This window comes from Ostrea edulis, chromosome 2 (genome assembly GCF_947568905.1).
Source record: "Ostrea edulis chromosome 2, xbOstEdul1.1, whole genome shotgun sequence".
NCBI classification, from domain to species: domain Eukaryota; kingdom Metazoa; phylum Mollusca; class Bivalvia; order Ostreida; family Ostreidae; genus Ostrea; species Ostrea edulis.
In genome coordinates, this window is record NC_079165.1 from 84111692 (window position 1) to 84183780 (window position 72089).

The following is a 72089-nucleotide window of genomic DNA, read 5'->3' on the forward strand; positions in this document are numbered from 1 at the left end:
ATAGTGTTGATTTACAGGATATGAGGGGGAGGGGGTTAAAATATGAAACATATAAACCCTTAAGAGATTATGATGAAAAAGAAATGAGCACACCTCGATTTAACAAATTGTGGAAGCCAATCTCCTTTTTTAATTCGTATTGAATTTATCAGGTATGCATATAAGGTACCCGTGTTTTAAAACCTGTTGAACTGATTACGCTCCCATATATTTAAATGGACGATATATGTAGCCCTCGACAAGTCGAGCACGCGTCTCTTTAATCACGAAAAAGCCAAGAAATGAGTGACCAGCTGCCTGACATTTCTGAAGGTGAGGGCATAATCATGTTATTCGCTCCGCGAGGCGAATTTGTTTGACATGTTTTTAAACGGTTAACTATTGATTTTTTATAACCATGCTATTTATTCCGTTAATAAAAGCAAAAATCATTCATTCACATTTACGGAATAAATGCTATATTTAAGTACGTAGAATACATGCTAATTTGCTCCGAGGAGCGAATAACATGATGATGCCTCAATGCGTTGCTGCTACATGTATGTTACTATAGATAGGAAAACCACGTAAAAATTGTTGGCATTCACGTGTATTGAATTTCACTGTAAACGGTGAAGGCTCAAAGGTTGGGAAGGTCTATTTATCTAGGATTATTTTGCATAAGATTTTTGTTTATTACGTGATAATGAATAAAAGTCTAAAAGAAATATATTTACATGCTATTTAATTTCTTCCTCTTGATTCATGTCATACGCGTCGGAGCCGGGGGGAGTCCTCCCACCTTTTGGGGAAAGATTTTTTATTTATACAAAAGGTAGTATAAAAGTTAGCCCCCTCCCTACTTTGTTTCCGACGCCTATGCACTGTATAGTGTATGGACTTTCTCTCTCTCTCTCTCAACTTTACAATGGTACGATATGTTTCAGTACTTTCAGTTTTATATTTATTTCTGAACAGATGAAAATCCAAAAACAATGGCAAAGAAAAACATAAAGTTTTCGGATGAAGAGGTATTAACGATGTTAACAACGTATTATCTTTGCCCATGTTCTTGGAACGAAATCATTGATTCCATGAAAGAAAACACACATCTGCTCCCACCGGACCAACAGGCATTGTATAGGTCTTCGAGCATCAAGCAACTGAAGGATCGACTTTCGTCTAAATTTTCAAAACTAAGCTCAAGGCCACATGATAAAATCCAGAACAAATTGATAAGATATTTTCTATTTCATTTACGTAATAGTAAATAAAAGAAAATGTCTTTTAACATGTGCGTATAAGAAGATGGAAGAAATGAAGAGAAAATTAATTTATGAAACCAAAAGCAACTGCTTTCCGAAGGATAAGAGAGAGGCTTTCTGTAACACACTGGGGTCGTCAAGTGAAGAGGACATTCCTGTGAGACGACAAAGTCCGAAACAAAAACGTAAAGTTCATGTGTCGAGTGCGGACGAGGACCATCAACATCCAAAACACGAAAAAAAGGGACCATGTAAAGGGAACAAACGAAAATAGATCCATGGGACAATTAATGAGAGAGAATCTAGAGGAATACCATAAATCCATCACTAAGAAAGTACCGAAACTGTTAAAGGCATTGAGGGTTAGCGACTCAAGCGCAGAGTCTGACTAAACTATATGAATAGAAATTTAAAAAAGTACCATAAACTATGTTGTTTTCATTTCCTGGTATAATGTTTCAATAAAGTGTCAATCAAATAAGTTGAGGATCTGTAGCTATCTGGTTTGTCCAAATCTTTTCCTATGGAGATACATGTCTGCACTATGACTGTCCTTATGATGTTAGCTTACCTAAAATATGCATTTCATTACACGGAGAGGACAATTTGTAACAGAACATCTAGAATTCTGAATTTGTGATGCACTGCTACATCTGTGGGGGAAACATTTGCTACTTTGGAAAGTATAAGGAGAATACATTGTGAATAGACACGCATGTGGTTTACATTGCAATATCTAAAAATGCTCTCATGTTAGAAATGTTAAAATTGATTACCTTTGCATTACAGATATATTTCTCAAAAATCATATTATACAGATTTTGAAACGTCCCATAGCAAAGTCCGAGTCCCCATCCGACGTAGCCGCAAAACTCCAATATTAGTCCCTTACCGACGAAGTCGAAGGGGACTTTAGGTTTGCGCTCCGTCTGTCTGTCCGTCCGTCAGTCCAGTTTTCAGCACTTTTTTCGCTGTTCTTGCAGATATTTATTTGCTATTTGGTACACTGCTTTGCCATACGCTGCTTTGCTACAGATCAAGTTCGAATTTCGTCTCGGTCCGTTGATTTTTCACTTAGTTATGGGCCTTGGACTTAGAAAAATAGCATGAATTATCAGTTTTCCGGACTTGTTTTAGTTGTGCTTGCAGATATTCATCTGATATTTGGTACATTGCTTTGCCATAACAAATTACAGATCAAGTTTGAATTTCGTTTCGTTCTATTGATTTTTCATTAAGTTATGGCCCTTAGAGTTAGAAAAATAGCATGAATTATCAGTTTTCCGGACTTTTTTTTTGTGCTTGCAGATGTACATTTGATATTTGGTACATTGCTTTGCCATCACAAGTTACATATCAAGTTTGAATTTTGTCATGGCCCGTTGATTTTTCATTAAGTGATGACCCTTTGACTTAGAAAAATAGCATGGATTGTTAGTTTACATCCACGTTTTTTTTTTTTATCTCTGTAGATAAGAATGCTACACTCATTAAAACTTTTAAGTAATACAACAATATAGCTAAATTAATCATGGTCTAGTCTCTACTCGAATAGTAGTTGATTTCCAACCATTCCTATCCTGGTTCCCCAATTTTTCCTTTTACCATAACCTACATAATGAACTTTGAATATTGTTGTGGTAAAGTAATTTTTGCAACCAGTAGGGGACTATGTATTGTTATGCAATACTCTCAGAATGCTTGTTATGAATAGAAGATATCTCATAAATCATATAAGGTATCTTTATAGAGGAAAAATTATAAACATGGCGTGCCATATATTTGACCTTATTTCAAATTTTAGCAGACCTTTATGAATGAGATTACCAATTACAAAGAGGATGTTGCACCGAAGCGGGAATTTTCCCTAATCGGAGCTCCGTACCAGCACTCGTGACGTAGAACTGACATTCATTCATATTTATACTCATTGCGTATTTGCCATTTAAATACCTGAAGGATTCCCCAGTGCTAGGGACAATCCTCATACATTTTATGTGTCAAAACATTATACATGTAGTCTAAAGATAATTTTTGAAATCGTGAAAAATTAAATTGTCTTCTTATTTTCTGAGTATCAGATACAATATGTACGGTTACATGTTACGAGTGTATCAAATATTTAATATTCTATACCACTACAGTCCAAAAGCTCTTATACTCGTATGTATTATTTTCTACAACCAACAATTGGCAACTGTACATGACTGGCCACAAAACAAAATATGGGAAGTTTAATACGCATTAATAAAGTTCAACATTATTCGAAGTACATGCACCTGTAAAATTGATTCAACAAATTTGCTACTGGAATACATACAAACTCAAACTGTTTAACGGTTATTTACCTTGTTTGGCCTTAAAGTTTTCCTTCCAAAGCTTTGCAAAGTTCACAACGGTTTTTCGTAAAAGGCATCATGCCTTTGTCAACAACTTTCATTCAGAAAAACATACAAGTTCTCGTTAGCAGCCTTGACTATTAAAACACAGGTATTACATGCTGTATTCGGCGTGTTTGTTGAGAGTCCTATTCACAAACTTAACAGCGTCCAGGTTCGAAGCTTATTTCAAACTTGGCACATGGTAATAAACAGAAATTTGACATGAAACATTTATAAAAACTAGAAGCGTGTTTCAAGTAAGAAAACAAATCTAGTTAGAAAACGTAATATGAACCAAAAACAATGTGTTAGTGAGGGAGTCGAACCCGGTCGTTTGAAAAATAGAAAACATCTTTTAAAATTACATATAAGAGTCAACGACCTTATCCACTGAACCACACAGTAGACCCTACATTACTAAAGAAAATTAACGTACAGGTGAAGTTGAAAATAATACCAGTGAAGTCGTTTCGATTTTTTTAAATTTACAAAAAAAAAATGCTCTCGTGAAACAAAATTTCAAAGCCACAGTTTTTCAGAGGAAAACTCGAAGAACATGTTCATGCTAAATTTATCTTGTTTCACGGAGGCAGTTTTTCTGAAATTCGAGGGATCCCCTCCATTTTAACGCTAAAAATCATATAAATCGCTTATTGCTTGATTTAAACTTGAAATATTTTGGCTAACTTTGTCAATACACGTCTTTTAAATTTATTTTCAAAAATTATTGAATCAAGAGATACGTTCCAATTGGTTTTATCATATATTTGAAATAGCTTAAATTTTTTGATCTTTCATGCAACACCTTTAGGGAAATTAACATGAGACGTGCAACACCTTCTTTCTCCAATTAACCAATTCTCTGAAGAGTAATACCCATGGTAGTTTGAAATCATACATGGGACATTATGACCGCTTAGTTAAATCCTTATCTACACGTTTTGAAAAATCAGGACACTTTAACATCTAAAGTGTGATCCATTCTTACATTATTGGGAATAATACATGTATGTGGATAAAATGTCCTACCAGAGTAAAAGGGAAGTGTCATAAATTACAAAGATCCTAGGTCGGTTCATTTACAGTAACCCATAAAATCAGAGACATTTTATTTAGAAATCAGCAGTCTCTACATTCCAAACCTAAAGTAGCCCACCATTTACCTTGGAGAAAGTATATTCATCTGGTTCAAATATAACCAAAAATCATCCCATTCTCTCCAATCCTATAAAACAGAAACCATTATACAAATATAAACCAAAAATCATCCCATTCTTTCCAATCTCTCCTATAAAACAGAAACCATTATACAACAAGAGGCCCAGGGGCCTTATAGGTCACCTGAGTATCATGTAACAACCTTCCAATGTTTGAATTAGGTTTGTGTTTAAATATAAGAATTTTACTTTTGGATGGAAGAAACATTGAATAGCTATGTGGTCAGCCCCACCTTTGCACCAGAACCCCTGACCCAGGGGCCATAAATTTCAGTTTTGAAAGAAGCATCCTTGATCATCATTATCATACTATTAGTTTGTCTACTTAATACCCAGCAGCAGAGGAGAAGATTTTCAAAGAAATAAAATGCATTTTCACTATATGATCAATAGGGCCCCATCCTAATACCAGAACCCCTAATCCAGGGGCCATGAATTTCACAATTTTTAACAAGAGGTACTGTGAACAATGCTCACTAAGAATACCCCCCGCTTACTCCAATCTCCCAAAGGGTGTTGGTAATAGGTATAAACTACCTCTTTTCTGAGTGTTGCGACTTCGATGTCCAGTGCGCATGACCTTTGACCTTTTGACCCCAAAATCGATAGGGAACATCTTCATCTCATGGGCAGTCCATATGTATGATATGGTGACTGTAGGTGGAAAGGATAACGCTTTAGAGCCCGGAAACCATATTGCTACTTCAATGTCCAGTGCGCTTGACCTTTGACCTTTTGACCCCAAAATCGATAGGGAACATCTTCATCCTATGGGTAGTCCATATGTATGATATGGTGACTGTAGGTGGAAAGGATAACACTTTAGAGCCCGGAAACCATATTGCTACTTCGATGTCCAGTGTGCTTGACCTTTGACCTTTTGACCCCAAAATCGATAGGGAACATCTTCATTCCATGGGTAGCCCATATATATGATATGGTGACGGTAGGTGGAAAGGATAATGCTTTAGAGCCCGGAAACCATTGCGTCTACAGGCGGACGGACGGAGAGACGGACAACCCAATTCCATTTCCCCCCCCCCCCCACAACTTGTTGCGGGGGGTATAAAGAGGCATCCTTGCTCATCATTACCATGCTATTAGTTTGTCTACTTAATACCCAGAGACAGAGAAGAAGATTTTCAAAGAATTTCTACATTTTCACTATATGACCAATAGAGCCCCACCCTAACACAAGAACCCCTGCCCCAGGGGCCATGAATTTCACAATTTTGGTAGAGGGCTCAACAGTTTGGCTTCTTGATGTCCAGGAGTAAAGAAGAAGATTTTTTAAAATTACACTCATTTTGATGGTTTTTGCCCCACCCCTCAGGCCCCAGGGGGGCAGGGACCACGAATTTCACAATTTTTGTTTCCCTCCACCCATAGATGCTATATGCCAAAATTGCTTGAAATTGGTTCAGGGGTTTCAGAGAAGAAGCTGAAAATGTTCAAATGTTAACGCACGACGCACGACGACGGACAAAAACAGATAGCAATAGGTCACCTGAATGAATTCAGGTGACCTAAATATAAACCAAAAATCATCCCATTCTCTCCAATCTCTCCTATAAAACAGAAACCATTATACAAATATAAACCAAAAATCATCCCATTCTCTCCAATCTCTCCTATAAAACAGAAACCATTATACAAATATTTCTGTTAGGGGAAATATTTTAAATAAGCTGATTTCACGAGATCCTTGACACAGAATGCAAGGTGAAGATAACGAACAGTGATCAATCTCAAAACTCCTACAATCAATACAAAATAAATAGTTGGGCAAACACGGACCCCTGGACACACCAGAGGTGGGATCAGGTGCCTAGGAGGAGTAAGCATCCCCTGTTGACCGGTCACACCCGCCGTGAGCCCTATATCCTGATCAGGTAAACGGAGTTATCCGCAGTCAAAATCAGTGTGCCAAGAACGGCTTAACAATCGGTATGAAACATGTCAGACAGCATTTGACCCAATGCGAGGTTGTATTGACGGTTTTGAACACCGAGAGTCCTATGGGGATCCGGGTTAGAATAGGTCATCAGTACCCCTTGCTTATCGTAGAGGCGACTAAATGGGGCGATCCTTCGGATGAGACCGCAAAACCGAGGCCCCATGTCACAGCAGTTGTAGCACGATAAAGATCCTTCCTGTTCAAAGGTCGTAAACACCGAACATAGGCCTAAATTTTGCAGCCCTTCACCGGCAATGGTGATGTCTTCATATGAGTAAACAAAATACACAATATACAATTAATCTTAGTTGTTGTGCATTTGAAGACAAATGTTCTCAAGTAAATATACAATGGCCTGTTACCTGTACTTTTACGTTAGGTAATAATTACACATGCCTAAAATACGTATTTCAGTGCAACAGAATGAGATATATTTCCATTAAATTGCCATTTTATAGTTTGCTTTGACTGAAAGCGAATTAAAAAAAACCACCGCTTCATCAAGGACCGAACACACAATAGTGTCTACCTGTGTTTATTAGATGTGTCATGGACATGTCGTTAATGGTGGTCTAGATATAGTTGAAAATGGCGACCTGAATTTACTTATTTCAAAAGGATCAAAGTTCAGAGAGGCCCGGTCCTTCAATTGGCGACAGAACTTCATCTCTGTCGAAGATTATGCCAGACGATGGGCTAAATATGAAGGAGAATTTGACACCTTGTCAGAATAGATAAAAATTAAATGAGGACAATCAAAACATTGTATTAGACTCATTAAAACGAATGTGCGTACCTTATATCCATATCTATCTATCCCATTTCCGGTGAAAGGCTGTAAAAGTTAGACCTATACTCGGCGCTTACGACTTTTGAGCAGGGACCGATCTTTGTCGTGTCACACCTGCTGTGACACGGGACCTCGGTTTTTGCGGTCTCATCCGAAAGACCGCCCCATTTAGCCACCTTTTACAACAAGTTAGGGGTACTGAGGACCTATTCTAACCCAGATCCCTACGAGACTGTTGGAAAACTTGATAACCGATGACTACGAATATATTGTCAACGAGGAACTCCAGCATCACTTTAATATCAACTTCAGTGTAACTTGTACACGTACGTAGAATCAGAGTATTGTTTTAGAAAGTACTCTGTTGAATGTCACTAGATATGAATATTTCCTGTTTTCATTCTTATGAAATGTAGATTATGTAAATATTCTGTATTTGAAGAAGGGACAGATCGTCCCAAATATTTGACAATTTCCAAAAGTAGACTCTAGGGCAAGGGATGCATTATATAAAGCATTAAATATTTCATTTAGGTTTCATTACATATATTATAATTTCCCGGAAATTGTTCTTCCGACCATTTATAACGTTATCACGTGTAATTAGCTTCTTTGTCATGAGGAGAGGAAGAGTTGTCCCGAAAATTTGACAATATTCATTTCTCGTGTAGTTTGGTCACTTCAGTGTTTAAAGTGTGTATATATATAGGAACAATCAGTCAAGTCAATCTACAAATTGCATCTTTTCTGCAGACGTGTGCACTCATCAGAAATTAGAATCAATGGAAACTCCGTCTACAACGTGAAGACAAATATTACTGTTTTTGGTTTTAATCTTATTTCCTTGTTTCCCCAAAAAAGATTGGTCGAGTAGAAGAAATGCAAGGCAATCACCGTAATAGGATTCATTCAGTACATACTCCGAATATGGAACACGGCCGAGAACAATACAATTATGAAGCGACAACCAACAAGGAAATACTTCAGCGACGTCTGGGTGACCTTGATATAAAATCTGATGACTGGTACGTTATAGGATCCAAAGACGAACCACTAATAGGAGCCCAGTCATGTTTTAGTATCTCATGAAAAGTTGTGCTCAAAATATGACATCAAACGAATAGAAATTTAATAGAAAGTAATTAACTATAAAATGGAGCTCAGTAATTGCTAACGTCTGGTATGAAACTTCTTTCTGACATTTGATTATTTCCTGTGATTCTGACCTCTGACCTTTTGACTAAGTTATCAAAGGTATAATCTTTTCCTACGTCTTATCTCTGTCGTGAATACGAGATTGTAAAAATTCTTGAAAATTTCTTAACTGATTATGATATTCAAATCAAAAAGAGTCGAGAGGCATCTTCACATTTAGGAATGTGAATGCAAGATCTTATGATCCTCAGTACCTTGAGAATGGTCTTGGTCCACAAAGCTTTACCATTATATACTTCTAATGATCTGAGTTATGTCCAACCCTCTATTTTGTATTGCTTATGGGATTTATGAGATTGGTCGATGTTCGTTATCTTTACCTTCCAAGACATGATGTAGATACGATATTGGTAATACTGAAACGATATCATTACGATATTGACTCTTTTAACTATACTGGGTTTTGTACTGAGGCTGTTTTCCTAGGGGTTTGTAGAGTCGATATCGTATTGATACATGTAGTAAATCATGATTGTTGAAGTTTTCTGTCTTGTCGATATCGTATCAATATCTGATTTAGAATGTTTAGGCTTTCCGTATCATCGACATGGGAGATATCATATCAAAACACAATGTATGTTGATTGGAACTGCACAAAAACTCTCAGTGTAGAGGTGTAACCCATGGGCCACATAGCTCACCTGAGTCACCTTGGCTCGTATTTAAAGATTATTCCTATACATTCGCATGTAAAACTTTGATCCCTATTGTGTCCCCAATCTACTCCCGGGGGCCATGATTTTTACAAAATTGAATCTGCACTCTGTCATGAAGCTTTCATGTAAATGTGAACTTTTCTGGCCAAGGATTTTTCAGAAGATTTTCAATGATATATTTTTCCTAGATATTTGTATGTAAAATTTTGATCTCCTACTGTGGGGGCCACATAGAGAGTTGAATTTGGTACTCAATGCATTATTTGACTATTCCAATGCCTTTTATTTTACTTATCGGCGATTTTTCCAAACCCGGGCCAAGAGGAAACCGGATGCGGTTGACCCGGGCCAGCGTTATTTATTCCGATTTACTTGCTAATGTTTTTGATTAATTAACCGTAATTGTGAGATCAAAGTGATATCCATTCATAATTAGTAATTGTTGGGAAGCTGAATTACGTTCAGGGTGCGTCGAAGATGAAAGTGACAGCTAACACCCTAATTTTATTCGGAATTTGGATATTCCGCCATGGGTTACCCGTATCCGGTTTCCTTTTGACCCGGGTTTTAATAAATCGTTAATATCAAATATATAAGACTCGCATAACAGGTACTGCAGCATTTTGGTGATAAATTATCATAATAATTATCTAAATAATGTGTATTTTCATTGTTGTGTCACATATATCAGTCGTAATCACAGAAAAATGCGTATTTTTTCTTGCTACCCATTTTACCAACCTGAAATAAACAATCGTCGATATTTTCACAGTGAGGCAAAATTATGCCGTAATTTTTGTAGCGAAGATCCAATGTATCATCCAGATTGGGATTAAGAAGTTTCGCATCAAACAAAAATAAAGTAACGAAGAAAACTTAAATATTCGGATTACGAAGGTGACCCGGCCCGGTTTTTACTACCCATTTTACCAACTATCATATTTTACGTCATCTGCAAACTTTTATTTCATATGCAGCATTATTGAAAATTTATAACACTGTTATATTTCCTCAGTTTAATTATTGTTGCAAAGTTTGGTACTCAGCCAAAAACAGGATGCCTGTTCATGATTATTTTATATATAGAAAACTAGTGCTTGCTTTTAAGGTTCTTAAAAATATGACAGCAGAATATATGAACGTTTTTAGTTTTGTCAGCCAAGTTACATGTAGTTCCAGAACAAGTAGCAATAGTGGCATTCTATATTTACCAAAAGTCCGAACTGAATATTATAGTAGGTATCCTCCATAATATTATGGAATCAGTTGTCCGAGTCTGTCAGAAGCTGTGGTTCTATTACATCTTTTAAATCAGCATATTTGCAGCATTATTACTCAAATAAGTGATATATAGATATGTTTATTTTTCCCAGTGATACCGTGTATATATTTCATGTATATATTTTTATTTTTCTATTCTCTCATTTATCTGTCTGTGAATATGTTTTATACAGGACCACAATGTAAACTAGTCATTTGATACTAATTGTGCTATCCTGTCTAAATAAAGAATTTAAATCGAATCATAATGTAGACTTTCATCTGAATCAGACATGCCACATTCGGTCTGAGTCAATTTTTCCTGTCGATATCGACGATAGCGTTTCGATTTCGAATCATGGCCGTTAATATCGACGGCATCGTAAAAATATCAACCCATGATCGTGTTGACTGACGGTCATGTGTGTAATTTGTATTTTTGAGATTTTTATGTTCCCCAAACAAAGTTTGGGAACATATTGTTTTTACTCTGTTTCTTATTATTATTATTAAGGTCTTCCGTTGGAAAACGGAAGACCTTCTAGTGATTCTACTGTTTTTTCTTCTTCTTCTTCTTCTTATTTTTTTTTTCCCTTTCGTCTCCGAGACCGTTGGATGGATTTTCCTGAAACTTTCACAGGTTATAGGGAACGATGGTACCTCGAGGCATTTTTTTCATTTTTTCAAAATTCACTTCCGTTCGTCAGATACGTCCGATTTTCCGGTTTTTGAAAGAAACTTTGTCCGGGGGTAAACTTGAAAACCACTAAAGATAATCGAATGAAACTTTCAGGGATGATAGATCTATTTTCTCTATGGTGCATGCACGTAATATTTTTTGTCGCCGTCACTTCCGGTCGTCACCGGAAGTGATCAAATAAATCATCAATTTCAAACTTTTTGCATTCAAATTGAAACCTACTTTGGTTTACTATATCTCGTTCTAATTCTCAAAAAATGTTGACCCCACCGGAAGTTGAATCTCCAACTTCCGGTTATATCAAAGAAAGACTATTCATTCTCTCATTTTTCAGTGCCATAAATCTCGGTCATGAAACTAGTTAATGAGTTGAGTTTTATATATATTATAGTCACTATAAATGTCTAGAGTAACGTCAAATATTTTTGTAAAATTCACTTCCGGTCGGCAAATACGGCTTATGAGCTGTTTTCGTTGTCAATCGTTTTTCTCAGAAACGGTAAAAGATAGAGTCACCAAAATTTCAGAGTTTATAGATCTCACTTTGTAGGGGTGCAGTAGGGGGGTAAGAATGTCGGCCGTCACTTCCGGTCGTCACCGGAAGTGATTAATAAATCATAAATTTCAAACTTTTTTCTTTCAAATTGAAACCTATATCGGTTTATTAGGTCTCGTTCTAATTCTCAAAAGCTATTGACCCCACCGGAAGTTGAAACTCCAACTTCCGGTTATATGAAAGAAAAACTATTCATTCTCTCATTTTTCAGTGCCATACATCTCGATCATAAAACAAGTTAATGATTTGAATTTTACATATGTTATAGACATTATAAATGTCTAGTGTAAATTTAAATATTTTTGTAAAATTCACTTCCGGTCGTGAGATATGGGGTGGACATATTCAAATCTTGTTTTTTCAGTTTCTCAATAATGAATATAGATAGACGCTTGAAACTTGTAGAGTTGATCAACTAACATTAGTCCATTGTACACATACATTCAATTTTTTCGTCCGTCACTTCCGGTCTATACCGGAAGTATTTGAAAAATGTCGATTTTCCGATTTCTTCGAGTGATTTCTCAGAGATGGTGGATAGATTTTCTTGAAATTTTCAGGAATAATGTCTTATGAAAGGACCTTCCTATAACTATTTTTGTTTTTACAAAATTCACATCCGGTCGGAAAATATGGCCGATTTTCTGTTTCTCAAAAGGAATTTTGTCCAGCATTTTTCTTGGAAAAGGTAAAATATAAGTTCATCAATTATTCAGGAATTATAAATCTCCGTTTGCAGTCGTGCAGTAGAGGGTTGAACATGTCGACCATCACTTCCTGTCGTCACCGGAAGTGATTGAAAGAATCGCAAATTTCAAACTTTTTCTTGTAAATTGAAACCTATACTAGTTTATTAAGTCTCTTTGAAAGTGTCAAAAGAATATTGACTCCGTTGGTAGTCAAAACAACTACTTCCGGTTTCTTGATAAAATACATTTTTACTTTTCATCTCTTTGTCACCATAAATCTCGCGTATATTTGAAGCCTTTCATATGATTTTCACATGTCATAATAAAAGTATCAACTTCTAGAGTTTGGATCATTTTGTTTTTCAAAATTGACTTCCGGTCGATAGTAACCTACTACTTTTTCTTTCTTTAGTCTACTTCTTTTTGTTGAGAACTCTTTGAGATAGAGACGTGAAATTTTCAGGGAATATAGACAGTAAAGAGTCGCTGTCATTTATAGGAAAACGCATCATTAAAGTACTTCCGGTCATCACCGGAAGTTACGAGAAATGAGTAAAAAATTCGATAATACATTTCTCATTCATTGTTAAGGCACATTTTCTGATATATTTAAATGGTTTTCGTAGGAACAGAAAGCTCTTTACCGGAAGTGATCTAACGGAAGACCTACTCATTACTAGTAATGAGTTTCTAGTTATTATTATTATTATTCTTTTTCTCCGGTACTTTTTTGTCCGGTAGTGTTCTCAGAAACTGCAAAAGGGATCGATATGAAACTTTCCAGGATGATAGTATAGCGTTTGTAGATGTGCATAGTGATATTCATTTTGTCTGCACGTGCATGCACGCGCGCGCACGTGCATTGCAATTTTGGTACAAAAAATGGAAAATCAGAATATTGAAGGAAGCGATATAAAACCTAAATAAGATGATAGTATATCATTTATACATATGAAATATAATAGTTATTTTGTCAGCACGCGCACGCATGCGCGTGCACGCGCATTACAAAATTTGTACGCTAACTTTGGAATTAGTCTAACTTTTTTGTTGTTCATTGAAATGGCTTGAAATTCATATCATAGGTAGATATTGAGACACTTAACTGATTTGCATGGTCGAAATTACCAATTTGCACGCGCATGCACGTGCGCTTCATTTTGATTGGATAATACTAAAACGTTTGTAACTCTCTTATTTATGAAGCGAATGAGATGATATTCACAGCATACGTAGACAATATGTGTATCTATATATTGGTGTAACAAAAAAATGCCAACGCACACGCGCATGCGCGTGCAACGTTTTTTAAATGTTCAATTTTTAAAGGACGATAACGTTTTTGTTTTTCATCAAATTCTATTGATATTAATGGTTTAGATGTGTCTTGGTACTTCTTACAAATTGCTGTGGTTAGAATTACTGCTCAGCACGTGTATGCACGTGTGCTGATTTCTGATTGGACGATTTTAAAATCGCTATAACTTCCTTGTATTTGATGGAAACGTTATGAAATTCACACTGTGGGTATATGATACACATGCCTGTTGAACGACATCAACAAAAATTTCGGAATCATACACGCGTGCGCGTGTATGCGCGTGCAACGCTTTCTTTCATTTTTTGGTACTGAAATGACCATATTGAACGTACTACATGTAATTAAAGGCTAAAATAAAATTATTTTTGCTATAGATTCACAAGGACATCACTTCTTAATTTGGGGAGGTTTGGGGAACATATGTAACGGTCCCCGTTACAATTAGAACTAGTTTCTATTGATATCGTATCGATATCGAATCATGATCGCATTGTGCGTGCCACTTTTAGTTTGAGGTATCAATAACTTTGTAAGATGATGATGTTGATACCGATATCGTAATTGGTCTTGGACATGTATGCACTTCTCAGCACCTTCACGTATAACCCTTGAATATATATCGGGATCGGCATTTCAAAACTTTCACCTAGAAAGATTTGTTTCTTGGTTCCGTTTAATGTGTGTACTCATAGTTTTGTACAAATATGCGCATGTGTCAGCAGTATCGTGCAAAGTTTGGACTCAATAATTGTATCAAAAATCCTTTCATCAAAGGTGGGTGATAACACTTGATTAGGAGAATGAATCCAGTATTTGTAGGAATTATAATCAGTGATTTCGATCTCTGAACATTCATATATATAAGATCAATATTAACATCTTAAATGTGAACAAATAACAAAGATTAAACAGAATTGAAGAAGGCTGCATTTGGGCTTTGTCTTGCTGCATTCAGAATAGTTTGTCTCGTTTGCAAGTGTTGGTCATGGCGGCAAACATCACAGGTAAAACCACTCCTAGATGTTTAGACAGATTTAGGTAAATTACCACATTAACCCAACCATATCAAAACAGTGTATTCCCTTCACTATTCACAGCTACACCGAGATAGCATCCAAAGATTTGTCAATAACAGGTAACGAATCGTCATGTACTCGTAAATTAGACGACGATTTTGATGTCAAAGTTGATTCCAAATGAGTACTTAATGTTGATGAAGGTTTGAAGTTCTTTGCCGACAATGTAGAAACAGAGATGGGGGGATGTGGTCTTATCATTTGACGTAGTTTGACAATGTTCAAAATTCGCCTTCTCTCTTTCAGTCTAGCTTTCACCTGAAACTTGTCTGAATGTCTTTGGTATCTCTGTCTGTATTTCATGTGATAGCAATAAAAGTTTATTGCCAGAAAGGTTAGGAATGATACAGCTATGGCAACATGAGGCACCCAGAGCAAGGATACAGTGGACAAATTTGTTTCTGGAAATGCTGTGATGTTTGACGTCATATCCGGCTCTATTCGCCGCTAAATACCCTTGAGAATGGATCTACAAATACATATCAAAACATTTATTTAAAAAATACGATCATTTATAACAGCAACATGGGTGGACAGTAGTAGTGCATGTCCTAAACACAATATTCATCCCGAGATTATAATGTGAGTGAGAATTAATGATGGATAAAATAGACTTTCTGAAATTCATCAACGAATAACGGATCATTCTAGTTTGCTAATGTACTTGTGTAGTTCCTTGAAATGATCAAAGATAAAGAAAATTTTAATCAGAGTGACACTGAATGATATAAATGAAGTACCATTGATTTTCCTAATTTTCACTGGATAATTAACGTTTTTATATGTTACAAGTGTATTTGTTCGTAAATCACTTTAATTACAGAGTACGCGGCATGTATATTTTTTTCTACTAAAAAAAACAACAACCGTTATCTACATGTACAGTATGCTAACCATTGAACAATCAAATTACAATTTCACTAATTATGAAGTTGCTCTGAACACTAAGCATCAATTTGATAAATGATAAGAAAGAACACAATTCCTGGAAAGCTTTATACAAGATCGGGAAAACACTCACTGCTGTGTTCGTGGAAAAGAGCCCACAGTGTTAGGGCTTTGGGCGTCATGCGTAGGTCAAAAGCTGTGCCACTTTATACATACCACCGGCAATTATATCGCTTGGGTTCGAATTTACTATTAAAGAGTGAGGGTATATATATAACTCTAAATATAAATTATACAAGTTAGCCGATGTAAAAACAATAAACCAAACGGTATAAAATTCCACTCTGTATTCTAATATATTCAACAAAAAATGGAAAAGGCAAATATTCATATCTAGTGATCAGTCATCCAAAAAAATACTTTGTTAAACGTAACTTTGATTCCACGCACAAGTACTCTGAAGTTGAAATACAAAAAGTATGCTGGAGTTCCACATTGACAGTATCTTCATGGTCTTTGGTGATCAGGTCTTCAAACAGTTTGTTGGAATCCCCATGGGCACGAATTTTGATCCCTTGTTAGCTGACCTGTTTTTATATTCATATGAAGCAGAATTTATTCAAAAACGTCCACGTGAGAAGAAAAAATCTCTTGTTGTAGCCTTCAATTCGACATTTAGATATATCGACGGCTTATTATCTATTAACAATAATAATTTTCATTCATTTGTCAAATCGATATATCCCAGTGAACTCGAAATTAAAGACACCACATAGTCGTCCACTTCTGCTTCATACTTAGATATTATATTGAAAGTAGATATTAACGGCAAGCTAACAACTCAACTTTATGACAAACGGGGTGATTTCAACTTCTCCATCGTTCACTTCCCATATTTATGTAGCAATATTCCATTATCACCTGCATATGGTGTTTCCATTTCTCAACTGATTCGATACGCAAGAGCTTGTTCTGCGTATGGTCAGTTTTTAAATCGAGGTAAGCTACTGACAAACAAGTTGATGGTAGAAGGGTTTCAATTGTCTCGACTAACGTCAGCATTTCGCAAATTCTATGTCGTTGTAACGATCTAGTGCGTCAATACAACCTATCATTGGGTCAAATGCTGTCTGACATGTTTCATACCGATTGTTAAGCCGTTCTTGGCACACTGATTTTGACTGCGGATAACTCCGTTTACCTGATCAGGATATAGGGCTCACGGCGGGTGTGACCGGTCGACAGGGGATACTTACTCCTCCTAGGCACCTGATCCCACCTCTGGTGTGTGAAGGGTTCCTTGTTTGCCCACCTATCTATTTTGTATTGCTTATAGGAGTAATGAGATTGATCACTGTTCGTTATCCTCACCTTTCTAATCACAGGAGAATGTGGAGATGAACATATATCCCTACCCTTTGTACACAAAAACATGTAGAATAAATGTTACCATTTCCATTTCATTACTCGTCCTCTACGTACACACCAATAAACGTAACAAATACAATTATTATTCGCCTTGAATATATCCCCCAAATCGATTTCATACTAACCATTGTCTCACCAGAGGGCGCGTTACTTAAGCTCGCTTACCACGTAACATACGTTTAATTATTGTTCCTTAAGGTACTCAATGTATAACGACCATGTTTCATATCTAATAAATGGATGGTGGGATTTTTGTAATCATGATATCATTTTGAAGGGTTCATCAAATAAAAATAATCCACCATAATAATTTTCAAAATTTTGATTATTACTTGATTTATTCTTTCAGAATTTTACATTGAAGTCTGTGAGAAGAGCATGTTTTATCAAAATATTTTTAAGATAAATTACATGACGATACAAATCTCTTGGTGAAAAATTACTTAAATTTTCTCTTTATAAAAATATGAAATAAAATTAATCTTTTACCGTACACATTTCGAACCCCTCAGAGCAATATTCAACATTTTGCATCAACTTTGTCATAATTCATCAGATATTACAATTAATTACGATGTAATTTGTAAAGAAAATTTCAATTGAACTCCAATCATGTGATCAAGTTTTGTTGAACGTTTCAAATAAAATGAAGATGAATTTTGAATGAATCATTACATGTGAATTATTTAATCATGTAATAAGGCAATTATAGACATTTTTGGTCAATACGATGCTTTACTACCCTCTCAGGTAGATAAAACATCGTATTGACCCCACGTCTCCATATGATTGAAATATTCTCGAGAGGGACGTTAAACAATATTCAATCAATCGTAATGAACCTCTGAAAATGTCAATAATTTTATACTATCTTTCACTGTGAAGATCACAAATTGTAATAATAACTACTTTTTGTATATCCTCTAAATGAAAGACTGAGGACGATAATATATTAACAGAAAATTAAACATTTTGGTGTGAATTAAGAAAATTTATTTCATTCCCCAGATCGAATTCATATTTTGCACTTCTGCTCCACATTCATAATATAAATTTCACATACATGCAGCTACATTAAACATATTACTCCGTCCGCGCAGCTCGTGGTTAAAAGTGTCCATTTGGACTACACCGTATAATACTTTGCTTATTCAATAAAATTTCTCTAAATAATTTCCGATTATCTCGATCTCTACACCTTGAATTACAAATTATCACTTCAAAATGACACCCTTCCCCACCCGGATGTACTGGACGTGGTGGACTTTAACCACTTACCTTATGAGCGCATTTTCTCTTGTCAATAACTAGAAAACAATTTACACGTATATATATACATGTACATGTACTACACAGACAACATAATGATCTACGGAAACGGATCTGATTGCGTGTCTCATTAAATATCGTCCTTTATATATCTCTCAGGCACGTGGTACATAGCAATGGACATCCTTGTGCAGTTTTCACAGCTAATGAGATTTTTGATTGATTCGAAAAATACCGGGAGCAAACATTTGTCTTCAGATTATCGCCTACGTTGGACCTGAATATTACTTTTTCACCTCAAAGTCGGAAACGTGTAAGATAATCAACAATCGCATGTCGGCATCTGTAACTGAACACGACCTGTGGACGTCTACTCGTCAGTAACTTAACGCCCCATTCTCTGGAGTCTTTTGACAGTCCATGCAATCATGGATATTAATAAACGAGTATTTTGTATGACCCAGTAGTGCTACGCTGATCTTTTTAACGGGATACGTAATAATTTCCCCCCATCAATTGGAAATTCAATCAAAAACGGAATGATTTGCAAAATCCTGAGTTACATTAATGCAGTATTCGAGCAAAACCAAGAGTCCCCTTTCAGCCACGACAGTTTGCAATTAGGGTTCATATTCTTCGGCTTATTAAATTATCGAAGTTTTGCTGAGGATATGTCCAACCTACGGAAATATCATTACTCTAACTTCGTTATTCATAATAATGCATGTGAAAAAAATGTGTCTTCACGACTAAGTTTCCAATGCCTGTAGGTGTACAAGTGTGATAGTGTTATTTGATTTTAATTTCTTTCAGATGTCATTGAAAGTTATGAAATAACTTTCAATAATATATAACTATTTTAAAAAAACAATTAAGTCCGCTTAAAATTATAATTAAGCAGTCAGATAAACATATTAAACAAAGTCATATTTAAGCATAGCCTAGCAAATATAAACTTTAACCTTAAACTCTTAACCCTTGATTAATTAAATATTCCAAAAGCCCATTGGTTAGTTTTTTCCCGCCAAGGCCTTTAACCCCTTTGTCTATGAGTAGAGTTCCACATTTGGTTAGACTGTATAGGTAGTGGTAGAAGGATATTTCTTGCAGGATTTGGAATCACTGACAGTAAGTTGAATTTGACATTTCATACTTTTAACATTTCAGATATAACTAATACAATATTAATCTATGATTAATAGTGTGAAAATAGATGTCTGAGAGAGATAAATTAGTTACTGTTTTAAACATTTCATTGTCATAAGGTTTCAGTGATCTAGGATACTTTTATAAGTTTGTATATACGTTTGTATTATAAGACACTGTAGTAAAGTGTATGATATTGTTTGTAGATCGTATTGAGATTATTACCAATATATCACTCGAATCTATTGGGAAAGGGTTCAGCCCATAGTTGGTAGGTTGCTTGTAAATATTCGTACGCTTGTATCTTTGTATTTATATTAAGAATTAATATAAATAATGAAAGTTATTTCCAGATATGTAAATAAGTTCAAACTATAGTATTTGAATGATATTGTGTAAAGGGGAATAACTCTAGCATTACCGTTTGTCTAGTAATGTATGTATCTATGTTTTTATGTAAATTAGTCTAAAATGTAAATATATATTATGATATTCTTTCCATGTACTGATTGATATACATGTACTTAATTTCTCTTTATATGATGTTTTGCAGAATCCAAATAATAATAATAATAAGAATAAACCAATAGAAAATACCAGTTCGTCTTATTAATTACCACTACAACCCCATTACACAAGTCTACGGCAGCTGGTCACCCTTTCACACCCTGGCTCTAACATCACATAGATGTTGCCAGTAGATGTATACAATATGCTTTTCATACCTGACATTGTAACAAACCTCTAAACAGGTTCTCGGACGCATTGCTACCATTTCTCACATCGGTAAATCAAGGGATTGAGGTCTTGGTGTCAACTACAAATTTCAAACAATCATTCATTGTACTGTATCTGTACACCATACAATTACTTCCGGGGATGGTGGGGTGCGTGTGTTCAAACAGCCTTTTGATTCTTATCTGTACCTTTTCCGTATGTTTACAATTCTGATTTTGCAAGCCGGAATTAAATTAATTTTCTGCATGCAAGTATTTGCATAGACAAGAGGCCCACAGGCCTTATCGGTCACCTGAATACTAGTGAAAAAGTATCACTACTCCCACGGGCTATCAAATCTAGAAAAAAAAATTCTTTTCTGAATATCTAAGCTAAATTCTAATGTTCAGCAACAGTATAAAACAAGATGTGTTCTTAAAACTTCACTGCCATCGAAAGTGCATACACTGATGAAAGGTTTTAAATAATAGATGTATTAACATTAAAACATAAAAAGAGATGGCCAATTTGGACCCATCCTAAAGTCATAACACTGGGTTGTGAAATTCACCATTTTTTGTACATCCTTTTCTGATTAATTCCTAAGTATGCATTTATATTTTATACAGTATCAGCAAAATACTATATATAAGTTTGGCCCCACCCTGGGGTCAAAACCCCTACTCTAGGGATCATCAAATTTACAATTTTGGTAAAAGACTACCTGTTCTATCCATGTATTTCAATTTAGTATCAATAGCACTAAAGATGTTATTTAAGTGTTTTACACATAAACACTATAGACCAAGTTTGGCCCCGCCCTGGAGTTAGAATTCCTACCCTGGGGATCATGAAATTTACAATTTTGGTAGAGGCCTTCCTGCTCTACATCACTATGCATTTAATTTTTCTTAAACGTGTGCGGTTCTTGAGAAGAAGATTTTTGAAAATTTGTCTTTTTTGGGCAGTTTTTGCCCCGCCCCTAAGGCTCCACGGGGTTCTGGAATCCTTAAATTTACAATTTATGTTCCGCTTGTTCCGAATGTTTCATACCAAATTCGAAAGGAATTGGAATGATAGCTATCAAAAATATGTTAAAAATGTATATTGTTCACACATTTAATAACTGGCCACTTTGGCCCCACCCTGATACCAAAACCCCTACCCCTGGGATCATCAAATTTACAATTTTGGTAAAGGTCTACCTGTTATTTCTAAATATCTATTTACTTTCAATTTAGTATCAATAGCACTAAAGATGTTATTTAAGTGTTTTACATGTAAACACTATATACCAAGTTTGGCCCTGCCCTGGGGTCAGAACCCATTCCCCGGGGATCTGGTAGAGGCTTTCCTGCTCTACATCACTATGCATTTAGTTTTTCTTTCACATGTGTGGTTCTTGAGAAGATGATTTTTGAGCAGTTTTTGCCCCGCCCCTAGGGGTGATGGAGTCCTTAAATTTATAATTGATGTCCCCCTTGTCCCAATGATGCTTCATATCAAATTTGAAAAGAATTGGAATGGTAGTTATTAAGAAGACATTAAAAATGTTCAGTTGTTAACGCACGACGGACGACAACCAATTGCAAGGTCACCTGAGTAAAAAAGCTTTGAATTCTAATTAAATCTATATGATTTTGAGTCTCTGAGTTCTAAATTCTTCTCTCGCGATTTTGATGTTCTGCGATTTAAACTGTTCCAGATTTTCGAAAGTAAATTTTGCTACTTTTATTTTTGTTTAAAAAATCACGGTTGCATATGAGGGTAGGGGTGGAGAGGGACTTAACAAGCGTGCTTGGCTGTCGGGCGACATTTTCGATCATTCTAAACATTTGCTGACTTTCTTTACGTAAATAAAATGATATTCTGTTTTTTAGTCAATATATAAATTTACAACCTGCAACTTACGATTTGTGAGGCTCTATTCTACCGTTTTTAACAATTTTGATATTTCCCAACTTTTCGATTCATATTTGTGCGCCATGTTTGATGTACTGAAGTTTCAACTTCCGATTGTCAAGTTATTTGCATATGCCATATAAGGAAGTATTTACATCAATGGACAAATACGGAAGAGAAAGCTACCTGTATTTCGTCGGTATTAAAAAGGTTCAGATTTAATATGAAGTTAAAAAACGAACAGCAGGGTGTAAATTCTTTCTGTAACCATATTATTTTCCTTTCTTTGTCGGGGTGGCTCGAGTAACTACATTTTCGCGCAGATTGTCAACGTTTAGGTTTTTCTGTAGATCCACCTACGAGATCTTGCGATAACAAGCATGGCGGAGCAGACGAAGAATTTTGCAAGGTGTACATGATGTTTAATGAAACACCTTTATTAGACATGCCAAGCACAAAGTTGGTACTCCTTTTGGTGTAAACAACATTTGGGACAGTGGCGGGACTAATACACGGAGCTTATTATCTGTTGTTCATAAAATTATTTTGCACCTTTACGGAGATCCTATGGAATTGTAGCCCTATCTTGAAAACGTCAGAATATAAAAAATCGGATAGGGCTACATTATTGCAGCTATAAGAACACGAATCTTCACGCATTGAATGGCAATAAACTTTTGCATGCGATATATAGAGAATATTACATGCTAAACTCCATATCGTATGTCATATCAGCCCGAGTGGCTCCATATCAGCCCGAGTGGCCCCATATCAGCCCGAGGGTCGATATGGAGCCCGGGGGATGATATGACATATGATATGGAGTTTAGCATGTAATATTCTATTTATCATGTACTGCACTTTTTAAATACTTATTGATAAATCTTGTATACATGCAGAAATAGTCTTATTCAGATCTCTTAACATTTTTATATTCACTTCAAAAACATGTGGCATATATCCTAAATGTCAGATAGTAAATTACGGTTTAAGAACTAAGATCATAAAAACAACCAAGAAAATACGGTACTCCGTCATCGTGCGACGTAACGTTTACCTACTCTCGATGCAGTTCAAAAAGCATCAATTATGGGTCACTGTCTTTGCAAAAAAATGGGTTGGGGAAATAATCGTGCAAATGGAACACAAAACAACACACCGATATAACATTCATATCTGCATTTTAATTAATATAAAGAACTTCTTAACCTTGTTCGTAATACTACTTACTATCCAGTGGCGGATCCAGGATTTCCAAAAAGGGAGGGGCATATATGAAAGTCAAGTATTAGCCCAAATACTCAGTCATTTGTTTGCCAAATATGGGGTTTTCATCTATATATGAGGGTAATATCTTGTAAATTTGTGACGAAATGGGGGGGGGGTGTATCTAAATCCGCCACTGCTATTAGTTCAAAGACTGGTTTCAAATACCCGCGATTTCAGTCGGATTGCAAGAACGAAGTAAATCGAGTACTGCCGACTAATCAGACTTCCCTCACCGACTACAGATGGAATACTCGCATGATTAACCCCACGGGACCTAATGAAAGGAAAAATTGGTAACCTATGTGCAAACACATATCAGGCAATTTTTCACCTAAAGTTTAACATTGACAGTGTTCAGATTTGGGTTTGTTACAATGAACGCAATTTTTTTTTTTACATTGAATCTTCTGAAAAGCATTGCAATGTAATGTTATCTAAATAAGGAAATAAAAATTACATGTACATCAGGTGAAAACCATTTTTTTTTTGTCTTTAAAATGGTGAAAAAACCTAGACTGAAAATTTTTAATATAATCTTTTATCAAGAAAATCCAGACATTGGTGTAATTTATATTTAGAGAAAAGAAAATCAGAGTTGGACATTTAAAGTAGCCTCAAATGTAATTTTGTTATGGAATTTAACCTTTTGCAATATATAAAGTTTAAAGTAGGCAATTCGCAAGTTTTATGGTCGTTATAATGATCTAATTTACCAATAGAACCTATCATTGAAAGGTGAAGATAACGAGCAGTGATCAATTTCATAACTCCTATAAGCAATACAAAATAGAGTTGGGCAAACACGGACACACCAGAGGTGGGATCAGGTGCCTAGGAGTAAGCATCCCTTGAGTAAAATACTGTCCAACCTGTTTCATACCAATTATTAGGTCGTTCTTTACACAGTTTTTGACTATGGATTATTCAGTTTACCTGATCAAGATGTAGGGCTCACGGCGGGTATGACTGGTCTACAAGAAGTGCTTACTCCTCCTTGGCACCTGCTCCCGCCTCTGGTGTGTCCAGGGGTCCGTATTTGCCATAGTTTTAATTTCGTATTCTTTAAAGGAGTTATATAAGATTGATCATTGTTCGTTATCTCCACTTTTCCATACTGTGTAGTTATCATTACATAGTATATATTAATTGTTCATTTACATGTTAAAATATAATGGAAGTAATCATCTTGATTGCGTGCTATCACTTTGGCAAGTCAATGTGCTGAAAATAAACGGGATTTCATTAACTGTCGAATCTAGGAAGCACCACGACGTCCGGCCTCGCTAAAAATATGTACAATTCTTCTTTGACCAATGTTCAAGTTTGAAAATGTACATTTCAAAAATATTTACTTTGTGTATTAAGCTATAGCAATCGTTAGCAATTTCTTAAAGATGCAAGAATAAAAGATATATGGGTTTCTTATACTTGTGCATGGAAATAATATGTTTTAAAAATCACACTGACATTGTAACGTACGCACGCATGATATGACAAGTGTTGAATCCCTTAAACTACTCAGAATTAGATCAGTTCGCACCTGCTTCCGTCAGGTGTCATCCATTTGTCTAGCAAAAATCGCACTCGGTGTTCTTACTTAAAACCACTAAATATCAGCAAGATCAAAATAAATAATACGCGAACAACAAACAATAATATACGATTAGAGCTTCCTGAAATTTTGTTAATTTGAAGAAAGAGGAAAAAAGGCAAAATACTGTACGATAATTTCCTAATAAAATCTAGTACTTTTCGACATCTTGCCAGCGCAATTCTCCAACAATGATTTACCCATATAAAATGGCAAAAAATACCGAAGCTATTATATACAATGTATTATATAGTACTGGGTATACTATTATGGACTACAACAGAAGACAAATGAGCGACTACTATTCCTTTGGTTACAATGTTCACCGACATAGTAGATGGTATTACGATGTTACCCGATATTGTTTTACAATTTATCCATAAAAAGTATGTAAACATACCTGCACATCTAATGCACATCTTACCTTATCTTTCTAAACGGATCTCCATAGCTATAAAGATATGCTTAGTCAAGATAAAAATCATCTTAAATGGAATTGCCAAGGTAACGGATTCAGCTGCGAAGATTGTTAACGGGAAACAGAGGTTTGGGGTCGACTTACATCGATTTCTTACTTTACCACAGGTAGGCAATTTTTACTGCTGTTGAACATGCATCGGTTTTTATTTTCAAAGAAATACAACTGCTCTATTTCGATATTTTATTTGATTCTTTTGAAGTTAGGATTAAAGTGAATCTTCCATGGTATTGTATACTGTTACACGTCTAATTCGATTTGTGCTACAAAAATTCAGCAGTAAAGTTAACATCTACCCCACACATTCTTATTTCCAAACATCCACGATGTTTCAAGTTGTGTGTTGCACCCTTTTCTTGAAATACATTTGAAACTTTAATTTCATATGCTTGATAAGACAGTGTTTATACTTCGCTGGCCAACAACACATACTAATTTCCCCACTAGTGCACATTAATATATCAAATTCTACATTCAGTAAAATACATCAACTACAAAGCATTGGGTCATACACAATTCTAATACCTGAAATTCACAAAATGATCTTTTTGTCTTAGACAGGGATTATGATACATATCTTATTAACAAAACACCAATAGATTTGGAAAAGCAGTTAAAATGCAGAGATGTCGCTGTCTCTCATAATTCAATAATTTACAAGACTGACATGCAATATGAATAATAAACAATTGAATAGAATCACAAAACATTTTCTCTCTGAAGCGCAATAAAGATTTCCTGCTGGTCGAGGAATTCTGTCTCTAGCAGATGTGAACCAACTTCAGTCTAAATCAATGACTATCCAAGTGTCCGTGAAATCATGTTTGCTGACGATATGGCATTTGTAGCTCATAGTTGTGAGGAAGCCCAAGGCACCATCGCCAAATTTTCTTACTCCACCAAAGCATTTAGAAAACAGATACTCTATCAACAAGCCTCTACTGCTCCTGCTACCTATTTCTTGGCACAACGGTCTCATCATTCCACAAACTTGAGGCGGAGCTACCTGTGTTACTGTCGAACATGTACAAAGCATTTGGCATATTAAAAAACCCGGATCTGGTGAAAAAGTAAATATAGCGATCAGTGAATCAAGAGAAGGGAATCACGGACCTCTGGAAACACCAGACATTAGGTGCCTAGGTGAACATTGTAGGCTATGTTGAACCCGGTAGGCTTTTCTAGTGCTGGGCGTTTGACGTAGCAACATTGTAAGCTATGTTGAACCCGGTAGGCTTTTCTTGTGCTGGGCGTTTGACCTATGAGCATTGGAGGCTATGTTGAAGCCGGTAGGCTTTTCTAGTGCTGGGCGTTTGACCTAGGGACATTGGAGACTATGTTGAACACGGTAGGCTTTTCTTGTGCTGGGCGTTTGACGTAGCAACATTGTAAGCTATGTTGAACCCGGTAGGCTTTTCTAGTGCTGGGCGTTTGACCTAGTGACATTGGAGGTTATGTTGAACACGGTAGGCTTTTCTATTGCCGGGCATTTGACGTAGGAACATTGTAGGCTATGTTGAACACGGTAGGCTTTTCTAGTGCTGGGCGTTTGACGTAGCAACAATGTAGGCTATGTTGAACACGGTTGACTTGACGCGGAGCCGGGATGGAGAATCAAGCCAGAGATCGACCTCCATGTTGCGAAGCGAACTTCTAAACCACCAGGCTGCCGTGACTAGTTTTCGGACTGAGAACTCCTAAACCACCAGGCTGACGTGACTAGTTCAGTTCCCTGAGTGAGAAACAAATTGATGACAGTCGAAACGTGTATTGAACCGTTTGGAATAATTTCTGTGGATGAAAGACTATTATCGAAAGCAAATTACTTTAGATTCTAAAGAAAATTAATTAAAGATAGCGTTCATGCTCTTTTACACCACAAAGATTAATTAAGATTGTTGCCGATATTCAGACGAACGATGTCATAGTATATATCATAGCAGAGTTTGAATGAGTACTAATATTAACATGACACCGAGTATACAATGTACTAGCTTTTTGTAACCAGATAAGAGCTAGTTCTTGTGATTTTTAACCACTGTAAAATTATGAGACTGATCGCGGAAGCCTAGTGGCTGGAGAGCTTACCCAGCAATAGGGATATCCCAGCACCGAGTCAATCCTACGACATTTAAAGTATTGCATGTATAATGAAACTCGGTGAATTCGGGAGACTTCGGCTATTCTCACGAAGCGACAACTTCCGCCCAGAGTTACTGTTCTTGTGGTAAACAAACATGGACGCGCCAAGAAAGCGAGATCTGATCGGACGATTTGTCTCGCGTATACAGAAGAAAAAAACTTAATAGGAAACGCAAATCAAGGGTGGAGATCGACCACAATTATGTGTCTGGGCATGTGTGTGACGGGAATCCGTGTAGTGACAATGATTGCCCGCTGTATAACAATTTCAAGCTGGGTAAATATGCGACGAGAGAGGGCTGGAAGGAAGGACAGCGGATTATTGAATTCGGAACGTTAGTTGAGGCTCTAGAATCATGTAGACAGTGCAGATTGGGCCCGCTGTCATTATCTGCGTCCAATATTGTTGGGGAGTTGCAAAAAGGCTTAGGGGGATACCTGTACGTGAAGTGTTTGAACCCAGAATGCGGTGAGGTCAACACAATTCCGTACGGCCAGACACACCGAGAGAAGGCAGGAAAAGCGGGGATGCCGTGTTTCGTTATCAACACTAAGCTTGGTACAGGTAAGTTTATGACTCAACAACTGTAGATATTGCATGCTTACTGTCAACAGGGTTTTAAAATATGGTTAACACCCCCTCTCCCTTCCCAACACACACATACTGTGGCACACACACGAAATACAGATTTCCTACAATAGATAACATTTGAACTGAAAATGTAGTACTGTCTCAAATAAATGTACAAAGTTATTAATTATTTGAATGCCTATATCAAATGCACATTTGAATATTCTGTCATTATCCCTGTTGAAGTAAAAATACATGTTTTCATGATCAATTATTACATGTATATGAACATACATATGCAACTGCACGTGTATGAACTATTGGGTTAAAATATATTTTGCTGGTCTCCAGAAGTTTATGTTATGTTATATCGATTATCGTCCACTGGATTATATTGTGATTGACTATCCTAGCCCTAGTATTATATCATGTCCTACTGACATAACCCTTGTACTGTTGCTTGATATCATTTTAATGTGTTTGTTATGGGAACTGACAAAGTAAATTCATGCAAACAATTGAATATAACTGCAGGAATACGGTTTTCTATAATCATAATATGAGTATTTAATTTTATCTACTAATCAGGAATGATAGACTCCATCGGTGGCCCAGTCAGGCTAAACAATTTTCTAGCTACTTTGAACATCAAGCCTGTGAACTGTAGAAGTTTGAAAGTCATGGAAAGAAGAGCGGGAGTACATGTTGAGGCTGTAGCTCAACAGTCAACTAGACAGGCAGCTTTAAAGTGATTCTTAAAATTATGTATTTGTAGGTTTGTTAATAGTTGAACATCTCTCTTGGGAATTATTTCATGAATACTATGACACTTCAGAAATATTTATTTTTGCTCACACATCAAATTATCTAATTCACACACAGAGTTGTGTCAAAGTCAATGTTCATACCAATTTTGATATGCATGTAGTTAATTTGAGATGCTTTTTCAGAGCTTGTATAATTCATTCAATATCAAGAATCATGATTATAATTTCATCATATGTTGTTATTATATTTATTATTATGTAATTATTATCTAATTGGTTGCAAATTGCACTCGGAGATAAACTGAAAGTAGAGAGTTCTTTTCCGGTCATGTCAGGGTCAATCTCTGAAATAAAACTGCATGTACAATATTTATTTATGGAATGCAAATATATTCATATTTACATTTGCATTTACATGTGTAAACAAAACAACTTGGTTATACAAGATGTTTTCTGCATTAAAGAAATGTATGAGATTTTTTTTTTGGTCGTGACTCCTGCAAAATTAATTCAAGGCCATATTAATTGATAGATACAATTATGTGTTTTTAAAGATTAATTAGAGGGTTAAGGAAATATTAACATTATTGAACTATATCATCTCTATGTGGTTAAGACTTTTAAACCATAAATTTTACATAACTCATTTTAAATTAAATCAAAAGCTCTAAATTGTCATCGTTATGTGGTGAAGGTCAATTTAAATTTGTCAAGGTCATTGCTTTGAAGAAAACATTAGCCACAAGAAATTGCAATTAATCAATTATTAAGTTTAATTCATAAATATGTGTTAGGTTTTAGTTAAAAATGAGCAAAACTACATTTTTTTTTATGCTTTTAGTAATGTCCGCAGAGGAAAAAAATAAGGGGTAGGCTTATAGAAAAATGAATTTCTCTCTTTTCTGTGGATATTTTTTTTTATTTTCTTACCTTTTTATCAAGCACAAATACTCATTGAATTTTTATACTCATTTAATTTGGTTTCCTTCAGTTAACAAAGATTTTTAAGGAAAAAATATGACATCGCATTTTCAATCTGTATATGCTTTTTCTCGGTAGTATATCAATTTCAACCATTTTTACAGGATTTACTCTATTGTTTCAGTAAAATTGATGTATCAATTCAGTCTTTAATGGTTTCTAAGCTTTATCACAGTCACATTGATGTCTTTTTTAATTTTCATAATATAGATTTTTTTTTACATGTACCACTTGCTTCTTTTCGTCTTTTAAGCCGCTGGTCTATTATTTGATACATCTCATATTCCTGTGGATGAAAACTCGTGAAACTTTCACAATTTATGTATTTTGATATGTCATTTATGAAAAGAAACTTGATTTTTGAATCCTGTATACAGCTCATTATGCAAGCAATACCTTAACATAGGTAACGAAAGGTGAAGATAACGAACAGTGATCAATCACATAACTCATATAAAAATTTGATATAATCTCATAACTCCTATAAGCAATACAAAATAAGAGAGTTGGGCAAACGCGGACCTCTGAATAAACCAGAGGTGGGATCAGGTACCTAGGAGGAGTAAGTATCCCCTGTCGACCGGTCATACCCGCCGTTAGCCCTATATCCCGTTCAGGTAAACAGAGCCATCCGCAGTCAAAATCAGTGTGCCAAGAACAGCTTAACAATCGGTATGAAACACGTCAGACAGCATTTGACCCAATGCGAGGTTGTACTGACGAAGTAGATCGTTATAACGACCATAGAATTTGCGAAATGCTGACTTCAATCGAGACTGTTGAAACCCCTGTACCATCAACTTGTTTGTCAGTAGCTTACCTCGATTTAAAAACTGACTACGCAGAACAAGCTTTGCATATCGAATCAGTTGAGAGATATAAACACCATATGCAGGTGATAATGGAATATTGCTACATAAATATGGGAAGTTGACGATGGAGAAGCTGATAATATATTGATTGTCGATATTTATAAAAAGTTATTTCATTGATTGCACACTATTAAAAAGTCTAATTCGTATGGGCGCAAAATCACTACATTCTAAAAGAATGTGATGTATAGTTAATGGACAGTCACAAGATATGCATTCAGGCTGAGGTTCTCTGTTTAGTAGGTAAGCATGTGTCAATTTTGAATGTCCAATGCGTATTCTTGAAATAATCACTTCGTCTTGGCGTTTCATTACGATGTTACACGATTTGTTTACTTTGTTTTGAATAGAATAAAGTTAACTTGTATCACAGAAATCCCAATAGATTTGCCAAACAGAATTTACATATAGTTTGATGAAATATTTAAAATCAGTGTATGGAATTTTGAAGTGTACAATATCACATTGAAGTGCATTTTTAGCCGCTTTGGTGTTGCCATAGATACCAATGTGACTTGGGATCCAGCAGAACTAAACTATTTTACCTTGTTCAGTTAAAAGATAGTACCGGTGTAAGATATCTAAAAATATATGGATGATCAATATTCATGTTGTTTATTAACTGAAGACATGATAGGGAATCTGAGAATATAGTAATTATATAAAGTGTTTGTCATTAGAAGTTTGTACGTATTCAAACGCAAGCTGAATAGCCTTTGCTTCGGCGGTATAAATTGTTGCTTCATTTGAAAGTCGTGCAGAGAAAACGTCGTTTGTGATTACTGGAGCAGCAGCGACTTTATTTTGGTCTCTTTTGAACCATCTGTATAGATATCAATTGTAGTATGTTTGGATTGTTTTATTTCGGATAATGTTTGCTTGAAAATGGCAGAATTTGTTTCAGATGTTTTTAATTCAGAAAGTGATGTGTCTACTTTGGGTTTTTTAAATAGTTTCCATGGTGGTATTTCAGAAAGTGATGAGGGTTGTACGATGTCCAATGGTAAGTTAGAATCACGTATATGTTTTTTTAACTTGTAGACCGATTGATTTTATGCACTTCTTGTTTTTGTCGTATAAATATAGGATGTTCTTGCCGAGATAAAAAGGGTATCTAATACCAAAACCAGTAACAATGTTATTTAGACAGAATAATTTAACACTCCAAAAGTTTTCTTTCAGGTCGTAAAGGAACTTACGTGTCAAATGGCAAGGCAGCGTTAATGCAATGTATAAATATTCTGAAGAGTAGTAGAAAAATTCAAAGAAAGACTCCGTTTACCTGATCAGGATATAGAGCTCACGGCGGGTGTGATCGGTTAACAGGGGATGCTTACTCCTCCTAGGCACCCGATCCCACCTCTGGTGTGTTCAGGGGTTCATGTTTTCCCAACTATCTATTTTGTATTGCTTATAGGAGTGATGAGATTGATCACTGTTCGTTATCTTCACCTTGCATAGTGAACATAACTTTTATGCACTCTAATGCCGACAGGTTTACTACAAATGAAAGTAGGCTATGGGAGTCAATTGATGACGTTTATTTAGTTCAAGCTATCCAGAAAGAGAGGTAAAGGCTGCTTTAGACGACAAAATTTATTCTAAAATAGAACAAAGAGGTGATCATGTGCTAGCTGTAGTATTCAACACCGTGGACCATCGTGAAAAGATTCAGTAACGCAGGGATTCTAGATTTCTGAAGCGATCGGTCTCTTTATTTTTCTCAAAAACAACATAAATGAGAGTTTTCTTTGTCTAACACATGTCGAACGGAACGCACAGAAGTATTAAGAAACAGAATATGTCTCATACTTTGAATGAAAGTAGTTACTTTTCTCAAACACTCGTGTTTAATATCGAGTACCTAGGAAAATTCGCACGGATGTTTGCTTCATGAGCTGAATTCAAGGTTTGAAATAATTTGAGAAAGAACCATGATAATCTGTCACAAGAATATAAAAATGCATTCAATTTCTTACTAAATTGGGGTTCATAATAGTCTTTATGTTGACGAAGTGCTTGAAAATGAAAATAACGCAGGGTGAAAAGATGGAAGATGTAGCGTTACGAAGGTGAAAAGATATCAAAGATTGTCATATTGATTAATATCATTCAGTAAATTCACAATTGTAAGTTTTTCTATCACATATTATAATCTGATTTAAGCCTGTATGGTCCGAATTACAATATTTTTTTCCATCTCGTAAAAACGCTATTAAATCATCGCACGTATGTAGTTATGAGACTGTACGACATATAATAAATTATTTCACCTGATTTAACCCAAAGAATTTGATTTTAAATCGATGTTTACAAATAACCGCGTCACTCTGCCATTTCAAGTGACAGTCACGTGACCAGTTCAAACTTTCAGATCATCAGTGATCTTATCTGTGTAAAGCTGTGTATTTTGTTATAACAGTGCCGTACCATAAGTTGAATAGAAATAGAAATATCAAATACCTTTTAGTAATTCGTTGTTTTACGTTCTTTCAGCCTTAAAACTAGACAGTTGCGTATGAGTTAATATATCATGTTGGGATTCCCCTGACGCGCGTGGGTCTATTTATAGACGTCTATATTGGGATGATTTATATATGTAGCCACTATTTTTACTTTCTAAATAATATTCTCACTGTTTTCTTTTACCTGCAGATGTTTTCAAGCATGTAATTAAGGGAAAGTTAATAACTTTATCAAGTAATTAATCTGCTTTAAAGTAATTATGTACAAAAATAATACATGAACATCGGGTCATACAGCTTTAAGGAATGAATCTATTTTTCTTTTTCGCAGCGCATAATATCATTCAGCAAATTCACAATTTTAAGTTTTTCTGTCACATGCAAGGTGAAGATAACGAACAGTGATCAATCTCATAACTCCTACAAGCAATACAAAATAGATAGTTGGGCAAACACGGACTCCTGGACACACCAGAGGTGGGATCAGGTGCCTAGGAGGAGTAAGCATCCCCTGTTGACCGGTCACACCCGCCGTGAGCCCCATATCCTGATCAGGTAAACGGAGTTATCCTCAGTCAAAATCAGTGTGCCAAGAAGAACTTAACATCGGTATGAAACACGTCAGACAGCATTTGTCACATATCATATTCTGATTTAGGAATGAATCTATTTTTCTTTTCGCAGCGCATGATACTAATAGAATCCTTCATTAGTACGAGTGTGGGATAGGGAAATTCCACCGAGGGGACAAGATTCGCAGTCTAGGACGAGGCTTTGCCGAGTCCAAGACAGCGAATCTTGTTCCAGAGGTGGAATTTCCCTATCCCACACGAGTAAATAATGAAGGATTATTTTTCTCACATTTTACCTACAGTTTAGTGCATAAATTTAGGAGCTTTGAGAAAATTCTAAATTATCAAAATCCTCATTTGAACTTCGATGCAAAAACTAATTAGATAGGCAGAAAGAGCATACCCGAAAATGGTTTACACTGTAAGTGTAAACTAAAAAACCCAAGGTTGTCCAATGGAAAGCTATATACATTAAAATTTAAAGATAACAATACAAAATATTTTTGCTTCACCGTGTAACGTAAATCTTCACCGTGTAACGTAAATCATAGAAAATATATGACGTCACAATCAAATGACGTCGCAGCAGTGTGAGACAGAAAAATCTCACATGGCTGTCTCACATGGATAAAGTCTATCTCACACTGGTGATAATGTGAGAAATAAGTTTCCCTTTCATTATAAGATATGAATAATTGCTACAAATAAGATGAATTTTTGGTACATATAAATAAATAGATCGATCGCTTCAAAAATCTAGAACCCCTGCCTTACTGAATCTTTTCACCATGGTCCACGGTGATTCAAGGGGCAATTGATTTTCTTTAAATACATAGGCTTATGTTATTTTTTCACACTTCATAAATATAACTGATACGACAATATATCGTTCAAAAATACAGATTTTGGATATCAGATATAATAAACAAAATTTTCAATCAGCAAGCAAGGTCTCAGTTTAAAATTTGATCAGCACCATGGAAAACTTATACGGTACCAATTTTGATGCACCAGATGCGCATTTCGACAAATAATGTCTCTTCAGTGATGCTCAATATATTTCATAATTCTAGTATTTGATATAGACATCCTTTGAACAGTTTTCCAAGACTGCTTTAGTAACAGAAAAACTATTATTGGTTTTCCTACGCTAAAGGGTTTTGAAATTGTCCATTGAATACATTCATTGTAACAAATTTCCAACTTCCGGACATCTCATCTTTCAATGTGAAATGTTGTAACTGTTCCAAATGGAAAGTATTAATTGATTATCTCAATGTAGAGAAGAAATGGAAACATATCTTGATTGGTTTCTTTCATGAGCGGAATCGAAAGATTATATCTTTAATATGTTTCTGATGGAAACTGTTACATCATCCTTAATGATGTACACTCTTCAATTATGTGGCGTGTAGCCAGAAGGAAAACAAAGTGCACGCAATGTATGGCAAGGGGTCTGGGGTCGCCTTGAGGCCCCCGATGATTGCAGGGCAAAGCCATAGTGGGGACCATGGGGGTAAAGGCCCCGGAAGCTCCTGGGTTTTACAAATGCAATCACTTATTAATTTTTGTGCATGGAAACAGGGTTTCTTGTCAGTTTCCAAATCCAAAAGAATTCACACAAAATCATTTTCTGAAGTGTTTTATGTCAAAGCACCGGTGTGCATGTACTGTCTTCGTTACTGATTACAAAGTATATCCTCATCTGTCTACTACATGTACATATATGATGTACATTAAAGTGATATACGACATGATGTGAATCAGTTTGATTAAAATCAGACCCACCCCGGTAATGATACATGTATGTCGCTACACAAAGGGGTTGACATAGCATTACCGGAGCGGATCTAAGATCTGATTTTAATCAGATTGAATGTTAATGATTTGAAATTTAAAAAAGGACCTTGAATTTGATTGAATGGACATGCATCACTGAAGAGACATTATTTGTTGAAATGCGCATCTGGTGCATCAAAATTGGTACCGTATAAGTTTTACATGGTGCTGATCAAATTTTAAACTGGGACTATGTGATGTAGTAGTTTTTTTTTTACAGCAAAGATTTCTCTCTCTCTCTCTCTCTCTCTCTCTCTCTCTCTCTCTCTCTCTCAAGAGATGTTTACGTAGTTTCGTGCTTGCGTATAAGCAGGCACGCGCTTGCTTCCTGATTGAAAATTTTGTTTATTATATCTGATATCCAAAACCTGTATTTTTGAACGATATATTGTCGTATCAGTTATATTTATGAAGTGTGAAAAAATAACATAAGCCTATGTATTTAAAGAAAATCAATTGCCCCTTGAATCACCGTGGACCATGGTGAAAAGATTCAGTAAGGCAGGGGTTCTAGATTTTTTAAGCGATCAGTCTATTTATTTATATGTACCAAAAATTCATCTTATTTGTAGCAATTATTCATATCTTATAATGGAAGGGAAACTTATGTATAATGTGCTGCGAAAAGAAAAATAGATTCATTCCTAAATCAGAATATGATATGTGACAGAAAAACTTAAAATTATGAATTTACTGAATGATATTATGCGCTGCGAAAAAGAAAAATATATTCATTCCTTAAATCATATTATAATATGTGACAGAAAAACTTAAAATTGTGAATTTACTGAATGATATTAATCAATATGACAATCTTTGATATCTTTTCACCTTGGTAACGCTACATCTTTCATCTTTTCACCCTGCGTTATTTTCATTTTCAAGCATTTCGTCAAAATAAAGACTATTATGAACCCCAATTTAGTAAGAAATTGAATGTCTTTTTATATTCTTGTGACAGATTATCATGGTTCTTTCTCAAATTATTTCAAACCTTGAATTCAGCTCATGAAGCAAACATCTGTGCGAATTTTCCTAAATAATATATAATAATGATAATGGTATAATTCGTAAAGTTTAAAATTGAGATTTTTCAATTTTCTAACATTTATTTCAAAATGCTTTCAATATATTTCATAATTCTAGTATCTGATATAGACATCCTTTGAACAGTTTTCCAAGACTGCTTTAGTAACAGAAAAACTATTATTGGTTTTCCTACGCTAAAAGGTTTTGAAATTGTCCATTGAACACATTCATTGTAACAAATTTCCAACTTCCGGACATCTCATCTTTCAATGTGAAATGTTGTAACTGTTCCAAATGGAAAGTATTAATTGATTATCTCAATGTAGAGAAGAAATGGAAACATATCTTGATTGGTTTCTTTCATGAGCGGAATCGAAAGATTTTATCTTTAATATGTTTCTGTAGCATACAGGATATGTAAGTATAAAATCGCGGAAGGTTACATTCATTTGATGGAAACTGTTACATCATCCTTAATGATGTACACTCGTGTAGCCAGAAGGAAAACAAAGTGCACGCAATGTATGGCAAGGGGTCTGGGGTCGCCTTGAGGCCCCCGATGATTGCAGGGCAAAGCCATGGTGGGGACCATGGGGGCAAAGCCCCCGGAAGCTCCTGGGTTTTACAAATGCAATCACTTATTAATTTTTGTGCATGGAAACAGGGTTTCTTGTCAGTTTCCAAATCCAAAAGAATTCACACAAAATCATTTTCTGAAGTGTTTTATGTCAAAGCACCGGTGTGCATGTACTGTCTTCGTTACTGATTACAAAGTATATCCTCATCTGTCTACTACATGTACATATATGATGTACAATAAAGTGGTATACGACATGATGTGAATCAGTTTGATTAAAATCAGACCCACCCCGGTAATGATACATGTATGTCGCTACACAAAGAGGTTGACATAGCATTACCAGAGCGGATCAAAGATCTGATTTTAATCAGATTGAATGTTAATGATTTGAAATTTAAAAAGGACCTTGAATTTGATTGAATGGACATGCATCACTGAAGAGACATTATTTGTTGAAATGCGCATCTGGTGCATCAAAATTGGTACCGTATAAAATATAGATGCAGCTATACATCAAATCCCGGTATATTATATGTATATGTATATGCAAATATACATAAAATCCAGGTATGTTATTATACGTATGTATTTTGTAAACTTCTTTTTATGACGAACATTTAGATGCAATGTCGCAGTTTGCATGTATGCAGGCCTGCTGCATACTATTATATTTAATATATGTAAGCTTGTTGGATGTATGCGATTTGTGATTTTGCATCTATTCTGTATTTTCATTATTTAATCAAATCTATATGTTATGTAATTAAGTATACCACTTCTTATGGTTGGTATTTTATCTGTCATACAATTTTATCATAAGTACTAACTCACCACTTACTACATTATACATCTTCAGTTTTATACACATAATACATACTATCGAATAAGAATTATGGAGCCATGTCGTGCTACGAGCTGGATCCAGTTACAGAAACATGGTACAGGGTCTGAGGTGTAGCACCTGACGACGACCTCAAAATTTTTGCCTGATGACGATCTCAAAATTGTTGTCTGGCATAATTTTATAATTTATGATTAACAAAGTAATAACTAGTGGCACTCTATTATCAAAATTTTCTTTGGCGACCCTACCCTAATTCTTTTCTGTATATATTTTAGTTATTTCACATGTATATACATACCTACATCCATATTACTATCACCTGTTACTAATATTAATAATTATATAATAGTTATGGTATATTTATTTCGGTGTATCTTGAATTGGACGAAGGACGGAGACTCGTGCGATTACTAATTATTATTACCTTCTATTAGAATCCAAATAAATAACAAATATTTTAAATATTTAATTTTATATTTACTTATTATAATTTTTAAATTTTAATATACTTAAGGAATAAATTAAATAAAGATCATTATTAAAATTATTATATAAATAAAAATTATAATTTATTTCATTAATTTTTACTTTTTATTTAGTTTTTATAAATATAAGTTACTTCTTTATTTCATTATAATTTATGACATACGACCATCACATGTATGTGTCCGGCCATCAAAAGACAGTACCGCAGTCATCAGACGTGTTGGTACACGATGGTCCTTATTTATTTATATTTATTTATTTTTAAACCATGGGACAACCCATACGTCCCATACGGAGCATATGGAATGTTACTACAACACACTTCAACTTCACTATGTTGGTGCATTTGGGAGGTGTTGGAGGGTGAGGCTGGATCGCAATGAGATGGATAGTATTATGGCAGATAATACAGTCACCAATCGGTTAACGATATATAGTTAACCAATCCTACGAATATCAAACAAACAAAGCATTACTTCCAAGGTGATCCATCGAATAGCGACAGTTACTCTAGACTATTGACATTACTTTTAAACGAGTTGGGTTACTGTAATTTATACATATAATTTACATCTTAAAATTATTATTTAATTAAATAATAAAAATGTTTTGTTTCCAATCTAAATATCATTATGTCAAATTACTTTACTATTAAAATTTTAATTTTTTACATGTCCTTATACATGTAATTCCATTGATAATTTATGTTTATTCAGTATTCAATGCATTCATTAACGCAACCTCCTGCTTTGCACATATATATATAATAGGCCATCGTACCGTGGTTTCAGCGGGTGAAACGTCACAATATCTCAAATTACGTTGTATGAGCGGTTTCAGCGGATGAAACGTCACAATGTCACAAATTACGTCACAAATTACGTTGTATGAGCGTCTTCACAGCGGCTGCCACATAACTAATCTATTCATTCGCCATCTTTAATTTGCATGATTTATAGCTTCCAATATCATTCGTAAGTTTCCTTCCGGTTGGTGAGTAAAAAGTTTTACTTATATGTATAACTAAGGTTTTATCGTGCATGTTTACAAATATGTAAACAGTTTCGTATGTTTATAAGTATGAAAACCACTAAGCATCATTATTCTAATGTTAAATTTTTATATGTTTACTAATATAGAAACAACTACATGTGTTATACTTATATAAACATCTAAGCATATAATTCGGGTTTTCTATCGTGTATAACTATATGTTTATTAGTATGTAAACAATTACATATATAAGTATCGTAGCATATTAATATTAGGAATATAAACTTTGCGTTTTTATCGTTTTAGTTTATATAAACATGTAGTTAAAATATAGATGCAGCTATACATCAAATCCCGGTATATTATATGTATATGTATATGCAAATATACATAAAATCCAGGTATGTTATTATACGTATGTATTTTGTAAACTTCTTTTTATGACGAACATTTAGATGCAATGTCGCAGTTTGCATGTATGCAGGCCTGCTGCATACTATTATATTTAATATATGTAAGCTTGTTGGATGTATGCGATTTGTGATTTTGCATCTATTCTGTATTTTCATTATTTAATCAAATCTATATGTTATGTAATTAAGTATACCACTTCTTATGGTTGGTATTTTATCTGTCATACAATTTTATCATAAGTACTAACTCACCACTTACTACATTATACATCTTCAGTTTTATACACATAATACATACTATCGAATAAGAATTATGGAGCCATGTCGTGCTACGAGCTGGATCCAGTTACAGAAACATGGTACAGGGTCTGAGGTGTAGCACCTGACGACGACCTCAAAATTTTTGCCTGATGACGATCTCAAAATTGTTGTCTGGCATAATTTTATAATTTATGATTAACAAAGTAATAACTAGTGGCACTCTATTATCAAAATTTTCTTTGGCGACCCTACCCTAATTCTTTTCTGTATATATTTTAGTTATTTCACATGTATATACATACCTACATCCATATTACTATCACCTGTTACTAATATTAATAATTATGTAATAGTTATGGTATATTTATTTCGGTGTATCTTGAATTGGACGAAGGACGGAGACTCGTGCGATTACTAATTATTATTACCTTCTATTAGAATCCAAATAAATAACAAATATTTTAAATATTTAATTTTATATTTACTTATTATAATTTTTAAATTTTAATATACTTAAGGAATAAATTAAATAAAGATCATTATTAAAATTATTATATAAATAAAAATTATAATTTATTTCATTAATTTTTACTTTTTATTTAGTTTTTATAAATATAAGTTACTTCTTTATTTCATTATAATTTATGACATACGACCATCACATGTATGTGTCCGGCCATCAAAAGACAGTACCGCAGTCATCAGACGTGTTGGTACACGATGGTCCTTATTTATTTATATTTATTTATTTTTAAACCATGGGACAACCCATACGTCCCATACGGAGCATATGGAATGTTACTACAACACACTTCAACTTCACTATGTTGGTGCATTTGGGAGGTGTTGGAGGGTGAGGCTGGATCGCAATGAGATGGATAGTATTATGGCAGATAATACAGTCACCAATCGGTTAACGATATATAGTTAACCAATCCTACGAATATCAAACAAACAAAGCATTACTTCCAAGGTGATCCATCGAATAGCGACAGTTACTCTAGACTATTGACATTACTTTTAAACGAGTTGGGTTACTGTAATTTATACATATAATTTACATCTTAAAATTATTATTTAATTAAATAATAAAAATGTTTTGTTTCCAATCTAAATATCATTATGTCAAATTACTTTACTATTAAAATTTTAATTTTTTACATGTCCTTATACATGTAATTCCATTGATAATTTATGTTTATTCAGTATTCAATGCATTCATTAACGCAACCTCCTGCTTTGCACATATATATATAATAGGCCATCGTACCGTGGTTTCAGCGGGTGAAACGTCACAATATCTCAAATTACGTTGTATGAGCGGTTTCAGCGGATGAAACGTCACAATGTCACAAATTACGTCACAAATTACGTTGTATGAGCGTCTTCACAGCGGCTGCCACATAACTAATCTATTCATTCGCCATCTTTAATTTGCATGATTTATAGCTTCCAATATCATTCGTAAGTTTCCTTCCGGTTGGTGAGTAAAAAGTTTTACTTATATGTATAACTAAGGTTTTATCGTGCATGTTTACAAATATGTAAACAGTTTCGTATGTTTATAAGTATGAAAACCACTAAGCATCATTATTCTAATGTTAAATTTTTATATGTTTACTAATATAGAAACAACTACATGTGTTATACTTATATAAACATCTAAGCATATAATTCGGGTTTTCTATCGTGTATAACTATATGTTTATTAGTATGTAAACAATTACATATATAAGTATCGTAGCATATTAATATTAGGAATATAAACTTTGCGTTTTTATCGTTTTAGTTTATATAAACATGTAGTTAAAATATAGATGCAGCTATACATCAAATCCCGGTATATTATATGTATATGTATATGCAAATATACATAAAATCCAGGTATGTTATTATACGTATGTATTTTGTAAACTTCTTTTTATGACGAACATTTAGATGCAATGTCGCAGTTTGCATGTATGCAGGCCTGCTGCATACTATTATATTTAATATATGTAAGCTTGTTGGATGTATGCGATTTGTGATTTTGCATCTATTCTGTATTTTCATTATTTAATCAAATCTATATGTTATGTAATTAAGTATACCACTTCTTATGGTTGGTATTTTATCTGTCATACAATTTTATCATAAGTACTAACTCACCACTTACTACATTATACATCTTCAGTTTTATACACATAATACATACTATCGAATAAGAATTATGGAGCCATGTCGTGCTACGAGCTGGATCCAGTTACAGAAACATGGTACAGGGTCTGAGGTGTAGCACCTGACGACGACCTCAAAATTTTTGCCTGATGACGATCTCAAAATTGTTGTCTGGCATAATTTTATAATTTATGATTAACAAAGTAATAACTAGTGGCACTCTATTATCAAAATTTTCTTTGGCGACCCTACCCTAATTCTTTTCTGTATATATTTTAGTTATTTCACATGTATATACATACCTACATCCATATTACTATCACCTGTTACTAATATTAATAATTATGTAATAGTTATGGTATATTTATTTCGGTGTATCTTGAATTGGACGAAGGACGGAGACTCGTGCGATTACTAATTATTATTACCTTCTATTAGAATCCAAATAAATAACAAATATTTTAAATATTTAATTTTATATTTACTTATTATAATTTTTAAATTTTAATATACTTAAGGAATAAATTAAATAAAGATCATTATTAAAATTATTATATAAATAAAAATTATAATTTATTTCATTAATTTTTACTTTTTATTTAGTTTTTATAAATATAAGTTACTTCTTTATTTCATTATAATTTATGACATACGACCATCACATGTATGTGTCCGGCCATCAAAAGACAGTACCGCAGTCATCAGACGTGTTGGTACACGATGGTCCTTATTTATTTATATTTATTTATTTTTAAACCATGGGACAACCCATACGTCCCATACGGAGCATATGGAATGTTACTACAACACACTTCAACTTCACTATGTTGGTGCATTTGGGAGGTGTTGGAGGGTGAGGCTGGATCGCAATGAGATGGATAGTATTATGGCAGATAATACAGTCACCAATCGGTTAACGATATATAGTTAACCAATCCTACGAATATCAAACAAACAAAGCATTACTTCCAAGGTGATCCATCGAATAGCGACAGTTACTCTAGACTATTGACATTACTTTTAAACGAGTTGGGTTACTGTAATTTATACATATAATTTACATCTTAAAATTATTATTTAATTAAATAATAAAAATGTTTTGTTTCCAATCTAAATATCATTATGTCAAATTACTTTACTATTAAAATTTTAATTTTTTACATGTCCTTATACATGTAATTCCATTGATAATTTATGTTTATTCAGTATTCAATGCATTCATTAACGCAACCTCCTGCTTTGCACATATATATATAATAGGCCATCGTACCGTGGTTTCAGCGGGTGAAACGTCACAATATCTCAAATTACGTTGTATGAGCGGTTTCAGCGGATGAAACGTCACAATGTCACAAATTACGTCACAAATTACGTTGTATGAGCGTCTTCACAGCGGCTGCCACATAACTAATCTATTCATTCGCCATCTTTAATTTGCATGATTTATAGCTTCCAATATCATTCGTAAGTTTCCTTCCGGTTGGTGAGTAAAAAGTTTTACTTATATGTATAACTAAGGTTTTATCGTGCATGTTTACAAATATGTAAACAGTTTCGTATGTTTATAAGTATGAAAACCACTAAGCATCATTATTCTAATGTTAAATTTTTATATGTTTACTAATATAGAAACAACTACATGTGTTATACTTATATAAACATCTAAGCATATAATTCGGGTTTTCTATCGTGTATAACTATATGTTTATTAGTATGTAAACAATTACATATATAAGTATCGTAGCATATTAATATTAGGAATATAAACTTTGCGTTTTTATCGTTTTAGTTTATATAAACATGTAGTTAAAATATAGATGCAGCTATACATCAAATCCCGGTATATTATATGTATATGTATATGCAAATATACATAAAATCCAGGTATGTTATTATACGTATGTATTTTGTAAACTTCTTTTTATGACGAACATTTAGATGCAATGTCGCAGTTTGCATGTATGCAGGCCTGCTGCATACTATTATATTTAATATATGTAAGCTTGTTGGATGTATGCGATTTGTGATTTTGCATCTATTCTGTATTTTCATTATTTAATCAAATCTATATGTTATGTAATTAAGTATACCACTTCTTATGGTTGGTATTTTATCTGTCATACAATTTTATCATAAGTACTAACTCACCACTTACTACATTATACATCTTCAGTTTTATACACATAATACATACTATCGAATAAGAATTATGGAGCCATGTCGTGCTACGAGCTGGATCCAGTTACAGAAACATGGTACAGGGTCTGAGGTGTAGCACCTGACGACGACCTCAAAATTTTTGCCTGATGACGATCTCAAAATTGTTGTCTGGCATAATTTTATAATTTATGATTAACAAAGTAATAACTAGTGGCACTCTATTATCAAAATTTTCTTTGGCGACCCTACCCTAATTCTTTTCTGTATATATTTTAGTTATTTCACATGTATATACATACCTACATCCATATTACTATCACCTGTTACTAATATTAATAATTATGTAATAGTTATGGTATATTTATTTCGGTGTATCTTGAATTGGACGAAGGACGGAGACTCGTGCGATTACTAATTATTATTACCTTCTATTAGAATCCAAATAAATAACAAATATTTTAAATATTTAATTTTATATTTACTTATTATAATTTTTAAATTTTAATATACTTAAGGAATAAATTAAATAAAGATCATTATTAAAATTATTATATAAATAAAAATTATAATTTATTTCATTAATTTTTACTTTTTATTTAGTTTTTATAAATATAAGTTACTTCTTTATTTCATTATAATTTATGACATACGACCATCACATGTATGTGTCCGGCCATCAAAAGACAGTACCGCAGTCATCAGACGTGTTGGTACACGATGGTCCTTATTTATTTATATTTATTTATTTTTAAACCATGGGACAACCCATACGTCCCATACGGAGCATATGGAATGTTACTACAACACACTTCAACTTCACTATGTTGGTGCATTTGGGAGGTGTTGGAGGGTGAGGCTGGATCGCAATGAGATGGATAGTATTATGGCAGATAATACAGTCACCAATCGGTTAACGATATATAGTTAACCAATCCTACGAATATCAAACAAACAAAGCATTACTTCCAAGGTGATCCATCGAATAGCGACAGTTACTCTAGACTATTGACATTACTTTTAAACGAGTTGGGTTACTGTAATTTATACATATAATTTACATCTTAAAATTATTATTTAATTAAATAATAAAAATGTTTTGTTTCCAATCTAAATATCATTATGTCAAATTACTTTACTATTAAAATTTTAATTTTTTACATGTCCTTATACATGTAATTCCATTGATAATTTATGTTTATTCAGTATTCAATGCATTCATTAACGCAACCTCCTGCTTTGCACATATATATATAATAGGCCATCGTACCGTGGTTTCAGCGGGTGAAACGTCACAATATCTCAAATTACGTTGTATGAGCGGTTTCAGCGGATGAAACGTCACAATGTCACAAATTACGTCACAAATTACGTTGTATGAGCGTCTTCACAGCGGCTGCCACATAACTAATCTATTCATTCGCCATCTTTAATTTGCATGATTTATAGCTTCCAATATCATTCGTAAGTTTCCTTCCGGTTGGTGAGTAAAAAGTTTTACTTATATGTATAACTAAGGTTTTATCGTGCATGTTTACAAATATGTAAACAGTTTCGTATGTTTATAAGTATGAAAACCACTAAGCATCATTATTCTAATGTTAAATTTTTATATGTTTACTAATATAGAAACAACTACATGTGTTATACTTATATAAACATCTAAGCATATAATTCGGGTTTTCTATCGTGTATAACTATATGTTTATTAGTATGTAAACAATTACATATATAAGTATCGTAGCATATTAATATTAGGAATATAAACTTTGCGTTTTTATCGTTTTAGTTTATATAAACATGTAGTTAAAATATAGATGCAGCTATACATCAAATCCCGGTATATTATATGTATATGTATATGCAAATATACATAAAATCCAGGTATGTTATTATACGTATGTATTTTGTAAACTTCTTTTTATGACGAACATTTAGATGCAATGTCGCAGTTTGCATGTATGCAGGCCTGCTGCATACTATTATATTTAATATATGTAAGCTTGTTGGATGTATGCGATTTGTGATTTTGCATCTATTCTGTATTTTCATTATTTAATCAAATCTATATGTTATGTAATTAAGTATACCACTTCTTATGGTTGGTATTTTATCTGTCATACAATTTTATCATAAGTACTAACTCACCACTTACTACATTATACATCTTCAGTTTTATACACATAATACATACTATCGAATAAGAATTATGGAGCCATGTCGTGCTACGAGCTGGATCCAGTTACAGAAACATGGTACAGGGTCTGAGGTGTAGCACCTGACGACGACCTCAAAATTTTTGCCTGATGACGATCTCAAAATTGTTGTCTGGCATAATTTTATAATTTATGATTAACAAAGTAATAACTAGTGGCACTCTATTATCAAAATTTTCTTTGGCGACCCTACCCTAATTCTTTTCTGTATATATTTTAGTTATTTCACATGTATATACATACCTACATCCATATTACTATCACCTGTTACTAATATTAATAATTATGTAATAGTTATGGTATATTTATTTCGGTGTATCTTGAATTGGACGAAGGACGGAGACTCGTGCGATTACTAATTATTATTACCTTCTATTAGAATCCAAATAAATAACAAATATTTTAAATATTTAATTTTATATTTACTTATTATAATTTTTAAATTTTAATATACTTAAGGAATAAATTAAATAAAGATCATTATTAAAATTATTATATAAATAAAAATTATAATTTATTTCATTAATTTTTACTTTTTATTTAGTTTTTATAAATATAAGTTACTTCTTTATTTCATTATAATTTATGACATACGACCATCACATGTATGTGTCCGGCCATCAAAAGACAGTACCGCAGTCATCAGACGTGTTGGTACACGATGGTCCTTATTTATTTATATTTATTTATTTTTAAACCATGGGACAACCCATACGTCCCATACGGAGCATATGGAATGTTACTACAACACACTTCAACTTCACTATGTTGGTGCATTTGGGAGGTGTTGGAGGGTGAGGCTGGATCGCAATGAGATGGATAGTATTATGGCAGATAATACAGTCACCAATCGGTTAACGATATATAGTTAACCAATCCTACGAATATCAAACAAACAAAGCATTACTTCCAAGGTGATCCATCGAATAGCGACAGTTACTCTAGACTATTGACATTACTTTTAAACGAGTTGGGTTACTGTAATTTATACATATAATTTACATCTTAAAATTATTATTTAATTAAATAATAAAAATGTTTTGTTTCCAATCTAAATATCATTATGTCAAATTACTTTACTATTAAAATTTTAATTTTTTACATGTCCTTATACATGTAATTCCATTGATAATTTATGTTTATTCAGTATTCAATGCATTCATTAACGCAACCTCCTGCTTTGCACATATATATATAATAGGCCATCGTACCGTGGTTTCAGCGGGTGAAACGTCACAATATCTCAAATTACGTTGTATGAGCGGTTTCAGCGGATGAAACGTCACAATGTCACAAATTACGTCACAAATTACGTTGTATGAGCGTCTTCACAGCGGCTGCCACATAACTAATCTATTCATTCGCCATCTTTAATTTGCATGATTTATAGCTTCCAATATCATTCGTAAGTTTCCTTCCGGTTGGTGAGTAAAAAGTTTTACTTATATGTATAACTAAGGTTTTATCGTGCATGTTTACAAATATGTAAACAGTTTCGTATGTTTATAAGTATGAAAACCACTAAGCATCATTATTCTAATGTTAAATTTTTATATGTTTACTAATATAGAAACAACTACATGTGTTATACTTATATAAACATCTAAGCATATAATTCGGGTTTTCTATCGTGTATAACTATATGTTTATTAGTATGTAAACAATTACATATATAAGTATCGTAGCATATTAATATTAGGAATATAAACTTTGCGTTTTTATCGTTTTAGTTTAAATAAACATGTAGTTAAAATATAGATGCAGCTATACATCAAATCCCGGTATATTATATGTATATGTATATGCAAATATACATAAAATCCAGGTATGTTATTATACGTATGTATTTTGTAAACTTCTTTTTATGACGAACATTTAGATGCAATGTCGCAGTTTGCATGTATGCAGGCCTGCTGCATACTATTATATTTAATATATGTAAGCTTGTTGGATGTATGCGATTTGTGATTTTGCATCTATTCTGTATTTTCATTATTTAATCAAATCTATATGTTATGTAATTAAGTATACCACTTCTTATGGTTGGTATTTTATCTGTCATACAATTTTATCATAAGTACTAACTCACCACTTACTACATTATACATCTTCAGTTTTATACACATAATACATACTATCGAATAAGAATTATGGAGCCATGTCGTGCTACGAGCTGGATCCAGTTACAGAAACATGGTACAGGGTCTGAGGTGTAGCACCTGACGACGACCTCAAAATTTTTGCCTGATGACGATCTCAAAATTGTTGTCTGGCATAATTTTATAATTTATGATTAACAAAGTAATAACTAGTGGCACTCTATTATCAAAATTTTCTTTGGCGACCCTACCCTAATTCTTTTCTGTATATATTTTAGTTATTTCACATGTATATACATACCTACATCCATATTACTATCACCTGTTACTAATATTAATAATTATGTAATAGTTATGGTATATTTATTTCGGTGTATCTTGAATTGGACGAAGGACGGAGACTCGTGCGATTACTAATTATTATTACCTTCTATTAGAATCCAAATAAATAACAAATATTTTAAATATTTAATTTTATATTTACTTATTATAATTTTTAAATTTTAATATACTTAAGGAATAAATTAAATAAAGATCATTATTAAAATTATTATATAAATAAAAATTATAATTTATTTCATTAATTTTTACTTTTTATTTAGTTTTTATAAATATAAGTTACTTCTTTATTTCATTATAATTTATGACATACGACCATCACATGTATGTGTCCGGCCATCAAAAGACAGTACCGCAGTCATCAGACGTGTTGGTACACGATGGTCCTTATTTATTTATATTTATTTATTTTTAAACCATGGGACAACCCATACGTCCCATACGGAGCATATGGAATGTTACTACAACACACTTCAACTTCACTATGTTGGTGCATTTGGGAGGTGTTGGAGGGTGAGGCTGGATCGCAATGAGATGGATAGTATTATGGCAGATAATACAGTCACCAATCGGTTAACGATATATAGTTAACCAATCCTACGAATATCAAACAAACAAAGCATTACTTCCAAGGTGATCCATCGAATAGCGACAGTTACTCTAGACTATTGACATTACTTTTAAACGAGTTGGGTTACTGTAATTTATACATATAATTTACATCTTAAAATTATTATTTAATTAAATAATAAAAATGTTTTGTTTCCAATCTAAATATCATTATGTCAAATTACTTTACTATTAAAATTTTAATTTTTTACATGTCCTTATACATGTAATTCCATTGATAATTTATGTTTATTCAGTATTCAATGCATTCATTAACGCAACCTCCTGCTTTGCACATATATATATAATAGGCCATCGTACCGTGGTTTCAGCGGGTGAAACGTCACAATATCTCAAATTACGTTGTATGAGCGGTTTCAGCGGATGAAACGTCACAATGTCACAAATTACGTCACAAATTACGTTGTATGAGCGTCTTCACAGCGGCTGCCACATAACTAATCTATTCATTCGCCATCTTTAATTTGCATGATTTATAGCTTCCAATATCATTCGTAAGTTTCCTTCCGGTTGGTGAGTAAAAAGTTTTACTTATATGTATAACTAAGGTTTTATCGTGCATGTTTACAAATATGTAAACAGTTTCGTATGTTTATAAGTATGAAAACCACTAAGCATCATTATTCTAATGTTAAATTTTTATATGTTTACTAATATAGAAACAACTACATGTGTTATACTTATATAAACATCTAAGCATATAATTCGGGTTTTCTATCGTGTATAACTATATGTTTATTAGTATGTAAACAATTACATATATAAGTATCGTAGCATATTAATATTAGGAATATAAACTTTGCGTTTTTATCGTTTTAGTTTATATAAACATGTAGTTAAAATATAGATGCAGCTATACATCAAATCCCGGTATATTATATGTATATGTATATGCAAATATACATAAAATCCAGGTATGTTATTATACGTATGTATTTTGTAAACTTCTTTTTATGACGAACATTTAGATGCAATGTCGCAGTTTGCATGTATGCAGGCCTGCTGCATACTATTATATTTAATATATGTAAGCTTGTTGGATGTATGCGATTTGTGATTTTGCATCTATTCTGTATTTTCATTATTTAATCAAATCTATATGTTATGTAATTAAGTATACCACTTCTTATGGTTGGTATTTTATCTGTCATACAATTTTATCATAAGTACTAACTCACCACTTACTACATTATACATCTTCAGTTTTATACACATAATACATACTATCGAATAAGAATTATGGAGCCATGTCGTGCTACGAGCTGGATCCAGTTACAGAAACATGGTACAGGGTCTGAGGTGTAGCACCTGACGACGACCTCAAAATTTTTGCCTGATGACGATCTCAAAATTGTTGTCTGGCATAATTTTATAATTTATGATTAACAAAGTAATAACTAGTGGCACTCTATTATCAAAATTTTCTTTGGCGACCCTACCCTAATTCTTTTCTGTATATATTTTAGTTATTTCACATGTATATACATACCTACATCCATATTACTATCACCTGTTACTAATATTAATAATTATGTAATAGTTATGGTATATTTATTTCGGTGTATCTTGAATTGGACGAAGGACGGAGACTCGTGCGATTACTAATTATTATTACCTTCTATTAGAATCCAAATAAATAACAAATATTTTAAATATTTAATTTTATATTTACTTATTATAATTTTTAAATTTTAATATACTTAAGGAATAAATTAAATAAAGATCATTATTAAAATTATTATATAAATAAAAATTATAATTTATTTCATTAATTTTTACTTTTTATTTAGTTTTTATAAATATAAGTTACTTCTTTATTTCATTATAATTTATGACATACGACCATCACATGTATGTGTCCGGCCATCAAAAGACAGTACCGCAGTCATCAGACGTGTTGGTACACGATGGTCCTTATTTATTTATATTTATTTATTTTTAAACCATGGGACAACCCATACGTCCCATACGGAGCATATGGAATGTTACTACAACACACTTCAACTTCACTATGTTGGTGCATTTGGGAGGTGTTGGAGGGTGAGGCTGGATCGCAATGAGATGGATAGTATTATGGCAGATAATACAGTCACCAATCGGTTAACGATATATAGTTAACCAATCCTACGAATATCAAACAAACAAAGCATTACTTCCAAGGTGATCCATCGAATAGCGACAGTTACTCTAGACTATTGACATTACTTTTAAACGAGTTGGGTTACTGTAATTTATACATATAATTTACATCTTAAAATTATTATTTAATTAAATAATAAAAATGTTTTGTTTCCAATCTAAATATCATTATGTCAAATTACTTTACTATTAAAATTTTAATTTTTTACATGTCCTTATACATGTAATTCCATTGATAATTTATGTTTATTCAGTATTCAATGCATTCATTAACGCAACCTCCTGCTTTGCACATATATATATAATAGGCCATCGTACCGTGGTTTCAGCGGGTGAAACGTCACAATATCTCAAATTACGTTGTATGAGCGGTTTCAGCGGATGAAACGTCACAATGTCACAAATTACGTCACAAATTACGTTGTATGAGCGTCTTCACAGCGGCTGCCACATAACTAATCTATTCATTCGCCATCTTTAATTTGCATGATTTATAGCTTCCAATATCATTCGTAAGTTTCCTTCCGGTTGGTGAGTAAAAAGTTTTACTTATATGTATAACTAAGGTTTTATCGTGCATGTTTACAAATATGTAAACAGTTTCGTATGTTTATAAGTATGAAAACCACTAAGCATCATTATTCTAATGTTAAATTTTTATATGTTTACTAATATAGAAACAACTACATGTGTTATACTTATATAAACATCTAAGCATATAATTCGGGTTTTCTATCGTGTATAACTATATGTTTATTAGTATGTAAACAATTACATATATAAGTATCGTAGCATATTAATATTAGGAATATAAACTTTGCGTTTTTATCGTTTTAGTTTATATAAACATGTAGTTAAAATATAGATGCAGCTATACATCAAATCCCGGTATATTATATGTATATGTATATGCAAATATACATAAAATCCAGGTATGTTATTATACGTATGTATTTTGTAAACTTCTTTTTATGACGAACATTTAGATGCAATGTCGCAGTTTGCATGTATGCAGGCCTGCTGCATACTATTATATTTAATATATGTAAGCTTGTTGGATGTATGCGATTTGTGATTTTGCATCTATTCTGTATTTTCATTATTTAATCAAATCTATATGTTATGTAATTAAGTATACCACTTCTTATGGTTGGTATTTTATCTGTCATACAATTTTATCATAAGTACTAACTCACCACTTACTACATTATACATCTTCAGTTTTATACACATAATACATACTATCGAATAAGAATTATGGAGCCATGTCGTGCTACGAGCTGGATCCAGTTACAGAAACATGGTACAGGGTCTGAGGTGTAGCACCTGACGACGACCTCAAAATTTTTGCCTGATGACGATCTCAAAATTGTTGTCTGGCATAATTTTATAATTTATGATTAACAAAGTAATAACTAGTGGCACTCTATTATCAAAATTTTCTTTGGCGACCCTACCCTAATTCTTTTCTGTATATATTTTAGTTATTTCACATGTATATACATACCTACATCCATATTACTATCACCTGTTACTAATATTAATAATTATGTAATAGTTATGGTATATTTATTTCGGTGTATCTTGAATTGGACGAAGGACGGAGACTCGTGCGATTACTAATTATTATTACCTTCTATTAGAATCCAAATAAATAACAAATATTTTAAATATTTAATTTTATATTTACTTATTATAATTTTTAAATTTTAATATACTTAAGGAATAAATTAAATAAAGATCATTATTAAAATTATTATATAAATAAAAATTATAATTTATTTCATTAATTTTTACTTTTTATTTAGTTTTTATAAATATAAGTTACTTCTTTATTTCATTATAATTTATGACATACGACCATCACATGTATGTGTCCGGCCATCAAAAGACAGTACCGCAGTCATCAGACGTGTTGGTACACGATGGTCCTTATTTATTTATATTTATTTATTTTTAAACCATGGGACAACCCATACGTCCCATACGGAGCATATGGAATGTTACTACAACACACTTCAACTTCACTATGTTGGTGCATTTGGGAGGTGTTGGAGGGTGAGGCTGGATCGCAATGAGATGGATAGTATTATGGCAGATAATACAGTCACCAATCGGTTAACGATATATAGTTAACCAATCCTACGAATATCAAACAAACAAAGCATTACTTCCAAGGTGATCCATCGAATAGCGACAGTTACTCTAGACTATTGACATTACTTTTAAACGAGTTGGGTTACTGTAATTTATACATATAATTTACATCTTAAAATTATTATTTAATTAAATAATAAAAATGTTTTGTTTCCAATCTAAATATCATTATGTCAAATTACTTTACTATTAAAATTTTAATTTTTTACATGTCCTTATACATGTAATTCCATTGATAATTTATGTTTATTCAGTATTCAATGCATTCATTAACGCAACCTCCTGCTTTGCACATATATATATAATAGGCCATCGTACCGTGGTTTCAGCGGGTGAAACGTCACAATATCTCAAATTACGTTGTATGAGCGGTTTCAGCGGATGAAACGTCACAATGTCACAAATTACGTCACAAATTACGTTGTATGAGCGTCTTCACAGCGGCTGCCACATAACTAATCTATTCATTCGCCATCTTTAATTTGCATGATTTATAGCTTCCAATATCATTCGTAAGTTTCCTTCCGGTTGGTGAGTAAAAAGTTTTACTTATATGTATAACTAAGGTTTTATCGTGCATGTTTACAAATATGTAAACAGTTTCGTATGTTTATAAGTATGAAAACCACTAAGCATCATTATTCTAATGTTAAATTTTTATATGTTTACTAATATAGAAACAACTACATGTGTTATACTTATATAAACATCTAAGCATATAATTCGGGTTTTCTATCGTGTATAACTATATGTTTATTAGTATGTAAACAATTACATATATAAGTATCGTAGCATATTAATATTAGGAATATAAACTTTGCGTTTTTATCGTTTTAGTTTAAATAAACATGTAGTTAAAATATAGATGCAGCTATACATCAAATCCCGGTATATTATATGTATATGTATATGCAAATATACATAAAATCCAGGTATGTTATTATACGTATGTATTTTGTAAACTTCTTTTTATGACGAACATTTAGATGCAATGTCGCAGTTTGCATGTATGCAGGCCTGCTGCATACTATTATATTTAATATATGTAAGCTTGTTGGATGTATGCGATTTGTGATTTTGCATCTATTCTGTATTTTCATTATTTAATCAAATCTATATGTTATGTAATTAAGTATACCACTTCTTATGGTTGGTATTTTATCTGTCATACAATTTTATCATAAGTACTAACTCACCACTTACTACATTATACATCTTCAGTTTTATACACATAATACATACTATCGAATAAGAATTATGGAGCCATGTCGTGCTACGAGCTGGATCCAGTTACAGAAACATGGTACAGGGTCTGAGGTGTAGCACCTGACGACGACCTCAAAATTTTTGCCTGATGACGATCTCAAAATTGTTGTCTGGCATAATTTTATAATTTATGATTAACAAAGTAATAACTAGTGGCACTCTATTATCAAAATTTTCTTTGGCGACCCTACCCTAATTCTTTTCTGTATATATTTTAGTTATTTCACATGTATATACATACCTACATCCATATTACTATCACCTGTTACTAATATTAATAATTATGTAATAGTTATGGTATATTTATTTCGGTGTATCTTGAATTGGACGAAGGACGGAGACTCGTGCGATTACTAATTATTATTACCTTCTATTAGAATCCAAATAAATAACAAATATTTTAAATATTTAATTTTATATTTACTTATTATAATTTTTAAATTTTAATATACTTAAGGAATAAATTAAATAAAGATCATTATTAAAATTATTATATAAATAAAAATTATAATTTATTTCATTAATTTTTACTTTTTATTTAGTTTTTATAAATATAAGTTACTTCTTTATTTCATTATAATTTATGACATACGACCATCACATGTATGTGTCCGGCCATCAAAAGACAGTACCGCAGTCATCAGACGTGTTGGTACACGATGGTCCTTATTTATTTATATTTATTTATTTTTAAACCATGGGACAACCCATACGTCCCATACGGAGCATATGGAATGTTACTACAACACACTTCAACTTCACTATGTTGGTGCATTTGGGAGGTGTTGGAGGGTGAGGCTGGATCGCAATGAGATGGATAGTATTATGGCAGATAATACAGTCACCAATCGGTTAACGATATATAGTTAACCAATCCTACGAATATCAAACAAACATATTAAAAAACCCGGATCTGGTGAAAAAGTAAATATAGCGATCAGTGAATCAAGAGTAGGGAATCACGGACCTCTGGAAACACCAGACATTAGGTGCCTAGGTGAACATTGGAGGCTATGTTGAACACGGTAGGCTTCTCTAGTGCTGGGCGTTTGACGTAGCAACATTGTAAGCTATGTTGAACCCGGTAGGCTTTTCTTGTGCTGGGCGTTTGACGTAGCAACATTGTAAGCTATGTTGAACCCGGTAGGCTTTTCTTGTGCTGGGCGTTTGACCTATGAGCATTGGAGGCTATGTTGAAGCCGGTAGGCTTTTCTAGTGCTGGGCGTTTGACCTAGGGACATTGGAGACTATGTTGAACACGGTAGGCTTTTCTTGTGCTGGGCGTTTGACGTAGCAACATTGTAAGCTATGTTGAACCCGGTAGGCTTTTCTAGTGCTGGGCGTTTGACCTAGTGACATTGGAGGTTATGTTGAACACGGTAGGCTTTTCTATTGCCGGGCATTTGACGTAGGAACATTGTAGGCTATGTTGAACACGGTAGGCTTTTCTAGTGCTGGGCGTTTGACGTAGCAACAATGTAGGCTATGTTGAACACGGTTGACTTGACGCGGAGCCGGGATGGAGAATCAAGCCAGAGATCGACCTCCATGTTGCGAAGCGAACTTCTAAACCACCAGGCTGCCGTGACTAGTTTTCGGACTGAGAACTCCTAAACCACCAGGCTGACGTGACTAGTTCAGTTCCCTGAGTGAGAAACAAATTGATGACAGTCGAAACGTGTATTGAACCGTTTGGAATAATTTCTGTGGATGAAAGACTATTATCGAAAGCAAATTACTTTAGATTCTAAAGAAAATTAATTAAAGATAGCGTTCATGCTCTTTTACACCACAAAGATTAATTAAGATTGTTGCCGATATTCAGACGAACGATGTCATAGTATATATCATAGCAGAGTTTGAATGAGTACTAATATTAACATGACACCGAGTATACAATGTACTAGCTTTTTGTAACCAGATAAGAGCTAGTTCTTGTGATTTTTAACCACTGTAAAATTATGAGACTGATCGCGGAAGCCTAGTGGCTGGAGAGCTTACCCAGCAATAGGGATATCCCAGCACCGAGTCAATCCTACGACATTTAAAGTATTGCATGTATAATGAAACTCGGTGAATTCGGGAGACTTCGGCTATTCTCACGAAGCGACAACTTCCGCCCAGAGTTACTGTTCTTGTGGTAAACAAACATGGACGCGCCAAGAAAGCGAGATCTGATCGGACGATTTGTCTCGCGTATACAGAAGAAAAAAACTTAATAGGAAACGCAAATCAAGGGTGGAGATCGACCACAATTATGTGTCTGGGCATGTGTGTGACGGGAATCCGTGTAGTGACAATGATTGCCCGCTGTATAACAATTTCAAGCTGGGTAAATATGCGACGAGAGAGGGCTGGAAGGAAGGACAGCGGATTATTGAATTCGGAACGTTAGTTGAGGCTCTAGAATCATGTAGACAGTGCAGATTGGGCCCGCTGTCATTATCTGCGTCCAATATTGTTGGGGAGTTGCAAAAAGGCTTAGGGGGATACCTGTACGTGAAGTGTTTGAACCCAGAATGCGGTGAGGTCAACACAATTCCGTACGGCCAGACACACCGAGAGAAGGCAGGAAAAGCGGGGATGCCGTGTTTCGTTATCAACACTAAGCTTGGTACAGGTAAGTTTATGACTCAACAACTGTAGATATTGCATGCTTACTGTCAACAGGGTTTTAAAATATGGTTAACACCCCCTCTCCCTTCCCAACACACACATACTGTGGCACACACACGAAATACAGATTTCCTACAATAGATAACATTTGAACTGAAAATGTAGTACTGTCTCAAATAAATGTACAAAGTTATTAATTATTTGAATGCCTATATCAAATGCACATTTGAATATTCTGTCATTATCCCTGTTGAAGTAAAAATACATGTTTTCATGATCAATTATTACATGTATATGAACATACATATGCAACTGCACGTGTATGAACTATTGGGTTAAAATATATTTTGCTGGTCTCCAGAAGTTTATGTTATGTTATATCGATTATCGTCCACTGGATTATATTGTGATTGACTATCCTAGCCCTAGTATTATATCATGTCCTACTGACATAACCCTTGTACTGTTGCTTGATATCATTTTAATGTGTTTGTTATGGGAACTGACAAAGTAAATTCATGCAAACAATTGAATATAACTGCAGGAATACGGTTTTCTATAATCATAATATGAGTATTTAATTTTATCTACTAATCAGGAATGATAGACTCCATCGGTGGCCCAGTCAGGCTAAACAATTTTCTAGCTACTTTGAACATCAAGCCTGTGAACTGTAGAAGTTTGAAAGTCATGGAAAGAAGAGCGGGAGTACATGTTGAGGCTGTAGCTCAACAGTCAACTAGACAGGCAGCTTTAAAGTGATTCTTAAAATTATGTATTTGTAGGTTTGTTAATAGTTGAACATCTCTCTTGGGAATTATTTCATGAATACTATGACACTTCAGAAATATTTATTTTTGCTCACACATCAAATTATCTAATTCACACACAGAGTTGTGTCAAAGTCAATGTTCATACCAATTTTGATATGCATGTAGTTAATTTGAGATGCTTTTTCAGAGCTTGTATAATTCATTCAATATCAAGAATCATGATTATAATTTCATCATATGTTGTTATTATATTTATTATTATGTAATTATTATCTAATTGGTTGCAAATTGCACTCGGAGATAAACTGAAAGTAGAGAGTTCTTTTCCGGTCATGTCAGGGTCAATCTCTGAAATAAAACTGCATGTACAATATTTATTTATGGAATGCAAATATATTCATATTTACATTTGCATTTACATGTGTAAACAAAACAACTTGGTTATACAAGATGTTTTCTGCATTAAAGAAATGTATGAGATTTTTTTTTTGGTCGTGACTCCTGCAAAATTAATTCAAGGCCATATTAATTGATAGATACAATTATGTGTTTTTAAAGATTAATTAGAGGGTTAAGGAAATATTAACATTATTGAACTATATCATCTCTATGTGGTTAAGACTTTTAAACCATAAATTTTACATAACTCATTTTAAATTAAATCAAAAGCTCTAAATTGTCATCGTTATGTGGTGAAGGTCAATTTAAATTTGTCAAGGTCATTGCTTTGAAGAAAACATTAGCCACAAGAAATTGCAATTAATCAATTATTAAGTTTAATTCATAAATATGTGTTAGGTTTTAGTTAAAAATGAGCAAAACTACATTTTTTTTTATGCTTTTAGTAATGTCCGCAGAGGAAAAAAATAAGGGGTAGGCTTATAGAAAAATGAATTTCTCTCTTTTCTGTGGATATTTTTTTTTATTTTCTTACCTTTTTATCAAGCACAAATACTCATTGAATTTTTATACTCATTTAATTTGGTTTCCTTCAGTTAACAAAGATTTTTAAGGAAAAAATATGACATCGCATTTTCAATCTGTATATGCTTTTTCTCGGTAGTATATCAATTTCAACCATTTTTACAGGATTTACTCTATTGTTTCAGTAAAATTGATGTATCAATTCAGTCTTTAATGGTTTCTAAGCTTTATCACAGTCACATTGATGTCTTTTTTAATTTTCATAATATAGATTTTTTTTTACATGTACCACTTGCTTCTTTTCGTCTTTTAAGCCGCTGGTCTATTATTTGATACATCTCATATTCCTGTGGATGAAAACTCGTGAAACTTTCACAATTTATGTATTTTGATATGTCATTTATGAAAAGAAACTTGATTTTTGAATCCTGTATACAGCTCATTATGCAAGCAATACCTTAACATAGGTAACGAAAGGTGAAGATAACGAACAGTGATCAATCACATAACTCATATAAAAATTTGATATAATCTCATAACTCCTATAAGCAATACAAAATAAGAGAGTTGGGCAAACGCGGACCTCTGAATAAACCAGAGGTGGGATCAGGTACCTAGGAGGAGTAAGTATCCCCTGTCGACCGGTCACACCCGCCGTTAGCCCTATATCCCGTTCAGGTAAACAGAGCCATCCGCAGTCAAAATCAGTGTGCCAAGAACAGCTTAACAATCGGTATGAAACACGTCAGACAGCATTTGACCCAATGCGAGGTTGTACTGACGAAGTAGATCGTTATAACGACCATAGAATTTGCGAAATGCTGACTTCAATCGAGACTGTTGAAACCCCTGTACCATCAACTTGTTTGTCAGTAGCTTACCTCGATTTAAAAACTGACTACGCAGAACAAGCTTTGCATATCGAATCAGTTGAGAGATATAAACACCATATGCAGGTGATAATGGAATATTGCTACATAAATATGGGAAGTTGACGATGGAGAAGCTGATAATATATTGATTGTCGATATTTATAAAAAGTTATTTCATTGATTGCACACTATTAAAAAGTCTAATTCGTATGGGCGCAAAATCACTACATTCTAAAAGAATGTGATGTATAGTTAATGGACAGTCACAAGATATGCATTCAGGCTGAGGTTCTCTGTTTAGTAGGTAAGCATGTGTCAATTTTGAATGTCCAATGCGTATTCTTGAAATAATCACTTCGTCTTGGCGTTTCATTACGATGTTACACGATTTGTTTACTTTGTTTTGAATAGAATAAAGTTAACTTGTATCACAGAAATCCCAATAGATTTGCCAAACAGAATTTACATATAGTTTGATGAAATATTTAAAATCAGTGTATGGAATTTTGAAGTGTACAATATCACATTGAAGTGCATTTTTAGCCGCTTTGGTGTTGCCATAGATACCAATGTGACTTGGGATCCAGCAGAACTAAACTATTTTACCTTGTTCAGTTAAAAGATAGTACCGGTGTAAGATATCTAAAAATATATGGATGATCAATATTCATGTTGTTTATTAACTGAAGACATGATAGGGAATCTGAGAATATAGTAATTATATAAAGTGTTTGTCATTAGAAGTTTGTACGTATTCAAACGCAAGCTGAATAGCCTTTGCTTCGGCGGTATAAATTGTTGCTTCATTTGAAAGTCGTGCAGAGAAAACGTCGTTTGTGATTACTGGAGCAGCAGCGACTTTATTTTGGTCTCTTTTGAACCATCTGTATAGATATCAATTGTAGTATGTTTGGATTGTTTTATTTCGGATAATGTTTGCTTGAAAATGGCAGAATTTGTTTCAGATGTTTTTAATTCAGAAAGTGATGTGTCTACTTTGGGTTTTTTAAATAGTTTCCATGGTGGTATTTCAGAAAGTGATGAGGGTTGTACGATGTCCAATGGTAAGTTAGAATCACGTATATGTTTTTTTAACTTGTAGACCGATTGATTTTATGCACTTCTTGTTTTTGTCGTATAAATATAGGATGTTCTTGCCGAGATAAAAAGGGTATCTAATACCAAAACCAGTAACAATGTTATTTAGACAGAATAATTTAACACTCCAAAAGTTTTCTTTCAGGTCGTAAAGGAACTTACGTGTCAAATGGCAAGGCAGCGTTAATGCAATGTATAAATATTCTGAAGAGTAGTAGAAAAATTCAAAGAAAGACTCCGTTTACCTGATCAGGATATAGAGCTCACGGCGGGTGTGATCGGTTAACAGGGGATGCTTACTCCTCCTAGGCACCCGATCCCACCTCTGGTGTGTTCAGGGGTTCATGTTTTCCCAACTATCTATTTTGTATTGCTTATAGGAGTGATGAGATTGATCACTGTTCGTTATCTTCACCTTGCATAGTGAACATAACTTTTATGCACTCTAATGCCGACAGGTTTACTACAAATGAAAGTAGGCTATGGGAGTCAATTGATGACGTTTATTTAGTTCAAGCTATCCAGAAAGAGAGGTAAAGGCTGCTTTAGACGACAAAATTTATTCTAAAATAGAACAAAGAGGTGATCATGTGCTAGCTGTAGTATTCAACACCGTGGACCATCGTGAAAAGATTCAGTAACGCAGGGATTCTAGATTTCTGAAGCGATCGGTCTCTTTATTTTTCTCAAAAACAACATAAATGAGAGTTTTCTTTGTCTAACACATGTCGAACGGAACGCACAGAAGTATTAAGAAACAGAATATGTCTCATACTTTGAATGAAAGTAGTTACTTTTCTCAAACACTCGTGTTTAATATCGAGTACCTAGGAAAATTCGCACGGATGTTTGCTTCATGAGCTGAATTCAAGGTTTGAAATAATTTGAGAAAGAACCATGATAATCTGTCACAAGAATATAAAAATGCATTCAATTTCTTACTAAATTGGGGTTCATAATAGTCTTTATGTTGACGAAGTGCTTGAAAATGAAAATAACGCAGGGTGAAAAGATGGAAGATGTAGCGTTACGAAGGTGAAAAGATATCAAAGATTGTCATATTGATTAATATCATTCAGTAAATTCACAATTGTAAGTTTTTCTATCACATATTATAATCTGATTTAAGCCTGTATGGTCCGAATTACAATATTTTTTTCCATCTCGTAAAAACGCTATTAAATCATCGCACGTATGTAGTTATGAGACTGTACGACATATAATAAATTATTTCACCTGATTTAACCCAAAGAATTTGATTTTAAATCGATGTTTACAAATAACCGCGTCACTCTGCCATTTCAAGTGACAGTCACGTGACCAGTTCAAACTTTCAGATCATCAGTGATCTTATCTGTGTAAAGCTGTGTATTTTGTTATAACAGTGCCGTACCATAAGTTGAATAGAAATAGAAATATCAAATACCTTTTAGTAATTCGTTGTTTTACGTTCTTTCAGCCTTAAAACTAGACAGTTGCGTATGAGTTAATATATCATGTTGGGATTCCCCTGACGCGCGTGGGTCTATTTATAGACGTCTATATTGGGATGATTTATATATGTAGCCACTATTTTTACTTTCTAAATAATATTCTCACTGTTTTCTTTTACCTGCAGATGTTTTCAAGCATGTAATTAAGGGAAAGTTAATAACTTTATCAAGTAATTAATCTGCTTTAAAGTAATTATGTACAAAAATAATACATGAACATCGGGTCATACAGCTTTAAGGAATGAATCTATTTTTCTTTTTCGCAGCGCATAATATCATTCAGCAAATTCACAATTTTAAGTTTTTCTGTCACATGCAAGGTGAAGATAACGAACAGTGATCAATCTCATAACTCCTACAAGCAATACAAAATAGATAGTTGGGCAAACACGGACTCCTGGACACACCAGAGGTGGGATCAGGTGCCTAGGAGGAGTAAGCATCCCCTGTTGACCGGTCACACCCGCCGTGAGCCCCATATCCTGATCAGGTAAACGGAGTTATCCTCAGTCAAAATCAGTGTGCCAAGAAGAACTTAACATCGGTATGAAACACGTCAGACAGCATTTGTCACATATCATATTCTGATTTAGGAATGAATCTATTTTTCTTTTCGCAGCGCATGATACTAATAGAATCCTTCATTAGTACGAGTGTGGGATAGGGAAATTCCACCGAGGGGACAAGATTCGCAGTCTAGGACGAGGCTTTGCCGAGTCCAAGACAGCGAATCTTGTTCCAGAGGTGGAATTTCCCTATCCCACACGAGTAAATAATGAAGGATTATTTTTCTCACATTTTACCTACAGTTTAGTGCATAAATTTAGGAGCTTTGAGAAAATTCTAAATTATCAAAATCCTCATTTGAACTTCGATGCAAAAACTAATTAGATAGGCAGAAAGAGCATACCCGAAAATGGTTTACACTGTAAGTGTAAACTAAAAAACCCAAGGTTGTCCAATGGAAAGCTATATACATTAAAATTTAAAGATAACAATACAAAATATTTTTGCTTCACCGTGTAACGTAAATCTTCACCGTGTAACGTAAATCATAGAAAATATATGACGTCACAATCAAATGACGTCGCAGCAGTGTGAGACAGAAAAATCTCACATGGCTGTCTCACATGGATAAAGTCTATCTCACACTGGTGATAATGTGAGAAATAAGTTTCCCTTTCATTATAAGATATGAATAATTGCTACAAATAAGATGAATTTTTGGTACATATAAATAAATAGATCGATCGCTTCAAAAATCTAGAACCCCTGCCTTACTGAATCTTTTCACCATGGTCCACGGTGATTCAAGGGGCAATTGATTTTCTTTAAATACATAGGCTTATGTTATTTTTTCACACTTCATAAATATAACTGATACGACAATATATCGTTCAAAAATACAGATTTTGGATATCAGATATAATAAACAAAATTTTCAATCAGCAAGCAAGGTCTCAGTTTAAAATTTGATCAGCACCATGGAAAACTTATACGGTACCAATTTTGATGCACCAGATGCGCATTTCAACAAATAATGTCTCTTCAGTGATGCATGTCCATTCAATCAAATTCAAGGTCCTTTTTAAATTTCAAATCATTAACATTCAATCTGATTAAAATCAGATCTTTGATCCGCTCTGGTAATGCTATGTCAACCTCTTTGTGTAGCGACATACATGTATCATTACCGGGGTGGGTCTGATTTTAATCAAACTGATTCACATCATGTCGTATACCACTTTATTGTACATCATATATGTACATGTAGTAGACAGATGAGGATATACTTTGTAATCAGTAACGAAGACAGTACATGCACACCGGTGCTTTGACATAAAACACTTCAGAAAATGATTTTGTGTGAATTCTTTTGGATTTGGAAACTGACAAGAAACCCTGTTTCCATGCACAAAAATTAATAAGTGATTGCATTTGTAAAACCCAGGAGCTTCCGGGGGCTTTGCCCCCATGGTCCCCACCATGGCTTTGCCCTGCAATCATCGGGGGCCTCAAGGCGACCCCAGACCCCTTGCCATACATTGCGTGCACTTTGTTTTCCTTCTGGCTACACGAGTGTACATCATTAAGGATGATGTAACAGTTTCCATCAAATGAATGTAACCTTCCGCGATTTTATACTTACATATCCTGTATGCTACAGAAACATATTAAAGATAAAATCTTTCGATTCCGCTCATGAAAGAAACCAATCAAGATATGTTTCCATTTCTTCTCTACATTGAGATAATCAATTAATACTTTCCATTTGGAACAGTTACAACATTTCACATTGAAAGATGAGATGTCCGGAAGTTGGAAATTTGTTACAATGAATGTGTTCAATGGACAATTTCAAAACCTTTTAGCGTAGGAAAACCAATAATAGTTTTTCTGTTACTAAAGCAGTCTTGGAAAACTGTTCAAAGGATGTCTATATCAGATACTAGAATTATGAAATATATTGAAAGCATTTTGAAATAAATGTTAGAAAATTGAAAAATCTCAATTTTAAACTTTACGAATTATACCATTATCATTATTATATATTATTTAGGAAAATTCGCACAGATGTTTGCTTCATGAGCTGAATTCAAGGTTTGAAATAATTTGAGAAAGAACCATGATAATCTGTCACAAGAATATAAAAAGACATTCAATTTCTTACTAAATTGGGGTTCATAATAGTCTTTATTTTGACGAAATGCTTGAAAATGAAAATAACGCAGGGTGAAAAGATGAAAGATGTAGCGTTACCAAGGTGAAAAGATATCAAAGATTGTCATATTGATTAATATCATTCAGTAAATTCACAATTTTAAGTTTTTCTGTCACATATTATAATATGATTTAAGGAATGAATATATTTTTCTTTTTCGCAGCGCATAATATCATTCAGTAAATTCATAATTTTAAGTTTTTCTGTCACATATCATATTCTGATTTAGGAATGAATCTATTTTTCTTTTCGCAGCACATTATACATAAGTTTCCCTTCCATTATAAGATATGAATAATTGCTACAAATAAGATGAATTTTTGGTACATATAAATAAATAGACTGATCGCTTAAAAAATCTAGAACCCCTGCCTTACTGAATCTTTTCACCATGGTCCACGGTGATTCAAGGGGCAATTGATTTTCTTTAAATACATAGGCTTATGTTATTTTTTCACACTTCATAAATATAACTGATACGACAATATATCGTTCAAAAATACAGGTTTTGGATATCAGATATAATAAACAAAATTTTCAATCAGGAAGCAAGCGCGTGCCTGCTTATACGCAAGCACGAAACTACGTAAACATCTCTTGAGAGAGAGAGAGAGAGAGAGAGAGAGAGAGAGAAATCTTTGCTGTAAAAAAAAAACTACTACATCACATAGTCCCAGTTTAAAATTTGATCAGCACCATGTAAAACTTATACGGTACCAATTTTGATGCACCAGATGCGCATTTCAACAAATAATGTCTCTTCAGTGATGCATGTCCATTCAATCAAATTCAAGGTCCTTTTTTAAATTTCAAATCATTAACATTCAATCTGATTAAAATCAGATCTTAGATCCGCTCCGGTAATGCTATGTCAACCCCTTTGTGTAGCGACATACATGTATCATTACCGGGGTGGGTCTGATTTTAATCAAACTGATTCACATCATGTCGTATATCACTTTAATGTACATCATATATGTACATGTAGTAGACAGATGAGGATATACTTTGTAATCAGTAACGAAGACAGTACATGCACACCGGTGCTTTGACATAAAACACTTCAGAAAATGATTTTGTGTGAATTCTTTTGGATTTGGAAACTGACAAGAAACCCTGTTTCCATGCACAAAAATTAATAAGTGATTGCATTTGTAAAACCCAGGAGCTTCCGGGGCCTTTACCCCCATGGTCCCCACTATGGCTTTGCCCTGCAATCATCGGGGGCCTCAAGGCGACCCCAGACCCCTTGCCATACATTGCGTGCACTTTGTTTTCCTTCTGGCTACACGCCACATAATTGAAGAGTGTACATCATTAAGGATGATGTAACAGTTTCCATCAGAAACATATTAAAGATATAATCTTTCGATTCCGCTCATGAAAGAAACCAATCAAGATATGTTTCCATTTCTTCTCTACATTGAGATAATCAATTAATACTTTCCATTTGGAACAGTTACAACATTTCACATTGAAAGATGAGATGTCCGGAAGTTGGAAATTTGTTACAATGAATGTATTCAATGGACAATTTCAAAACCCTTTAGCGTAGGAAAACCAATAATAGTTTTTCTGTTACTAAAGCAGTCTTGGAAAACTGTTCAAAGGATGTCTATATCAAATACTAGAATTATGAAATATATTGAGCATCACTGAAGAGACATTATTTGTCGAAATGCGCATCTGGTGCATCAAAATTGGTACCGTATAAGTTTTACATTATGACCCCTGGGTCGAGGCCTCTGCTGGTGGACTGTTAGTCCCCGAAGGTCTCTACAGCCCAGTAGCTAAGTACTTCGTTATTAGCTTGAAAATACGGATGTATATTTATTTGCTGTTATAAAATTTAGAAATTCATTTCAAAATTAAGGATTATCTCCCTCATGCATAGCTCTTATCCTTGGACGAATTTGGCTCCACTTTTTTGGCACGCTGGTTTTGGCTATATTTAGCTCTAAAACTTCATAGTTATTTCGGATTTCAAGCATTTCGGTTTAGCATCACTGAAGAGACATTATTTGTCAAAATGCGCATCTGGTGCATCAAAATTAGTACCGTATAAGTTTTACATTGAAAGCATTTTGAAATATATGTTAGAGAATTGAAAAATCCAACCAGTATTCAAGTAAATCGGCATACTAGGACTGTTGGTGTTGTAGATGTATTCTCGAGAAAGTTAAAGTTGTCTTTTCGAATTTCAGAATTCCCTGGCAACATTTGGTGTTCAGTTCCAGAAAGGAATACTCAAATCGGTTGCTATTACATCTCGTCCGTTTAAGATTGTGTCTCATTAAAGGAAACTTGCAAATTATTTCATCAAATGATTGGAAGCTTATTTTAGCATATTAAATGAAACGTGAAGAAAACAAACAGTGAGATATTAGTCGCCTCTTACGGCTAGTAAAGGGTACATATGTATTAAGGACCTGTTGCAATCGGGATCCGCACGGAAAGTGTGCCTACTATTTGTGTACTTATGAGTTTAATATTTACAAGCAACATTCGTGTCTGAAGAAACTGTTCTCTCAAATTCACAAGCATGTTTTATGTCATTGTTTATCAAAAGGTTCACTTTGATATTTTCATCATAAAAACGAAACTACTGTAACGTGTTCCCTTCCGTTTACGGGATCCCTCAGTTACTAAACTGACACCGAGACTCTAAAATGATGTTTACTTATATATAAAATTAATAATCGCCTGTCAAAATATACAAATAAGGCGAAAAGAGTTCCTCTCGTGAAAATAAAAATGATTACTCTTAATTAGTTAACTAACTAATCATTAATAAAAATCACTATCAAAATAATCAACTAAGATCAACAAACTATATACAATATGTGTTACTTTAAAAATATATATATTACTCAACGGATGAGTAAAACCTCCCGCCTTAAAAGGTGAAATGAGTGCTCAACAAACGAGTACTCAGCTACCCTGTACTTTTATTCTATAACAATAAACACTATATTATGTCCACTAAGAACTAGTCGAGCTATTCCCGCGAGAGTAAGGATACTTTATCCACGTTCTCTTATGGGAAACTGTCGGCTTACCTAAATTCTTCTCGCAGCAACCTTACACTCCGAAAGCCAAACTAACACTAAAAGTGTTGACGCTAGCGGGACGACGTCTATATACCCTTATAGCGGAAGTCAAGGTCACATGCCAACTAATGGCGCCACATTCAAATTTAATAACACTATTTACATTACAATACTTGCATGATTCTGTAATTTATCTGCTTTTTCTATGTCGTACTCAAAAGTGATTAAAAAAACCCTTGAAATAACATAATAAATCATGATGAATGATTGTTTCACAATTTTCATGCTCTATAAATGATAAGATACTTGTTGTGGATAAGATAATATGCCCTTAAGGAGAAATGCTTCATCAAAGAAATTTGACAGGGATGAAAAGTGGAGGATATGTACCTATTAATTATTTAGTCAAAACTTCCAGATTTAGAAAGAAAGCAATCTGAAATTAAGTTAAACCCCTGCTGGTCTCATACCCGTGATCTACAGTTCTGCAGTCGACGTGCTAACCTACTCAGATAGGCGATGGTTTCGGAAATGAATATTGACAAATATTGCTGATATGTATATTTTCATCTATGTTTTAAAAGGAAGTCAGTAATATTAATTTAAATAGAATTTTTTTCTAATGTAGAGATGTCACCATGGGCGCTTGGCGAATAATGAAGTCACCACCCATGTTAAACTCTTGTGACAGGCACAGGGTCAATACATTCCAACATAAGCTGTGCACAATATGCATCGAGACAGAAGTTTACAATTCAGCAAATATAAGACCTGGTCCTGACTCTTTAGCCTTCAATCAATTTTCTTGTTTTAGGAAAGAAGTGCAGTGTGTAAAAGATGAGGATATTGTACTGGTTTGGAAGACCAGGTGACCTTCATTCCCTGTAATCACCTTACCTCGTGACAAGGTACAGCTGTAGCATTCTTCTATTGTTAAATATCAAAATTTATAGCACTTTATCTGAAGCTGGTTATCTTTTTTAAATGAGTGAAAAATATACATTTGTGTGCACACGCGCAATACTCATGAAATTGATGTTGGGATTACTTCGAAATATCGAAGATTTGTCAGGTGATTTCTGGTGAGATATCATGATACCTTTTATGTGGAAGGTGAAGATAACGAACAATGATCAATCCCATAACTCCTATAAGGAATGTAATATAAAGAGTTGGGTAAACAAACTATGGACATACCAAAAGTAAGATCAGGTGCCTACGAGGAATAAGCATCCCATGTCGAACAGTCAAACCCGCCAAATCTTTAGTTGCAATCAAGCTCTAGCAGCTGTGATTGCAGCCGTTTACTAACAAACCATATGTAATCTAATTAAAGAGACCCAAATTTTGCAGCCCTTCACCGGCAGTGGTGATGTCTCCATGAGTGAAATATTCTCGAGAGGGACGTTAAACAATATTTAATCAATCTAATTAAACCGCCGGGGTGGCCTAGACTTAGAGCGTTCGCCTCTCATTCGGAAGGCCGGAGTTCGAATCCCGACCACGACAGAGGATGCTTACTCCTCCTAGGCACCTGATCCCACCTCTGTTGTGTCCAGGGGTCCGTGTTTGCCCAACTATCTATTTTGTATTGCTTGTAGGAGTTATGAGATTGATCACTGTTCGTTATCTTCACCTTGCACTTAAGTCGTTAAAACAGGTGATTTCACGGGTCTTCAGAGATGATTTTAACAGATGTCCCGGGTCACAGTAGGTGTGGCACGCTAAAGAACCCTCATTGCTCATGACCGTAAGCGCCGGGTAAAGGCCTAAATTCCTTCACCGGTCTTGGTGACGTCTCCATATGAGTGAAAATTTCTCGAGAGGACGTTAAACAAGATACAAACTACAAACAATCTAATTAAAATTATATACTTTGATCCACTCACGTATATCGCTACACAAGTTTCTAACGAAACCGAATTCGTCGGTCATATTTGATGTGGAATTTTAATAAATAGGTCCGAAATCTTCCGCACTAGTGTGAATTCAGCTGCTGTCATTGGCGAGAAACCACCCGGTGATGACCTGGGCCGGTAAATGTCTTAATAACAATTAACAGGTGAAATCGAGAGAACGATTGATTGATTGTTTTGCGCCACACTCAACAATTTCTCAGTTATCTGGTGGCGCCCAGTTTTTATTGGTGGAAGAGAGAACCCAGATACAATGTACCTGGGAAGAAACCACCGACCTTCCGAAAGTAAACTGGGAAACTTTCTCACTTACCGACGCGAGTGGGATCTGTGCCATCGATATATCCTAAGCGGAAGAGGGATGAACTCAACGATGCCTTCCTGCAGTCTCCACAGCTCACGACGAGCATATGCAAAGCGCGCTAAAATATGGCAATTTTCTTTTCTGTTCTCTCTCTCTCTTTAATTCAAACACACTCAGAAGTAGTAATGCCACAGCGATGCAGGTTTCAACTTTATAATCAATGTACAATAACATGCTAAATACAAAAATGTCCTTTATTTCGACTTCATGAATTGTTGGACTTCACGCATCAGTGAGGCGAGACGGTGACACAGATTGATTGATTGAATATTGTTTTACGTCCCTCTCGAGAATATTTCACTCATATGGAGACGTCACCACTGGCGGTGAAGGGCTGCAAAATTTAGGCCTATGCTCGGCGCTTATGGCCATTGAGTAGGGAGGGATCTTTATCGTGCCACACTTGCAGTGACACGGGACCTCGGTTTTTGCGGTCTCATCCGAAGGACCACAGACACAGAAGTGGGTACAATGCACCTGTTTCATAATCTAATAGCATACCTATCTGATTATTTGTTGAATTTCATCTTCGTAAT

General features: G+C 34.0%; 1 protein-coding gene across 1 annotated transcript; it reads left to right on the forward strand.

Moving 5' to 3' along the window:
• The first annotated feature begins 1287 nt into the window (after positions 1 to 1287).
• Positions 1288 to 29694, forward strand: LOC130051527 (uncharacterized). Its single transcript, XM_056153500.1, has 3 exons — positions 1288 to 1401; positions 28166 to 28457; positions 29052 to 29694. The coding sequence occupies exons 1-3, from the start codon at positions 1288 to 1290 to the stop codon at positions 29213 to 29215; spliced, it is 570 nt and encodes a 189-aa protein (XP_056009475.1). The 3' UTR covers positions 29216 to 29694.
• Positions 29695 to 72089: the final 42395 nt, after the last annotated feature.

Bases quoted from the DNA above. Each gene is read 5' to 3' on its own strand.
- LOC130051527 (XM_056153500.1), top strand. From the start codon at position 1,288: ATGGAAGAAATGAAGAGAAAATTAATTTATGAAACCAAAAGCAACTGC. The intron at 1,402-28,165 runs GTGAGACGACAA...AACAATTTCAAG, and splicing joins CAAGTGAAGAGGACATTCCT to CTGGGTAAATATGCGACGAG. The intron at 28,458-29,051 runs GTAAGTTTATGA...TCTACTAATCAG, and splicing joins CAACACTAAGCTTGGTACAG to GAATGATAGACTCCATCGGT.